Source organism: Sarcophilus harrisii, chromosome 4 (assembly GCF_902635505.1).
Source record: "Sarcophilus harrisii chromosome 4, mSarHar1.11, whole genome shotgun sequence".
In the NCBI taxonomy this organism is placed as follows: Eukaryota; Metazoa; Chordata; class Mammalia; order Dasyuromorphia; family Dasyuridae; genus Sarcophilus; species Sarcophilus harrisii.
Window position 1 is genome coordinate 308,004,760 of NC_045429.1, and position 72,089 is coordinate 308,076,848.

The window sequence follows — 72,089 nt, forward strand, 5'->3', positions numbered from 1 at the left end:
TTTTATTACAAAGATTAAAAAAGAAAGAGGGAAAAAAGCAATTCAACAAAACTAACCATAGCTTCCTATTTTAACCAATTATTCTAACAGAGTGTTAAGTTCAGTTGTTTCTACCTGTCAGTACCATGCAGTTACTCAATTCCTAAGCAAGACATAGAGTTTGGGTTCTCACCATTACCCCATAGTCCTTTTATTGAAACTGTGAGTCTCTAAAACATTCTTTATTGTAGGTGCTACACATTTTCTTCACTTTAAGTCCCCAATATTCCCCCTTATCCCAGCTGAGTCCTTTTTATCAGTACAGAAACATAGCTAGTGAAGGAAATCTTTTTCTGTTATATCAATAACTAATTACTAAATTAGGATTAAAGCCTTTTCTCTTTATTTTTCATTCAGAAACCAACCCTTTTGGTGAATCAGCCAGTCTCTGAAAGACAAGGTTGATAGATGAGACTGACCACATTCTCCAGGAACATGTTGATAGATCTTGGGAAAGACCTCGTCTAGAATGTAAAAAGAACCTAATCTAGATGAATTCCAACCCTAAAGCATTTAAGTCTATGCTCTTGCACTATTCCTTAGAGTTTAGGGGGATCCAACTCTTGAAGGAGAGCACTAACCAGAGGGGTCTGGGTAGAGATAGTCACCTCTCCAGATTGCTGGATGAGACTAAGTTTCATGATTTAAATGCCCACTCCTTTGTTCATTGTTCAGCAGAGTTGATTTCTCCTGTCAGGAGCTGTCCTTTTCAAAAAACAAACAAACAAACAAAAACATTAAGTCATTCAGTGTCATTCAGTGTCACCATTAGGTGCCTTTAGTTATTGATAGAAACCACTGAACCTAAGTGATTATTAATTACTCAGAAACTCTGTCTCTCTTTTTATTCATCTCACTAGAGATCTGAAAGGGACCTTAAAGGTCACTGAGTCCATAGCCTTCATTTTATTAAGGAGGACACCGAAAGCCAGAGAAGTGATTTGCCCAGTGCCTGAGTTTCAGAGTTTCAGAGCTCTCCCTTACTGACAGCTGCATTCTGCTGTGTAGGATTTGGTGAGAGCTAAGTCTAAACTTGGGATCAGAATACCTGGGTTTGTGCTCCATCACTGATTATTTTTTGGAGTGAAGAATTTTAAACTCCTTGATCTTAGTTTTTCTACACATTCGTAAAATATGATTAAATGAGATGATCCATTAAGGTCTTTTCCAGTTCTAAATATTATCATCTTATAGACTCCCCCTCTACTCCAAATCTAGCAGTGACAACAGTGATGTCCCAAACCCAGCCAGGGGGCCTCCAAGGGTACCAGCAAGCTGAAGCTGGCGACATTACGATTATTTATGGAAAGAAGGCCAGACGTTTGTTCTCTCCATATCTCTGATCAGGCCATCCCTGGCATGAACTCACGGCTCTAAATCTCTGGTGCTAAAGCTGTCCCATTCCCCTGGCCTTCCAGTGCCTTTCACAGGACTCCCATGGATAATAGCCCCATGCCACCTGGATTCCAGTCCACTTTCAGAAACAGGACCTGTGAACAACCTGAGCTGAGCCTTTCCTGAAGGATTGAGTCTTTCTGGCTGTCCTTGCGCAGGGCTGGGGGAGGGAAATGAGTGAAATGGCGGGGGGGATAACTGCCGACCTACCCCGCCTCCCCTCAACATACCCAGGACCAACCATCCATCAGTACAAGAACACTGCTGCCTCAGAGGCTTGGCAAAGGTGCCGCATAAATTCTCCCTCACGCAGGCTGAATTCTCTGGGATTTATGCTTCCTGCCCCGAGCACACTCACCTCCTGACCCACCACCATCCCCCAGCTTCCTCCCAAGGCCCCAGGTTTTCCTTTCCCTTCCCTCTCTGCAGCCTCCTTTGGGGCACTCCAGTCCCCTGCCCTCCTTCTCTCCCCCATCCCCTTCCCTGCCTCCCTCCTCCATCCCTGGAGCTCCAGAAAAGCTGAGTAGGAGCTTCAGGGGCAGGAGACTGGCCTGGGCTGGGTTCCCCCACCAGTAAGTCTCGCTTTATGGCAAGGCTAGTCACATCCCCAGCACCATGCATGGACCTCTCTTAGATTCAGAGCTGGAGAGCCCTTAGAGATCATGGGTTCGAACACCAATTTTTTTCAGATGTGAGACTGTAGAATAATGACAGGCCCAGACCCCATTCTCTTCTCTGCCCTCACAGAATCATGTCAGAGCTAGAAGGAACCTGAGATATCATCTTGCCGCTTCCAAGAGACCCAGAGAAAAAATTACTTTCCCAAAGTCACACAAGGTAAGTGTTAAGAACTTAAAGCCAGATTTTCTGATTCAGAGCCCTAAGTTCTTGAAACACCTTTGCCACTATTCTGAGATCACAGGCTAGTCTGATGTCTGTGTGCCTTGTGCCTAGTTTCTCTTCTATGTCCTTTGGAATCTATAAGTAATCATAATTAGAAAGTATAGAATATAAAAAGGGACAACTGCTTGCATGTAGTACAAATGTCCTGGGTCAGTGGCAAAGGAGACAGAGTATGAGAGTGACCTTGTGTGCATATGGGCAGAATAATAGGGAAGCATTACCTATGTATATGGAAATTGTGTGGTGGAACAGGTAATATTGCCTAGGCAGAAAGGCGTCACATTGCCTCAGAAATTTGCTAGCTATGCAACTGGACAATATTTTTATGCCTCTTGATTCCTCATTTGTAAAAAGGAGATAAAAGTAGCACTGACATCACAAAATTATCTTGAGGATCACATTAGCTAACATCTAAAGCATATTGCAAATCTAAAGGTGCTATGCAAATGCTATTATTATTGTATATCTTGCTTATAGTGTATTATGTAGCATGTATACTACTGTCATTTTTGTGGAGACTGTCATTTTTGTGTGACTGCTTTTATGTGGAGTGTGATATGTGATGTGTGCCTCCCATTTTTTTTTTTTTTTTACTATAATCTCTTAGCAATTTGTTCCTTCCCCCAGGTCTGCCCACTAAAGAAGCTAATGGGAGAGGGCAGAGCTGGGTGAGAAGGAGATAAATCTGGGAGAGCTTCAGGAGAGTGCAATGTCAGATAAGGAAAAGGGAGAGGATTGAAGGAGAGTTTCTCATTAATGCCACCTGCAGTAGTTGGTTATGTTTAATGAGCTGGGAAAAGGGCAGAGAAGGAGTTGGGAGGAATTCAGCACTCCCCATGGCTGCACCCTTCTCCCTACTCCAATGCACCACACAGCCAAATAGAGTTTAAATACATAGCCAATGGGAGTACAAACACCACTTCAAACACATACCCCAATTCTGTAGATAAAGAGTCAGGAACAGTAACAGAGTGAGAAACAGAGAGATAGATAAGGACAGAGAAGAAGGAAAAAATAGGAAAGGAAGGAAGGAAGGAAGGAAGGAAGGAAGGAAGGAAGGAAGGAAGGAAGGAAGGAAGGAAGGAAGGAAGGAAGGAAGGAAGGAAGGAAGGAAGGAAAGAAGGAAGAAAAAGGAGGAAGGGAGGGAGAGAAGAAAGGAGGGAGGGAGGGAGGGAAGGAGGAAGGGAAAGAGGGAAAAAGGGAGAAGAAGAGATACACACTCTCTTCCTGGCTCACCACCTAGGGAATAGATGGTAAAATCTATCCAGGAGCACCACAGTGCTCCCTATATGGGACATCAGAAAAGGCAAGAGAATAGCTTGTGCTCTGTGTGGGAGGAAGAAATCACAGACATGACAACTACTAATTATTTTTTTAAATTCTACCCAACACATATGTAAATGTGCAAACAAGAAAAACAATTATACAGGAAACTCTGAGCTAAGGGCAGTTTTGAGTCAGGAATCTCTTCTTTCTGAACCCAAGTGTGAACTTGGGCACCTGCTGTCTGAGTGACCCTGGGCAAATCACGAAGCCCCTTTTTTTTCATCTGTCAAATGAGCTGGAAAAAGAAACAGCAAACTGGTGTGGCTGATGGACTCACCGGACGACAGTAGGCACCAAAAGTTGGGGTTCTGTCCATGAAGAACTCACAATGACCATTCTCTTTGGCCAAAGGGGAAGAGGTTAAAGACAAAACAAAGAGGTACAATAGACACCAGGAATGGTAAATAGGAAATAGAGTGGGAGAGTGGATGAAAGACAAGTTCCTCAGTGGAACTCACAATTACTCAGTGGAAAGGGAGCCCCATGTGACTGGAACATGTCTTTAGCTAGTGGGCTAAATCCTGAGAGGGACTTAGCCCCCCAAAAGAGTTAGTTAGCTGTAAGGAGGAGAAGTGGGGGTCAGGAGAGATACCACATGGCATGAGGGAGGGGTAAAGGAGAAAGACACACCAAGGCAGAGTACCAGCTGCCCAAGGAAGGCAGCTACAAAGCCTTGGGCCATAAGTAGATTTCATAGGGAGAGTTTAACCTCAAAGAACATGACTCTCGGATTTCTGACAGGACATGGCAAGGTAAGGCTGCCTGAGGTCCCCACAGAGGGTGGGCCTTAACATAACTTGGATTTCTGCCTGGAGGACCTCCCCAGAGAGTGGGACAACTATCTCTGTCAGTGCCTTTTTCTTGCCTATACCTAGGGATCAATTTAACCAATTCTTCAGTTTCTCTCTGCTAACCATGTGCAACATTGAAGGCTTTTTCAAAACCATTCCAGTATCTAAATAGGGCCATGAAAAGCCAGACACGAATGAAACAAATAAACAAGTAGTTTCTTGGATTTACAGTTTTTTAGAGGTGTGTATAAGGTAATAAAAAAAAAAAAAAAACTTTTTTCTGGGAGTCCTTCTAAGCCTCTATTACAGGGTTCTTCTTGCTGCTGCCTTTATTATCTACTGAGACGCTGTCAGCATATGTATACTTGGGGTTCTGCTTTTTCTAGTAAGTTTCATTTTACACAAGTCTTCTCATAATTATAGCCTTCATCTCTGATTTTTCTTAGAGACAATAGCATTCTATTACCTTCACAAGGAAGCTAAAGTCCAGAGGAAGGAGGAGAGCAAATTACTGCTCTAAGTCTATTTCCTCATTTATTAAAACGAGGGGGTTGGGAATGATCCCATCCCACTCCATGAGCTACAATGGTACCAGTATAATGTAAAGAGGGAGTAAAAGATCATCCCTAGGAGATCCCCTTGGAAGAATTTATGGGAGGCATTGACAAGAGTAGCACAGAATTGTTCTGTATAACTTCACATGTGGTTTCTTAATTTTGGGTGGAGATAAACGAACCTAGAACTCAAAATTTTTTAAATGTAAAAAAAAAAAAATTGCTTTAAATGTAACCGGGAAAATATTAAATAAATCAAATACACAAAAAAAGAGTTGCACAGAATGAAGCGGCGTGGGCCTGAATACTTGATTGCAGAGAGGTTTTTTTCTCCCCCTGCTAATAAATCCTCTTCATGTATTCCTAGGAGTGTGATCATTGGGTCAAAGTGGCTCTGCTGGGCCTCAATGCCTAGAGGCCAAGTATGTTCATTTCAAACCTCCCCCTTCCCCAGTTTCAGAAGGATCATGGAACCACAACTTTTCTAGCTAGAAGGAGACCTTAGAGAGAGCTATCTAGTCTGAGCCCCTTCCAGATGAGGAAACCAAGGGAGGTCAGTGACTTGCCCAAGATCACACGGCTAGCAAATGGTATCACCAGGATTAAACCACAGGTCCTCTAATTATACAGTTTTACTTTCTGATGCAAAAAGTGTATAAAGGGGACTTTTCAGAGATCTCATTGTCATATTTGTATTGTGACTATATTCAAACTTTTGCTCCTTCCAGGGTCAGGATAGGGAATAAATAGGGTGAAAAGGTGATGGGGAGTAAAAAGGCAGGGAACTAGCCCGCTCCCTACTCCCCTACCACATCTGACATTTCTTCTGGGGAAAGTTCCAGGCAAGGCAGGCTCACAAGCTTTCCCCACCAGGGCACGCTGTTGGATAATTTGAAGCCGTGGTTTTCTGGAATCAGCCCTGTGCCAGACTGCCCAAGTCTGTAGAAGTTCTCTCAAAGCCTTAATTTTTGTCTCTTTCTGATTGGAAGGATCTGGCTCCCACCCCATAAGCCTGGTCCCCCAAACTGGGGAAGGAGAGAGGAAATAAGTCCCTTTTCGATTTCTTTATTGATGATAGCTTTCCCACTCACTTCAGGGTTACCCCCCAAGGAGATTAGCTCCCTGATCAACTGGATGGGATTAAAGGATATGTGTGGGTAATTTGGAACATCCAGGTGGCACAGCAGATACAATACTGAGCCTGGAGTCAGAAAGATCTGAGTTCAAATCCAGCTTTAGATTACTTTAGCTGTGTGACCTAGGGCTTGACCTTGTCTGACTCAGTTTCCTCATCTGTAAAATAAACTAGAGAAGGAAATAGTAAGCCACTCCAGTATCTTTGCCAAGAAAACCCCAATTGGGATTATGAAGAGTCGGAACATGACTGAAATGACTGACCAACGACAACAAAAATGGGTAATTCTGTTGGGGGCATTTGGGAGCACCTTCCCACAGAATATGGCTGTGGATTCCTGCGGCTTTGCTGAGATCCCACAGAAAACTCCATCCATTTTTCATCTCTTGGGAGTGCCTCACTAGGAGAGGCTGACTGGGATGTGGGAGGCCACCTTTTCATGGCTGTAGGAAATGCCATTTGGGGCAAGGCCTCCTTTAAAGGAGAACAGCAGCCATCTCTTGACCTTTTCCCTTTTGCCCACTTCAGAAGACAGGCAGCAGCAGATGATTGGACCTGCTTCTGGAAACCTAAGATTTCCCTGGAATAAATTCTGAGGTGATAATATAACAAGCCAAAGAGAGAAGCGGATATTCTTGGTTAGGCCCCTAGGATCCAACATGGTCTGTGAAAGCCTAGAGCATTTTGAGGGTCACAGGTCACATCTAAACAACACTACTAAAGCTGAAATGACCTTTAGAAACCCTCCAGTACAACCCCTTCATTTTACAGATAAGGAAACTGAGGAAAGTCCAAGGTTGCATGGCTAGTAATGGAGTGTCAAGACTGTTCCAAACTCCTTTTTTCTTTTCTCTTTATTTCATGTCCCCTGGGGCCCCGAAGATGTCTGATGTGTTTCCAACACCTAGAGAATGCATTTATTAAACCCTCTACCCTTCAAACAGCCTGTTTGTGAACTTCAGTACAATGTAAGTTTTCCTCCAGGCCAAACTCTCTGAACCTTTTTTTTTTTTTTTAAACCATGCTCGAGCACTATCAATGCAGCTGACTGCTACCTTGCTGTATTTACACAGCCTTTTAAGGTTAGCAAAACACTCTGCAAGTATTATTTTATTCTCAAAGCAACCTTGGGAAGTAGGTCCTATAATTATCCTCATTTTATAGATGAAGAAACTGAGGCAGAGAGAGGTTCGGTAACTTGGCTAGGGACACACGGACAGGAAGTGTCTGAGGCAAGTCTTGAATTCAAGTCTTCCTTACTCTAGACCCAAATCCTAGTGGCCTTGTTCTGGGAGTCACAATACATTTTTTGAGTCACCTTCTTCTCTGCTCTTTCACCCACGCACCTTTTTTCCTCTTCTAATATTTAAAAATAATCAAGGACCCACATTTATGCTCTCAACACAAAACCTTGGCCCATAGAGTCTCTCTAGAGATCTCTAAGAGATCACTTAATCTCTCTGGGCCTCAGTTTTCTAATCTATAAAATGGGGATAATAATAGTATCTACCTCCCAGGGTGGTTCCAGGAATAAAATTAATATTTGTTTTAGTCTTTTTTAATTAAGCAGTATTTGTGAAGTGTTTTGCAAATGTCAAAGTGCTTCCTAAGTGACGCAGTCAGACAGGTATGGAATGGACAGAATGACTGTGGTTTAGATTAGTCTGGAGGAAATTTAATTCACAATCATTTGGGAGGGTAGAAGATAAAGCAATAAAGCTTAATGTTTACATACAAATAATAGCTTGTGTTTATATAGTACTTTAGATTTACAAAGCACATTTTATACATTATCTCATTTGATCCTTAGAAGCCTTAGGTGGTAGATAGGGCTATTTTTTTAGAGAGCAGGAAACAGATTCAAAGAAGTGACGTAGCCTAAGAGAGGCACTTCAACTAGAAGTCCAGGTTGACTTGGACTTTGCTGACTACTTCTAATGCTCTAAATTAAAATATGTAGAACTTTAATATGTAAGCACCAGGACTATTAGGGAGCTACTTAAGATCATCCCAATGGTTTCCAAATCATTTTAGCTGCCTACTTCACCTTTTTTTTTTTTAAATGGAGACTAGCCATTGCGAGCTTCCTTTTTATCAATTCTACACCAAAAAAACTCTCTGTATGGTTCTCTTGTCTTTCCTTCTTTTCTCCAATCTCTCAGCAAGAGTTGTTCTTTTTTTCTTGCCATGGTCAAACCCTTTAATTGTGCCTTTGATCTCATCCCTTTCCATCTCCTCTGGAAACTTATGCCCTACATCACAAACCTGCTGACTCCTTTCCTATCACCTAGAAATATGACCAAGACTATGACCTCATGGCTTTAAGTGACTGTCCTTTATTTCTTGTCCCATTCATAGTCAAACTCCTAGAAAGTCTTTGCCCATACAGGCATATCTTGTTTTATTGTGCTACAAAGAAAATGCAGTTAGTTTTTTGTTTTAATAGACAAGGTCTGCAGAAACCCTGAATGAAGCAAGTCTATTGGCACCATTTTTCCAAAAACTTTGTGTCACATTTTGGCGATTTTTATAGCATTTTAAGCTTTTTTAAAATTATTATATCTGCCATGATTATATCTTCCCCTTTCCTCAGACCTCCCTATTCCCTGAAATATAACACTGAAGAATATTCCATAAACTTAGTTGATAAAGTAGTAGCAGAGTTTGAGAGAATTGATTCCAATTATGAAAAAAGTTTTCCTGCAGGCAAAATGCTATTAAACATCATTGCACATTCTCTCATGAAAGGAGTCAATCAATGCAGCCAAATTCATTGTTGTGTTATTTTTAAAAATTGCCATAGCCACCCCAACTTTCTGCAACCACCACCGATTTGATCATTCAAAAACCATCAGTATTGAGGCAAGACCCTACACCAGCAAAAAGATTACCACTGACTAAAAGCTCAGATGCTGGTTAGCACTTTTCATGAATAATGTTTTTAGAGTATTTTAAATTAAATTTCATTAATTTTTAATTGTTGCACATTTTTAGACATTAGTAACTATTGCACATTTAATAGACTACAGTATATAAACATAACTTTTATATGCAATAGGAAACCAAAAGAATTCATATGACTTACATTATTGCAATATTCACTTTATTGTGGTGTTCTGGATCTAAACTCACAATATATCTGAAGTATGCCTGTACTTCTGAGTTCCTACTGAAATTACTCTTCCCAGGATTACCAATAATTTCCTAATCATCAAATCCAAGGGTCTTTTCTGTTCTCATGCTTTTTGACCTCTGCAGATTTTGGCACATTTTGACCATTCCCCAGCTCCTGGATACTCTTCTCTCCCTTGGCTTTCCTGATACTACTTTCTTTTAATTCTCCCCCATCCTCCTTATTCACCCTCCCTGGATCATCATCCATCAGTAAGTCTGCATGTGTCTTTTTAGTTCCTAGTTCTCTCTGAGTTAGCAAAGCAGCTCCTGTGGATTCATTTATTACCATTCTGTTCAAAGCTCCCAAACCAATATACCCCAGACATCTTGCCACCTGAATGTGCCATAAGCACCACAAATTCACGTCCAAAATGGAATTATACTTGTTGTTCAGTTGTTTTTCAGTTGTATCCAACTCTTCGTGACCCCATTTTGGGTTTTCTTGGCAAAACTGTTGGAATGGTTTCCTTTTCCAGTTCATTTTACAGATGAGGAAACTGAGGCAAACAGGGTTATTAAGTGATTTATCACAACAGAGGGTCACACAGCTAGTAAGTATCTGAGGTCAGATTTGAATTCAGGAAGATGACTTCCTAACTCCAGGCCCATTTTATCCACTGTGTCAACAAATTGCCCCAGGAATTACATATTCTCCCAAAATTCAACCTCTCCTCCAAATATCCCTATTTTCATTGATAGTACCACCATCCATCCTTTTAGTTGGCCAAGTTATGAGAGTCAGAGAGTGGTCATTGTTTGGGTCCTCAGAGTGAATGCAAATAGCAGTCTTTTCTGTTTTGCCCAGAAACTCTGAAGGTTCTTTCTCTCCCAGATTTATTTGTTATTGTTTTTTTTATTACATTTAAGAGGAGATACTTTGCCTCATTTACTACCCAACCTTAATCACTGAATGATTCAGCCTCAAACTGGGACCTGTTGAGGACCTGAGCTTAAAGAGGGCAAAGTCTCCCAATGCAACCAGGGCTATCTCCAGTCATTCTGATCCATATTGGACCACTGAGAAGGCTCTAGAGGGAAAACTGAGACAGGTGACCTTGCACAGCCCACCTTCACTTAGATCCAACTCACTTGCATGTCACAGCATCACAAATGCTCTCTGCTGTCATGGTCTTCTTGGAGAACAAACAACATTCTTTCAGTACCTGGGGTTCACAACCTTGGAGCCATTCTTTATTCTCCCCTCTCCCACCATATCTATTACCTAGCCTTCTTGATTTTGCTACCACATTTCTTGCATTAGTGTCCTTCTGTCCACTGACATGGTCATCATCCAGGCTCAGGCATTCATCATCTCTGACTTGGACTACTGCAAAAGCTTCCTAACTGATCTTCCAGCTTTCAGCTCCAGTTCTCTCCCTTCTCTAATCCATCCATCACACAGCTGAAAATAAAATAAATAAAATGAAGTCCAAACATGTTATTCTCCTGATCAAAGATCTTTAGAGACTTCCTGTTGCCTCTAGGGTAAAATGCAATCTTCAGCCAAATATGGAAAGCCCTCTACCACCGTTTCCCACCTGCCTTTCCAAACATTTCAGATTACTCCTCTATACACATGTTCTAATTCCAGCCAAAATGGCCTCTGAGCTATTCTCTGAACTCAACATTCCATTTTCTATCTTCATACCTTCATACCCATTTGCCTAGAATCAGTTAATCCAAAAGCATTTATTAAGCATTTACAATATGCCAAATACTAAGCTCAGCACTAGTAATATAAACATTAAAAAAAAAAAAAAGTTTCTGTAGTCTTGTACCTAAGGAGCTTACATTTTAATGGGTGGAAACAATTTGTAGGTAAATATAGCATATGTACAGAATAAATAGAAGGTAAAATCAGAGGGCAAGGCATTAGTAGCTGGGGAAATAGGGAACAGGTTCTTGAAGAAGGTTGGATTTGAGCTGAGACTTCAAGGAGGCCAAGGTGAGAAGAGGGAGCATTCTAGGCATGGGGGGGCAACCAATGCCAAGGCACGGAAATGGGAGATGGAATATAACACATGAGAGGAACGGCAATTAGGCCAAGCAGCTGGATTGTGGAGTAGATGGAAGGGAGCATAGGAGGAGGAAACTTCTTCACTCTAATCCGTAGGTTCTTTCCTGCCTGGATGCCCTAAAGGAAGGAAGCAAGGACAAATGGAAGCCTGGATGGAGAGCAAGTATCAGCAGCCTGCATACCGGCCTGAACAACATGAAGCCACAGGCACATGGCTCTGCTGCTCTGTCCCTGTTGTGTCCATTATTCTTTCCTGCCTAGTGAAGGAACATTAGAGATGGAATGGACTAGACTACAACTCTGTGAGCTTCAGAAGATCAGGAGAAAACTAGGGATCCAGGAACTGGAATATATATTTGCGAGAATCTGTGGACAGAGAAGATTGATGAGGATTGACACCAAAATGTTGGTTTCTGGAAGGAAGGGTCTTCTTCACTCATTAGTCATGTCACATTCAGAAGTGATATTAGTGGGACAAATACTCTAAAGTAATCAACTCAAGGGTGAACTCATTCCCCCCAGGGACTAGTGTGGTGGTGGTAATGGTGGTGATATGGAGTGTCCTTGATTCAGGAGGATGTGTTTATATTTCTGTTCTTGCTTTATCTTCTTGATAGATCAAATTCTCTGTTCAGCTCTACTCTTTTCATCAAAAAATAATTGAAATGCCCTATTTCATTGAATAGCCATCTTTTTCCTTAAAAGATAATGCTTAGTTTTGCTGGGCACTTGATTCTTTTGCCCTCCAAAATACAATATTCCTTTGATCCTTTAAAGTGGAAATTGCTATGTTCTGAATAGTCTTGATTGTGGCTCCTTGATATTTGAATTCTTTCTGGCTGCTTGCAGTATTTTTCCCTCAATCTGATAATTCTGGAATCTAGTTACAATATTCCTTGGAATTTTTGTTTTGGGGTCTCTTTCAGGTGGTGATTGGTGGATTCTTTCAATGGTTATTTTACTCTCTGGTTGTAGAACATCAGGGCAGTTTCCCTTGATTTCTTGAAAGATGTTGTCTAGGATCTTTTTTTCATCATGGTTTTCAAGTAGTCCAATAATTATTAGATTGTCTCTACTGGATTTATTTTCCAGGCTAGTTGCTTTTCTGATGAGGTATTTTATATTTTCTTATTTCTTCATGTTTTAATGTTTTGTTAAACTGATTCTTGATGTCTCATTGAGTCATTCACTTCCATTTGTTCAACTCTAATTTTTGGTGAATTATTTTCTTCAGTTAGTTTTTCTACCTCCTTTTGAATTTAGCTAATTGAACTTTCAAATGAGTTGTTTTGTTCATTGCATTTTTTTTCCATTTCACCATATTTTTAAAGTTGTTCTCTTTTTTCCATTTCACCTATTCTGTTTTTCAAGTTTTCTTTTTCCATTTTGCCAAATCTATTTTTTAAGGATTATTTTCTTCTGACACTTTCTGTGTTTCCTTTCCCCATTTTTCTTCTCTCTTTTAAAATCCTTTCAAGAGAGTATTTTGAGTCGAAGGCAAACTCTTATCACCCTTTGAGACTTCATCTGAAGATGTTTTGCCTTTAGTGCCCTCAGGGTTTGAGGTTCTGTTCTTCCCTATGTCCATAATAGCTATCTATAGTCAGAGCTCTTTTTGTATTTTTGTTCATTTTTAAAGGTTGAAATCTATTCTTAGGGGAAAGGGAAAATTGTCCCAATCTTCCTCTACAATGCAACAATGGCTTCTTTCTTGTGGGCATGGCCAAGTCCCACTTGTTATGCTAGGGTTCAGGGACACCACAATTCTGTAGTGGTGCTGGAGATTTCATAGCTAAGTCTGCTGATCCACAGACTTCTGAACCAGGACAGAGTAGCCAACACTGCTGTATTTTGGTTAGGAGCCTCCCACTAGATTCCCCTGCCATGTGGAAGCTTCTCCACCCTGGGCCTTGCCTGCATTGCGCCTGCAGTGGGTTGTGTTTCCCCTGCCCAAATGAGACAAACCTTTCTGAAATTCTTTCAAAATATCTTCTGTTGGAAATTTGTTACATTCCAAATATTTTTGGGTTCTATTACTCCAAAATGCATTTAGAAGCTTGATCTGGTATTGATTCTGAAGCAAGCCAGAAAGAGTTCAGGCAAAGAGCTGTCTAATCTCTGCCATCTTGGCTCTGCCCTATCTTCTTGATAAGTAACTCTTTTGTAAAAGTTAAAAAAAAAAATTCTTAGAAAAATAGGAAGGAGCTAGATTAAGAAAAGCATTAAACATAAAACTCAGATTTTTACATTTGATCCTAGAGATAATACGGAGTTCCTGGAGTTTAATAAATAAAGCAGTGACATGATCAGACCTGCAATTTAGGAAAATCTCTCTGGCAATTGAAATATGGATTAGAGTGAGGAAAGACTTATGGCAGGGAGACTAATTTAAAAGCTAATGAAATAAGTCAAGAGACAACAAGGGAATATATAGGAGAGATGTTGTAAAGATAGATATGACAAGATTTAGCAATCAAATGAATGTTTTGTGAAAGAGAATAAGTAGAGGATGACACAGAAATTTTAAGCCTGGAGGCTGGAAGTGCCTTCAACAATAATAGAGAAACTCAGGAGAGGGGATAGTTTGGGAAAAAGATAATGTTGAGATGCCTAAGGGATACATAGATATGGCAATCATTTTTATAGAGATAATTGATCCCGTGGGAGCTAATAAGATTACCAAGATAGTGTAGATAGAAAAGGCAAAATGGCTCAGGGACAGAGCAATGAAGACACCTAGTCAGTGGGCCTGTCATGAATAAAGAATCAGTAAATGTACTCCCTGCTCATATCTCTCTATTAAATCCCTTGGCTCTTCACCAAGGGTCAGTCCAGATATCATTTCCCATGTAAAAATTTTTCCTAATCTCCATAGTGAATGCTCACTCCTCAAAGTACTTGTATTTTATGTGTATGAATGCTGTTATCTTCTCCATAGAATGTAAGCTATTGTTTTAGTATCTGTAGTAACTAGCATAATGCTTATCACACAGTGGATACCTATTTGCTGAATTGAATTGACTTAGAGTTAGACTGTAATTTCAACCAGATATTTTCAATCCTCCATGAATGGGAGATCATCAGCTATAAGTAAAGGTTGTTGATAACAGATACAGATAAGAGTGATTAATTCAATGGTGGAAAATTGGCAAGACTGGTCCTTAATTTGCCATGACTAGGGTCAGGTCAATTCTTGATTAAGACCTTGACCTATACCTAACTGTAAACCCTTAAACTGAAATGAACCACATTCTTTTTATTCTCTAAACTTTATTTTTTAATTGAATCATTAACTAAACTGAAATTTTTGCTTTTTAGTGTCTATCAAACCAGTTTTAACCATAGTGAGCTGAATATCTTCATATTTTTTGAAAAGATAGTATTCAATCTCTTTGGCAGTACACAGAAGTCACAAGTGTAGAAACAGTCTCATTGCTGTCAAATGCTTTAAAGGACTTTGTGAAAGTTTAGCAGAGAAAGTGAGTAAAAGGATCCCCGAGGATCCAGTGATGTCCATGTAATATAGGACAGGAAATGAGCTGTCACAAGTATCAGACTGATGGTTAGGAGAGGCCTCCAGGTTGCTGTTGCCTCTCTGTTCTCCAGTCTTATGTCAGGAAACCAAACCAATCTGATAAATACTCCATAAGTAGAAAGTATACTAATTAGGAGTCAAGAGGCCTGGGTTCTAGTCTTGGCTCTGTCATTAATTCATTCAGTGATTAGAAACATCACATTCCTTCCTGCTCTAAGCCTCAGCCTCTTGTCTGTTCCATGAGAAGATCTCTAAAGTCCTTTCTGGCTCTATAATACCAACAATTGGTAGTATGAAAGTACAAACAAGGCTAACTCTGGCTTTTTTGAATCCCGTTTCCTCAGATTGTGTCTCCAGTCTCAGAACTATCACCATCTATTCCCAGTGTCCGAGACCAAATTTTCCTCCCCCTGTGTTCTCAGTCCCTCCCCTCCCTGTGGCTAGCTAGCCAGGCCTGACAGCAAAGGTGCCCACAGAGTAGGAGCTAAGATTCAGGGCAGGGCACAAAGAGGGCTTCAGCTGTTAGCCTAAGCTTGGGGGAAGAGGATTGCATTGATACTGCCTGAGATGCCACCCAAGTCCCAGGAGACTATTCTGGGAAAGGGCATTGCTGAAATAAATCTTCATAGAGAATTCCTGTTTGAATTCAATTGCCTGAGACAGGAGGAATGTTCCATGTCTGGACAGACCAAAATGTCGGGGATGTTTCTAGGTCAATCTAATGACAAATTTGAGAACTCAAACCTCAGATGGGATACTGTTTGTTGGCCACAGGTTTCTCTATTAGGTTCAAAGAAAAGATGTCAGAAGAGATAGATCTTCTGAGTAGAGCAGAAATTAATGGAAATCTGAGGTCCAGTCCAAATACACAGGAAAGTTACTGTTCCCTTCCCAAGAGCACCATATCCCATAAAGACTGGAGACTATTCTACTAAACTAAGTGTGGTACAATAGGGTCAGGAGGGAATGAGATAAATCACAGAAACCAAACTGGGCCTAATAGAGAAGCTGGTACTATTGAAAGGAATTCTGCCACTGTTTGAGCCAGAGCAGGGGTCACTACTGACCAGGAGAGGCAGGCTCTCAGATCCAGTGCCTTCTAATGAAAAGTCAAGCCAATAAATATCATGGGAGCAGAGAAATTTTCACAATTCCTTTGTTAGGAAAGCTCTTTGAGCATATATTAATGACATCCCATAATATCTGGACTCTCATGATCTTGCTCATAACCTCTAATTTCATTTTTATCAAATCCAAAGCCCTAAGAAAGACAATATATTCTTGACACATAAGATAAAATTGTAAAAGATTCTTTCTACCACCTGTTCAGGTCTCATGCTGGAAGCCCATCCCAAGGCCTAGGAGGAAAAATGGCCTGATACTCAAGGTACTAGTATTGAGTGGGCCCTTGAAACAATATCAGGCCTGACCAACTTGGCTATAGGGGGCTACAAACTCAGCCAGAGGCACATTCCAAACGCCTAACCCCATCTTTATTTACAGCTCCTCAGGCTACAGAGTAATGGCAAACAACTCAGCTCTCAAACTGTAACAAAAAGAAAAAAGGGAACTACTGGTAACCCTCTCAGTAAAACTACCAGCTGGGAATAGGATAGACCAGGGAACAATAGCAGCCACTGAGCCTCAGGGTGTGGGGCTCCTAAGGGAGAGAGGCTGCTGATTTAGGAGACACTTGGCATGGCTGCCTGATAACCCTGTGGGGAATGGGTCCTAGAGGGCTACCCAGGCATGAGGGAGCTGGGGCCAAAAGGGTTTGGAAAGCAGGGAAAGAGGCTCAGTTGAACACCTGGGAAAGGAAGAATGGAGATTTCCCAGCTCGCCCAAGACAGAGGCAATAGCAGATGTTTACAGTGGAACCAAGTTGTGGGAGGATGGAGCTCCCACCTCACCACCTTAGAGAACTAATTTGATTCAACTCCCACTGGTCCCAGGCCCCCCCAGATGTCCCCTGCTCCTTCCACCTTATCTCAGAAGTACAGGAAGAGATGGGAGGGTTGCCATGCTCAGCTGCCTTGGCATCTAAAAGCCAAAAAGGGAAAATGAGGGCCCTAGGCTGCTTGGAGGGCAGACAGAGACAGGCAACTCCAGAGACACACAGGTTAGAGTATGAGAGGATGGGTGGTGACAGGGGCCAAGTCCCCCAAGTCACAGTAACAACTTGGAACCTCCCTAAAGAAAAAGGAAGGAGGAGAAGGGGAGGGAGGGCCTTGAGTGTCAATCAAGTCCATCCTTGCAGGTACTCAGCCCAACATGAGCATGGCCCTTTACTTGCCCTGCCAGGGAGATGGGCCCAGAGGAGAGGGAGAAAAACCAACATAAATTCTGCAACTTTCAATCTTCCAGAGGCCATGGGGAGGAAGGGAGCGGCCAGGCCACTGCCCTTAGGACTTCTTGGCATCTTGTGTGTTCCGGCGTTTCAGGTCACTCAAGTCAAAAGGTTTGAAAGCTGTTGGGTGCAGAGGGAGTTGAATGTCAGTTTCTGAAGAAGATCACTTGTCTAATCCCACCTTCCCTAAGGAAACCTTAGGATCCACTCCATCCCAGTTTTGTATGAAACCAGTCTCCAAGCTGCCCCTGTGGGAAGATTCGTCTGTCTCCTTCAACCAGATTTCTGAAAGAGGAAGCAAACACTTCCTCAAGTATTTCTTTCCTAGCCCTGCATCTAAGTGGCCAATGCTCTCATGAGTTCAGAAGGGAAGCTAGGACTCAGTAGCCTCCCCATGTCCTTCCAGGGGCACTCACTCTTCAGGCTGGGGTTAGGAACCTTTTCCACATACTCCTCCACCAGGCCTCGTTCACTGCCAGACATCTGGTTCCGGAGATCTCGTTCCACACACTGCCATGCTGTCCAGAAAGGGAAATAAAAAGTTAGGGACCAAGGCTCAAATTGACTGCAATATGAACTTTTGGAATCTAGTTGTCTAGATTTGAGATATACTCTGCCATGACAGTTAAAATTACAAGTCAGGGAAAGATCCTTTTACTATCTTCTGCCCATGAATCAATCTCTCTCAAAATCCACCTCTTCTAGGAAGCCCTTCTTGAGTAATGCACTAAAATTAATCCTTCACTGTGCTCTTCCAACCACTATGTATTATTATTAATTTGTACTTGTTGCCATGTTTTATAAGTTGTACTGTGTTTCCCGTTTCCTTAGCTGGATGTAAGCTGTCTAAAAATAGTGACCATATCATGAGATCACAGAACATAATGGTGGGGAAACCTAAGATGACCTAGTCCACACATTCATTTTACAGATAAAAACACTAATTCTTAGACTGGTGAAGTGCATTGCCCAAGGTCACACAATGATTTAGTAACATCTATATGTATACATCTTACAAATAAGATTTCATTTGCTTCTCACAACCACCTTGGGAGGTAGGTGCCATTATTAACCACCTTTCTATATGACACTGAGGTAGATAGACATTAAATGCTTTGCCCAGGGTCACAGAGGCACTAAGTATCTGAGGCTGGATGTGATCTTAGGACTTCCTGACACTAGATCCAGTGCTCTATCCTCACACTTTAGTATTTAAAATAAGAATCTGATTCATTCTTTAGTGTACTCTCTCAGCAACAAATTCAAGACTGCATATAAGGGCCACTTGATCCATCACAGAATCTGAGTGACTTCAATGCTAAAAGGATCTCCCCACAGAAGTGAGACAGAAAGAGAATCTCCTTTGCAGGAGGTTGTTCTTTAGAACTAGAAGGCCCTGAGCAGTGAGGAGGATGGCTTATAAAGAAAAGCCACAAAGAGACAATGACACAAGGGTGAGGACCCTGGAAAAGGGATCAGATTACTCACCTTCATAAATGAAGCGAACGTTCTCTTCATGAGCTGGGGTAAAGATCTCATTGCTGTTGCTTGGAGACCGGGGACTACTATTCCTTTTGCCATTGTAGACAACTCTAGATACAGGGGAACTGGGGACAAATACCTGTGTGTGAGTATCTGGAATTTGAGAGCTACCTCTCACCCCATGGTAGCAAGGAGACTTATAACCCAAAAAGGCCCTAGAGTCAGGCTCTGTCTCTGTGGAGTAGATAACACAAGTCTTACCTGGTCATAGCTGGGGGTGTCTGATCCAATCACTCAACTCAAATGCCTGGGTCTCCTTTTTGGTTTCAATCTGATGTTGGGAATCTCTGGAAGGGCAACTGCTAGAGAAGAAAAACCAAGTGTCAATCCAGGCCACTGCCTCCCTCTAGAACTAGACTAAAGCAATAATAAAGTAAGTTGGATGGATGCTAGAGACCTTGCTTCCTTTTTTGGCATTTAGTTATGTCTATGTTGTTAATATGGGCAATATATCAGCAAGCATGGGGTCCTAAATTGAGAGCAGAAAAGCCTGGGGTAACTTTCATTCTCCACCATCTTTCAAAAATCCCAGACAAGTGGCCCAGCAATCCTTTTCGCCAATTTCTTAAATAGCTTATAAAGATATCATTCATTTGGGTCTGGGTGACTTGAACTCATTAAGTGAGATAGGTGCATTTAAGAAAAAATGTTATTAATATTTTTATGTCAGATCACCTGCATCTCAAAAATGGTCAATTCCTCCTAAACCCAGAAAGTCCTCTCTTATTTTTTTTTTAATTTTTTAAGCTTTTTATTTTCACTTGTTTGTGATAATTTGACAACACTGTTTCAGAGCCTTGTGTTTCAGATTTTATCCCCACCACCACCTCCCCAGATGGCAAGCAATCCAATATATGTTAAATCCAATATATATAAACATATTTATACAATTCTCTTGCTGCACAAGAAAAATCAGATAAAAAAATAAATGACTAAGAAAACAAAATGCAAGCGAACAACAACAACAAAAAGTGAGAAAGTTATGTTGTGATCCACATTCATTTCCCACTGTCCTCTCTCTGAATGTAGCTGTAGAGCCCTCTCTTATAACATGCTGCTGTTTGTTCTTTATTTTTGAAGAGAATCATGACATCAGGAAAGTGATGTCATAACATGAAAGTAAATTAAATTTAAGTGAGGGTGGGCTGTGCAAGTCTCCAGCCTCACTTTCTCTTACAGATAGAATAACAAGAAGGGAAACAGAATAGCAAAGTATATGAACACTTCAACATGTGTTTCTTATCTGGAACTGTTTCCCCCCAACCTCTACAAAGAAGGTACATTTTCCTCTCTCTTCAAGGTCATGCTTAGTTAAGTGTTTTGTTTTTTTTTTAATGGAATCCATGATCATCTCATATTGCAGTAATCATCATAAGCATTTAAAAACAGATAAGGGTACAGCAAGATGGCACAATGGATAAGCACCAACCCTGAAGTCAGGAAGTCCTGAGTTCAAATCTGATCTCAGACACTTAACATTTCCTAGCTGTGTGATCCTGGGCACTTAACCCCAACTGACTCAGCAAAAAATAAATAAATAAAAAATTTAAAAATAAAAATAAAAAGAGATAAGCATGAAGGTGATAACAGCCATCTACCAATATCTGTTACACAGGGTGAGAAATTTTATAAAAACACTACAAAATCCTCCAAATTAAATCAGAACCTGCTTTAATATTCAGTGACCTTAATAAACTTGCTGATATAGGGAAAGAGATTGAAAGGATCCTTGGACAGATTTCTTACTGTTGCACAATGCTTCCAGTTATCATAAATGTATTCTTCCAGAAGTGTCAAAATGTTCTAGAAATGGTGATCAATTAATATCACAAAACTATTAACTCATGATATTTTAATGAAGAAATTATTGCTTAATAATATGGAAGTAATTTCTGAATCTACTGTTTATGTATTACAAGACAATCAATTTGTTAGGACAAAGATCAAAACCAATACCAACTTGATTTAAAAAATAAGAAAATAAAATATGCTATTTAAACAAGTCATTAGCTTATAAAACAGGAAATAAATACAAAAACAGAACTTGACACAGACTAATACCATTTCCTAAGAAGTAAGTTTTACTGATGTCTATCATCTCAAAAAGAGACTGAAGTAGTCTAGAAATAAATATATCCCAAAATATTTGCTATCATTTTGGCTAGGGGGTTCTTTACAATCTACCTATGTGAATTCCTCATCCAGTAATAGTTATTCTTCTTTTCTAGTCCAAAGACAATTCTCTATGGCAAACAGAAGCAAAGTAAGAAGTCTCTCTGTCTTCTCCTTTTCATATGGGATTGTTGTCTCATCCCACTCAAAATATTTTATCCCTTCTTTGATCCTCCTGCTCTTCCCCTTCAACATAACTTTAAAAAAAAAAAAAAAAAGAAAGAAAGAAAGAAACCACCACCTAACCAAAACATTGTTCTTAGCTTTACTAACCAACTACAGCTCACTCATCTTTAGCAAGCCTGATACCAAGCTTACAGGACAGACTATTGGTGTTTTTGAACTCATCCTCTTACTGCTTTTGCTGGCTCAATGGCTCGTGGGAGTAACCTATACTTCTACAGTGTTTTATGGATTAAGGGAGCTCAGCTCTTAGAAATACTGCTCTGGTGCCATCTCTTTGATCTGATATGCAGACATCTTCTGAAAGTATAGTCAGATCCCAAAGTCATTCAAGTCTGCTTTCAAGCTTCCATTTAAGCACCTTTGGTTTATTCTTCAGAGTATCTTCAAGAGTCTGTTTCTGGGTTTTCAGAAGAAGGCTAACCTGAGTCTGTTTGTTTGCAGAGAAGCAGACCCTCACTAGGCTTCTGTCAGGGTAAAACAGAAGTGGGAAGGGGCAAGTAAGATTACAACAACCTAGTTAGGGCTTGACCTAGTGGGATCCTGTCACTGACCAGTATTTATAGCTACCTTTTGCTCTGGGGATTTCCATAGCGTAGGAGAATGACTATTTTTAGTTGGAAGTTCTCAAATTAGGCAGACAGAGAAATGCACTATACTAATGATAGAGGGGAGGCAGAAGGGTGAACTGACTGAATAGCAAGTACTGCCAGCATTGAAGATGACAACTAGAAAAGAGACACCCCAGAAAATGACATCCAGGGCAAATAAGGACTAATGCCATCAATGTCTCCATTCTGATACCCTACTTAGAACACAAAAAAGCTTATTTTAACTTGCTCTTGAGGAGTTCACTGGCAAAGACACAAGGAATGAGTAGAGAGAGAATTTCACTTCTCATTCTATCTTTGGACATCTATAGAGGGGAAAATTAGGTTTGTGTAGGTTTTTGCACATAGGCCTATAACCCAAATAAAAGGTCAAGTTAGGAAGAAAGTTCCCAATATCCACTAAAACATTTTTAGAAGCATATTTTTTGTGGTAGCAAAGAACTGACTAGAAACAAAGTCAGTGACCATCAACCAGGGAAATGGCTGGACAAATGGTGATACATAAATGTGATTGAATATTTATTAACCCCATTTTACAACAGACAGTAAAAAGCAATGAAAATGAACTTTTTTTCAAGGCACAGGAAGCCACACACGGATTGATGCAGAATGAATAGAACCAGAAAATATGCACACTAACTATAACAATGTAAAAAGAAAGAATAACAACAATAACAAAATCAAAATTGAACACGGAGTAATTTAATGAACAGGCTTGAACATGAGCAAAAGATAGGAGAATGTAGCTTGTTTTCCCCTCTTTACAGAGAGTTATGGAAATGGAACACTGCATATTCTGTGAAACTTGACTATGCTGATTACTTTTTTCTAAACTGGTTTTCTTTGTTTTTTATTCAGATTTTAAGGCATGGCTCTCTGTGAGAGGAAGAGGGAAAGGCACATTAGGAAATGAAGGTTATGTAAAACAAAAAGTATCCATAAAAATTTTTTAAATAAAACTATCAGCATCTGAAAGGTGATTGTGGGCTTTCTCTACCCAGAGACCATGAATATCCAGCATCAAACTACTGTACAAACGTAAACCTAATTACATCAGAGAGATTAGGTAAGGTTGGAAAGAAATTTAAACAGAGGCATTAGAAAGAAGTAGGAATCAAGAAACTCCTTTGCTGAATTTCTTGTACCATTTATAAGAGTAAATCACATCATTTAACATATTTACTCAAGGAATCATAGAGTTGGAAAGTATCTAAATGAAAAGTCATTTAGATCAGTCTCTCAACCCATGTAGGTCATCTAGTCCAAGTACAAAGTTGACAGGTTTTTAATTGGGCACCGTCAACAATAAAATGCACTACTTCATCAAGCAAATCATTCACTTTCTGAAAGTTCTAATTGTTAGGAAGCTTTTCCTCTAGATGTAAAACTGAAATCTGCCTTTCCTTAACTCCCACCTTGTGGAAGAACTATTCTTAATTTTACTTTCTGAAGCCATACAAAATAAACCTAATTCTCTTTCCACATAACATCCTATGTTTTTCGTGTCATTTCATGACATGAAGTGTTTTTGTTTTTGTTTTTGCTGAGGCAGTTTGGGGTTAAGTGACTTGCCCAGGGTCACACAAGCTAGAATGGTTAAGTAACTTGCCCAGGGTCACACAAGCTATCAAATGTTTTAAAACAGTAATCATATTCCAAATTTTCATTTCTTCAGGCTAAAATTCCTCATTTTATGATATGATATGTTTTGATATATTTTTGGGGGCAGCTAGGGGCACAGTGGATAGAGCACCAGCCCTGAAGTCAGGAGGACATGAGTTCAAATTTGGCTTCAGACACTTAATACTTCCTAGCTGTGTGACCCTGGGCAAGTCACTTAACCCCAATTTCCTCAGGGGGAAAAATATGATATAGTTTTGAGTGTCCTCACCATTCTGCCTGTCTCTGATGGAAATATTACTAGTTTGTCAATGTCTTTATACACTATTTCATGGGTATTATCTTTCCATTGAAAACACAATCTTTTCAAAGTTCAGAAGAAAAACAAACAAGCAGGCTGGCATTTAGAATTAATATGTAAAGTTTATTATATACTTGGGGAGAGGGGAGAAGCAAGCAACAGAGATTCATATTTTTACGTATAATCTTTTTCAGATTTTTTTTTTTGCTGTTCATCAAATTCAGAAATATATATATACACATACACAGATATATATTTTGAAATTTCACTAATTGAAAGACCAAAGTTGTGTTCTATTTTTAATGTAATGTAAATTCTCTTTCCATCCCTCAATGAGTACTTGGAAAAGTCATTCATTTATATTCCTTTCTGGTCTCCTCTTGATGAAGACAAGAACTCTTCACTGAACTAGCTTTTAGTGAATCTCTTACCAGAATATCTTTCTTCTAAAACAAGAATTCTAGACATCCCTTCTAGTATTTCGCCCTGATTATGCTTATTGTCATACAAACCTCCATAGGTATCTCCCATTTGTTGACTCTGTACTACAGAAAAGACTTAGAACCAATCTCTCTGCAGCCACTACTATATTGTTCCATTGGTCAGAAGTTCTTACCCTTATTTGTTGTGGCAGCTCTTTTGGCAGTCTAATAAAGTCTATGGGCACCTTCTTGGAATAATATTTTTAAAAACAAAATAAAATACATAGAATTATAAAGGAAATGAGAGGTTAGTGAAAATAAAGATGTAATTTTTTATCTATTCAAATTCATGATTCCCTGAAATCTATCCATGGATTTCTAGCTAAGAAATCTTGCACTCAAACTTTTCCATTAACCAGTGATTCCTTTAAGGAGTTCAACCTGAAATGTCTGAAGAAATGTTTCTATTAAAAAAGAGTTAAAAACTTAAAAGATAAGAGACTATTCCCTGCCCCAAAAGGTTTCTCTATAATCTCACCCTGACTCCAACCATGGAAGTATAATCACATGTAAACAAGGAATGTGTAAGAAGCACAGGATCAGTGGTCCTCAACTTTTAAAAGTCTGATGACGGGCAGAACCAAGATGGTGGAGAAAAGGAAACTACTTGCCTGAATTCTCCCCAAAATCCTTGCAAAAACATCTTCAAATAATGCCATAAAACAATTCTAGGAGCAGCAGAACACCCCAAAGAAAGGAGTGAAATGATTTTCCAACCAAAAACAACAGGAAAGATCTGTTAATATCTGGGTGAGAGCTGAGTACAGTCCAGCCCCAGCAAACCAGGAGAAGCAGGCCTTGGAAGCCAATGAATTAGTAGTCTCAACAGCTGCTGCTGCTTTCCAGAGCTCTGAGTTCACAGATAGGAAGAGGTTGAACAAATGGTCAGAAGAAGATTACCAGGGTCTCTTTGCTGGCACTGAGGCAGGACTCTGTTGCTACTCAGATCTGAGTTGCAGATATGGGTGGCAGTCCCAGGGAGAGAAGCAACATTAATACACTAGAGTTTGTGACCACAGTGGAACAGGGACCCTCCTCATGGTTCCAAGGCAGAAAAGAAAGCATGTGGTTGCTCACAAACCAGAGCTCAGGCCAGAAGAGAGTAATATTTTATTATCATACTACCTTGTTAGAACTGAAAACTTTTAAGTCCCTAGAATTATCTCTGGAAACAGCTGCACAAAACCCCTTGAAGGTTAGGACAGTGTAGCCTCTATCATGGAAATAATGCCCTACTTGAACACAGTTGTTGAGAAAATGAGCAAGCAACAGAAAAAAAATATTCTGACCATAGAAAGTTACTATGGTAACAAGGAAGATCAGAACACATACTCAGAAGAAGATGAAGTCAAAGCTCCTACATCAAAAGCCTCCAAGAAAAATATTCACCTTGTTTTTCTACCCCAAGTACTTAGCACTGTGCCTTGTACAACACAGAAATAAATGCTTTCTGACTGATTGAAACAGATATTCTGTAATAACTCTATAAGCCTCAACCTCTAAAACCACTAGGAAGGAAAAAAAGATTTCTCCAGCCCTCTTTAATTTATAAAACCTCTCCATTAAGAGATATGAAAACTCCAGGCTTCATTGAAAGACTGGAATAAATTATCCCTCTTATTCTTTTACTATCCAGAACAACAAACCACCTCAGCCTTTGGTGTTCTAGAGCTTAGTGCCACAGAAATTACCCAAAACAAACTCTCTTTACTTTCTTTAAAATCCTGGACTTTTTCAGGATACAGACAATATCTAACTAGTTAGTATCATACGTAGGAGAGAAAACCAAAACAGGCTAGACTAAATCATGTTTTCCTTTTCACAAATGTCATAACACTCCCACAGTTTCAAATATCAATTTTATGGAGATAACTCCCAAATTTTTTAAACAGTATTATGAAGTCAACTGCCTAGTGGATATTTCCATCTGCATAAAAGCATTGAATTAGATTCCATCTCTCCAAAATTCATAAGTCTAAAAAGGAAAATGACAAATATTAAAGGAACTGAAAGAAAGCAGGCATGCTGAAGCGTTTGAGGGTAGAGTTGTGAATTAAATACATTCTAGAAAGCAAATTAGGACTATACTGCCAAATTGATAAACTGTGCTCACCCTTTTGCTCAGAGTTAACACCTATATCCTAAAGGGAAAAACTAACTACAGCAATTCTTATTGTGATAATAAATACCTAGAAACCAAGACTGTCCATCAGTTAGGGAACGGCTGAATAAATTATGGTGAATGGGTATAATGTAATACTATTTGCCAAAGGACAATTTTGGTGAAACCTGGGAAGATTTGTATGAACTGATATAGAATGAAGTAAGCAGAAAAAGAAAAATAATTTATACAATAACAACAACAGTACAAAAACAAACACTTCTGCCTTAAAAATCTGATCAATGAGATGATAAATGAATTGTGGCTCCAGAGGAATCCATGTCCTGACAAACAGGAGATGGACTCAGGAGGCAGAATGAGATTAAATTTTTTGAACATGGGTGATTCAGAAATTTATTTTGCTTGATTATGCATTCCTACAAGGATTTTCTTTTCTTTTCTTTCTTTTTTTTTCCCAATTGGGGTGGTGGGATGGAAAATAGATTTTTGCTTGTTAAAAAAAAATAAGCAAAATTAGAAAAAATTTAAATGACATTTCTAAAATGTACCTCCTAAAACAGCTCTACTATAGGACTTTATCCTACTTATCCAGATTCAAAACTATGGAGTTCTTTTTTTTTTCTCCCTCTCCCTTGCCCTCTAGAGGGGCAAGTGGATGTCAATCTCTATGAGGGATTTCCTTCAATACTCTCTTTACCCTCAGGCTCCTGGATCATTCTCCCACCATCTCAAGACAGGTCCTAAGCTGTAAAAGATGGGGGTATAACCAAATGATCTCCAATCCTATGATGCTCTGCTTAGACTTTGCTGTAGTTTCCCAAGTCTCACCGTCTGGTATGTCTAAGCCATCCCCTCAATTCATCCTATATACATCAGAGTAATATTCCTAAAACCAAGCTTTCAATCATGTCCTTCCTTCTATAGACTATAAACTCCATGAGGGCAGTATTTTTCATCTTTTGTTTGATTTCCCAGTACTTAGCACCTAACATTTTAAAATATTTTAAAAAGAAAATCAAGATTTAAAAAAAATGCAGGAGAAACAATATTGTTACTACTTTATTCAATCTCAGAAATAATTATTTTTAAAAATAAACTATGCACAAGTTATTTCTTATATAATTCTTATTCTTTCTTATTCTTATTTTTATTAAAGTTTAATAATTTATTCTTTATTTTTATTAAAGTTTAATAATTAATTTCATAATAAAAAGGAAAAAAATTAAATGAAAGCTCAGAGAATTACAGTAGTTTGTATGCAGTCATATCTTAACAACAAAAAAAATTGCTAGAAGAAGCTTTTGCTATCCTTCCACACAGCTTGATCCTTCACTGTACCTTTTTTGTAGCACTCTTAGGGTCTTCAGGCACTGAAACCCACTTATACCATGTGGGTATATATGTGCCTATAGAGAGAGACTAGGTAATCTGACCTGGGCCAGAGATATTATACCAATCCAGATGTAAAATGAATTTATCTAATACTTTCCCAGTTTCAGTCCTGAAGTTCCAGCTGTCTACTAGATCTCCACAGATCTATAACTAATATCTAATCACATTTCAAACTCAAGATGTTAAAAACTCACTCCTTCTAACTTTTACTTCCTTCCTAACTTCTTTCTTTTAATGGTACCACCATCCTCTTGGTTCAGTTTAATGAACACTTTAAAGTACTTGCCACACAAGAACACAAAGACAAAAACAATTCCAGCCTTCAAGAAGCTTATTCTACAATCCCCCAAATCCTAAACTGAAGAATCTCATTGCCTTTTCTCTTTCCTTCACTTTATCATCAAAATAGTCTTATCAGTTTCACTTTTGAAATATTTGAATATTCAAATATTTCTCAAATCTACTTTAATTTCCACTGGTCCCAAATAAGTTCAAGCCCTTTTTACTCCTTATCTATACTGCTATAATCCCATCTTTGATACTCATTCCCAGTGTGACCTTGGACAATTCACAATTCATTTTCTTCATGTATAAAATGAGGGGATTGAATTAGATGGCCCCTAGGTCTCTTCCAACTTGAAATTTAGGAATCTGTATGAAAGATTCCCAACTGGTCTTCTTGTCATCCCCTCTCCCAAGTATTCATGACTCCTATTCTGATCTCATCACTCCCTGCTCCATGATGTTCGGTTATTACTGCTTTTTGCTTTCAGAACAAAATCTGCTCAGTATTCAAAGCTCTCCACAATGAAAGCAATCTGCCTCTTCTGCCTTTTCAACACTATTCTTCTTCACAAACTCTCAGCTCCCACTAAAATGAAGTACTCAGACTCCTCTATTCTCTTTCTGCTCTTGCCTGTCTTGGTTCACACCACATCTTTCTCCAGATGAACTCTCTTTCCTACTATTCCTTTCTCAGTTTCCACTCCCTCCAAGAAGTTTTCCCTGATCCCCTAGATAGAACACTCTTTTCTTCCTCAAACTTTTCTTAGAACTAAATTAGGACCTCTCCCATACTACACTAACCCATATTAATTTGCCTTATAATTATTTGTATACACAATACATCTCCCTTATTAAACTATAATATAGGCTTAGGAGCTATATTTGATTTCATTTTTTAAAAAGTCTCCCTACACCTAGTAGAAACTTGGCAATGTTTGTTGAATTGATGCCTTCAACAGTCTTTACATATATTCTCATGCCCTCAAAACTAAGAAAGAAAAAAATGAATGGAGTCTATTCCAACTTTGCTGGGGAAACAAGTATAAAATGAAGTAATATTTTCAAGATCCCACAGTGACTAAGGTCACAAAAGGACATAAACCCAAGTAACTTTAATCACACTCAAAAAACACCTCTATGAATAAAATAAGGAAATACAAGAGGTACTCCTAGAAGTAGAAGCAATGTTTCCTGATTCCCATCAACATTATTCTTGCTTTGATTCTCATATTCAATAAGTAGAAGGGAACAGTGGAAAGAAATAAGGCCCTAGAGATTGGAGAGACAGATTTAAATCCTGTATCTCCGATACCTTTCTAGTATATGCAACCCAGCAAGTTATTTAATTTCTCTAGGTCTCAGGTTCTTCAATGTAAAATGGATAATATCTTTAGTACTTCAAAAAGTTGTTGTGAGAATCAAATAGGTAGGTAATTGGTGCAGGGAAAAGAGTAGGCAATTTAGTGGTGTCTAAATAGTCCTGAATTCAAATTCTGCCTCAAACACTTACCAACTATGTATCCGTAGACAAGTCACTTAACTGCTTACCTGCCTTAGTTTCCTCATCTGTAAAATGGGAATAACAGAATATCTCGGAGAGTAACTTGTAACAATCAAATGAATAAACATCCTTTTGCAAATGATAGGATGCTAGCTATTATCATCAAATGAAGCAATGTGTATAAAGAGTATTACAAATCTTAAATCATACATATAATAATATAGCTACATGTATAGTTATCACAGACATATCTATATGAATAATTATACTCTATATATTTATCATTTACATATTTATATGATTTAAGGTTTGGAATAAATAAAATCATTCTGTCTCCAGGCCTCTGAAAATTCCAGTTTAAGCTAGTCAGATTAAATCTAGAAGGTGATCTTCAGACTCAGGGAACAATTTATTAGAAAGTTGTGACTGGATTGGAAGTCACTTGAGAATCCACAATTAAAACTTGCAAATTTCACCACCTCTTGTTGCTGCTTCCTGCCACCAAAGGAAAGGAGGGATGATGGTCCTATAACAGAGTATCTGAACATCTAAATACTAGGAGTTCCAATTCCAGCTCTGTCACCAACTTGGCACTGATAAATCTTCCTTTGGTATGAGGAAGTTTAAAAAGCATACTTGTCAAGTTATCTGGGGACTATGGCAACAGAAACTAAATAAATATAAGAGCAGGGAAAGAAGGGCTTTGCTCATAGTGTAACAACAACAACAACAACAACAACAAAAAAGACAGTGGACTATAACTGACTTCTGGGTCCAGTTCAATCCCCTACCTACGTGGACTCTCATCAGAGTAACTTGAGCTTTATTTTCCTCATCTATAAAAAGAATCTGGTCTAGATAATTTCTAAGGCTCTAAGATTAGGCTGGTACAAAATCCCTATGTATCGGTTCTTCCTAGGCTCTCAGTGAATAGTAACAATTGCAGAAGACAAGTACAAGAAGGGGCTCTTCGGCCTCAAAGGAAAAATCCATTCCCAGGCTTCTGGGATTACTTCATGAACATTTTTGCCCCCAAAGTCGGGCCGACCCTTCCCATATCCCCAAATTTTTATGCCCTGTTCCGGAAAGCCCAGCCACAGGGGGTAAATGTGAAAGTTAGCGTCTCACCTAAAAGGAGAAGAACCTGCGGCCCGCCGGCGTCCTCTCTACATCACTAAGGGAAGAAGGGAACTGGGGATACTTCCTGTGGAGAGCTGGGGGTCCTAATATTTGGCTGGGGGGAAGGGAGAACAAGTGGAAAGGATTCCCCAGGTAGATCTTGTTCCTTTCCATTCACCAACTTGTAGTGAGGTAGGCCCACTCCTGACTTTCAACCTAAAGTTCTGGAATACCACACCTCACTATATCGCCTATGCCCTGCTGTCGCGACATGACTATCTAGTCCCAGGATGGGGGAGGGTCTCCTCTCCCCCAGTTAGGGGTCCTACGACGCGACAGGTATGCTCGTTATAGGTCAGGGGGTTGGACTCCTTCCGCGGGAGGGGGCGGAGCCCACCTCACGACGTGACGTGTCTGTCGCATCGCGACAGTGCGGGGATGGGGGGGGGTCGTATCGTGACATGAGGGGGGGTGGAGAAGAAAGGGAGGAGGCGTGGCCCAGGCCGCGTCAGGGGCGGGGCGATCCCCACAGGTTTCCGGCGCGAGCCCAGTCCCGCCCCCCAGCCCCGGGCCCCTAGCCGCCCCCTGGCGCCTCACCTCGCCCAGTTTCAGACACCGCCACCGCCGCAGCCGCTTCCAGCTGGGAGGCCCGGGCCGGAAGTGACGAGACAGAGGGGCCGCGCAGGCGCAGGATGGAGGGAGAGCCCCCATGTGATTGTTCGGCCCAAGCGGGCCTCTCTAGCAGTAAGTAGCCCCACGGTAACCTCGGCCCAGAGGTTTTCCTGAGGGGCGTGGTCGTGACGGCAAGCCCCGCCCCCGCCCTTCCCAGATACCCCGGGGGTAGCGAGCGGAAGGAGAGTGGATTCTACGAGGAACTAAAGCTGATGGCTGCCCTCCCAACCCCCGGGTCTCCCCAGACAGGAAGGGCGGGGCAAAGAGGCAAGAGTGGTCTGTGGAAATTAAATTTATTGAAAAAGTAAAAATTTTTCAACAAATAAAAAAAAAAAACACGAAAATGTCCTGTAGAAAAGCCAAGTTCCCCGCGGGGCTGCAAAGAAAAGCGGGACCCGGGGCCGGAAGGGCCAAAGGACTCCCACAGCTTTCTCCCCAGGTCAGGGGCAAGCGGGAGCCCGCGAGCCCCCCCACTCCGCCTTGTGGGACTCCAGGCCTCAGTGATCTTGGCCTCTCCGTCGGGGGTCTTTCCTGCCCGGGCTCGGGCAGGACCCCCCAAGCGCGGGGCAGGGGGCTGGGGTGGAGGTGTCCGCAGCCGAAAAGTCTAGTTCCACCAGGCTGACCTGGGCGGGCGGGGCCCGGGAAGGGAGCTTAACAAACAGCTTTCCCAGCACACTGCCTAGCTCCAGCTCCTGCTCCTTCCTGCCAACCCCGCTCCAAGTTCGGGATCTCCGGGGGGAGGGGGAGGAGGGGAGGTGGGGAGGGCAGTGCATAGAGATGTGGGCAGCAAGAGGATGGATGGTCAAGTCAGTCCATCGTGGCCCCTTTGAATAACTCCACCAGATCCGTGTAGTCGGGGTCGATGAGGTCGGAGGGCAAATCGCCGTCGTCATTGGCAACGTCTATGTTAGCCCCCAGGGAGATGAGGTATCTAAGGTGGGAAGGAAAAAGGTAAGGGACCCTGCTTGCTATTTACCTAAAAGGTAAGTGGTCCAAATTTCTGGACACAACCTCATGTCCAGGTATAGATGGATGGAATGGATGCTGGATTAGAAAGACTGGGATTAAAAATTCCAGCTCTGCCAGTAATGGACCTTTGCCACCTTGCCCTCTCTGGGACTTAGCTTAGTTCAATTAAAGCATTTAAATGTTAGAAATAAAATTAAAAGTAGCCTTGTCCTCTGACCTTAATAGTTTCTCAATAATAGTTAATAGTTTCCCAAATAAAGTTGAACCTTTAAAAATCCTCTCTATCCCTAAATTCACAGTGTCCTATCATTTAGAGGTCATCCCACTCTTTCTAGAAGTGTGGAAATGGGACTTTATGGCTAGAGAGACTGGATTTTGAGTTTTCATTTGAGATCCTGCTCCTCCTTCCAAAGGATGACCTTTAGATGGCCCCTGGCAACCTAAAGGAGAGCTGAGCCCCTACCCCTTCCTGGGCTTCTCACCTGGCAATGTCTGGGTAACCATCACTGCAGGCCATGTGTAATGCAGTCCATCCTGTTTCATCCCGTTGATGGATGTCAGCCCCATGCTTGACTAGCAGCTTCACACATTCCAGGTTTCCAGAAAGTACTGCTTCATGCAGGGCAGCCAGACCTTATTGAGAGAAACATTAAGGAAGTCAACAAGTTGATTGATTAGAAAGATGAGGATTAGAGCACAAGGAGCCACAGTGGAGAGCAAATTCTCCGTGTTTTCTTCCAAGCCTGCCAGGTACTAGTTATGTAATCTTGGGTAAGTTACCTATCTAGAACTCAGTCTCCTCATGTATAGAAAGGGCAGATTGGATTAGCTGACATCTAAGGTCCCTTCTAGCTCTAAATTGGTGCTCCAATGAGCCAGGCTAAGCCTTAAATCAGTGTCAAAGTGCTTCCCAGAGCAGTCTCTCCCTACTAGTCTAGGTTTGTTACCTCCTCCTCCTCTGTCTCTTCAGGGCACCTGTTCACATACACACACACACACACACACACACACACACACATCCCAATTTGTTTATAACAACTCTAAGGTCTTCCTATGTCAATGTAGCTTTAGGTTCCTTCAGCTTTAGGTTCCTTCACTTCCTTTAGAATTCTAAAATTGTCTTCTAGAGCAACAATTCTCAAAGTGTGGTCCAGAGACCCTTTCAGTGGGTCTATAAATTCAAATTCAGTTTTTATTTCCATCATGGTAAATATCTATAAAAATAACCCACATCAACATTCTTTAGACAGATTTTCAATAATTTTTCATAGTATAAAAATACTAAGAAGTTTGAAAAACCCTGTTCTAGGCTGTCACGGGGGAGATACTGTAAAAATAGCCGAAAGCAACAAAGGAAATCAATCTTGAAACAATAACTAACTTTTTAAAGGAGTATGAAGAAGGGAACTTCTTTTGCTCACCTGAGGGATAGATGGTATCCAGGGAGACTTTTCGAGTCCGGATGAAGCGCCCTACCTGTCGCAGGTCACCCTGTCGGATGTAATCCAAAAACAGGACATCGTTGGGAAATCGAACACAGCGCTCTGCATGTAAACGCCGCTGATTATAGCGGCTGCGGTGGGCAGGAGTGGTTGGCACTGAGTAACGCATCCTAGCAGGCAGTGGGAGAGACTAAATTCTCCCCAAGTACCCCTAAAAGACTTAGAAGTGCAAGCTAAGATGTGGGCAAAGCACAGACTGAGCTTTGGTCTTTAAGAGAAACTCGAACTATACAAGGATGGCAGTGATGATAGCAGCAGCGGTCACAGTAAGGTCTCTCTCTCTCTAGCCCTGGGCATTTCCACCTTATATAGAGCTTTCCAGGCTATATAAAGTGAGCAAGTCATGCTGTTTGCTGTGAGGGACTGTAATTGAGCCACCTCCCTCCCCGTGCTCAAGATCATGTTTTAGAGTCTCAGCTTTCAGCCCACCTGTCCCTGTATGCAGCCAAAAGGGTCAGCTTCTCTCTGGCTACCCACTCCCAGCCTCACAGCTGGACCTAGGCACTTAAAGCTGGGTCCTGCAATGAGAATCATGCTAGAGGAATGAGTCTACTGGGAAGACTTGTGATTGCTGACTCAGTCAAGTTAGTCAACTAGTTGCTACTCAAGGGGGAAACAAGATCCAAAAATAACCTTGAAGGAATATTAATACCCCAAAGTCCCAGCAATTCAGATTTGTGAGCTGGTTCTTAGGTAACTGATGATGAAATGAGAACTACTAGCACCCCATCCCACTATTTTCTGGTCTCCCTGGTTTCCTTCAAGACCCAAATAAAATCCCATCTTTTATAAGAAGCATTTCCTGATTCTCCTTCTTGCTAGTCCCCTCCCCCCCATTAACTAACTCCACCTTATCCTGTATATATCTTGTTTGTACATAATTGTATCTCTATGCTCTCTCATTTTAGACTGTGAGCTTCTTGAGAGCAGGACTCAGTGTTTTGTTTTTTCTTTTTTTGTATCCCCAGCACTTAGTATAGTGCATGACACATAGTAGGCTCTTAATAAATGTTGTTCTTGTTTATCATTCATTCTCTTTTTTTTCTGTAATTTTTTTATTATTATAGCTTTTTTTTTTAATAATTATAACTTTTTATTGACAGAATTCTGTTCCTACTTTTCCCCTCCCTCCCTCCCCCCTCTTCCTCAGATGGCAAGCAGTCCTATACATGTTAAATATGTCACAGTATATCCTAGATATAATATATATCATTCATTCTCAAAGATAATCATGACATATTTATATTCCTTTGAATAGAACATTTGCAGGAAGGGAAAGAAAGAAAGGGAGAGAGGGAGAGAGAGAAAGGAAGGAAGAGAAAAAAGAAAAGGAAAAGAAAGCTATGTTGCTCTATTCTCAGCGGGGCAACTCCTACTCATAGAAGTTATTGGTCCTTTCTCGAGGTAAGGTAATGCCATGACATGCAAATGAATTAGATTTAGGTGATAGAGGACTGTGCAAGGTCACCTGTCTCACTTTCCTCTCCAGAGCCATCAGGGTCTAGTGACCAGATATAAATCAGGACAACTGGAAATGGCCCTGGATGCAGTGGGAGACCTTGGCCTTTTTAAGCTAACATCTTCAACAGGACTCAAAAAATTTTTATTGACTATGTTCCCAGCCCTAGCACTTGCTACTGTCAGATCCCACAATTAATTTGGGGAGGAGAAAAGAAAAGGTCCTGAAAAGGAAGCATATCTTCCGGGAGAACTAGACCCACTAGGATTTCTATGTTGGGTCTTTTCTCCCACCCCCATTTCATCCTGCCCTCTGATGCCATACTAATCTTAAAACACCTTTGTCATGTCATTTTTCTGCTCAAAATTCTTGAGCTGCCTACAAATCCAAACTCCTCAATGTAGCATTCAAGACTCATCCAACAGGGCTCAAATCTAACACTTGGTTTCTCACTGCTCTCTGGTATGAACTTTCTTCTTCAGCACAGCTAATACCATTACATTGTTCCCTGAATATGCCAAGTTTATTCCTATCTTTACTATTTTCCCTTGCCTGAAATGCCTCCTACATCTATCTGAAGTGAACTCATGCTTTAAGATCCAAATTAAATCCCATCTCAACCAGTAAACTTTCCTAGAAAGGCATACTGAAACATTTTTGGTGGGACTGAGAATTGATTCAGTGATTCTCAAAAGCATAAATGTGATATGTGATTGTGATAAAATATTACTGTGCCATAAGAAATGATGAGCTTGATGATCTTAGAAAAACATAGAAAGCCTTGCAATGAAATAAAGAGAAATGAGTAGAACCAAGTGAACACTGTATACAGCAACAGCAACATTGTTTTAAGAATGACTTTTTTTAAAAGCAATTACATTATTTTTAAATTTTTTATTAAAGCTTTTATTTACAAAATATATGCAAGAGTAATTTTTCAACATTGACCCTTGCAAAACTTTCTGTTCCAAATTTTTCCCTTCTTTCCCCCCTCTTCTTCCCTAGATGACTAGTAGTCTAATACGTGCTAAATATGTTAAAATATATGTTAAATCCAATATATGTATACATATTTATACAGTTATCTTGCTGTACCAGAAAAATCAGATCTAGAAAGAAAGAAAAAACCCTAGAAGGAAAATAAAATGCAAGCAAACATCAACAAAAAAGTGTGAAAATGCTATGCTGTGGTCCACAATCAATTCCTATAGTCCTCTTTCTGGGTGTAGATGGCTTTCTTCATCACTGAACAATTGGAACTGGTTTGAATCATCTCATTATTGAAGAGAGCCAAGTCCATCAGAATTGATTGTTGTACAGTCTTCTTATTGCCATATATAATGATCTTCTGATTCTGCTCATTTCACTTAATTCATGTAAGTCTCTCCAAGCCTCTGAAATCATCCTATTGGTTGTTTCTTACAGAACAATAATATTCCATAACGTTCATATACCATAATTTATTTAGCCATGCTCCAATTGATGGGCATCCATTCAATTTCCAATTTCTAGCCACTACAAAAAGGACTGCCACAGAAAACTGGGACATTGATTCATTGTTGGTGGAGTTGTGAACGAATCCAACCATTTTGGAGAGTAGTTTGGAACTATACTCAAAAAGTTATCAAACTGTGCATACCCTTTGATCCAGCAGTGTTACTACTGGGATTATATCCCAAAGAGATTATAAAGAAGGGAAAGGGACCTGTATGTGCACGAATGTTTGTGGCAGCCCTTTTTGTAGTGGCTAGAAACTGGAAACTGAATGGATGTCCATCAGTTGGAGAATGGCTGAATAAATTGTGGTATATGAAAATTATGGAATATTACTGTTCTGTAAGAAATGACCAACAGGATGATTTCAGAAAGGCCTGGAGAGACTTACACGAACTGATGCTGAGTGAAATGAGCAGGACCAGGAGATCATTATATACTTCAACAACAATACTAGATGAGGACCAGTTCTGATGGATCAGGCCATCCTCAGCAACGAGATCAACCAAATCATTTCTAATGGAGCAGTAATGAACTGAACTAGCTATACCCAGAAAAAGAACTCTGGGAGATGACTAAAAACCATTACATTGAATTCCCAATCCCTATATTTATGCACACCTGCATTTTTGATTTCCTTCACAAGCTAATTGTACAATATTTCAGAGTCTGATTCTTTTTGTACAGCAAAATAACGTTTTGGTCATGTATACTTATTGTGTATCTAATTTATATTTTAATATATTTAACATCTACTGGTCATCCTGCCATCTAGGGGAGGGGGTGGGGGTAAGAGGTGAAAAATTGGAACAAGAGGTTTGGCAATTGTTAATGCTGTAAAGTTACCCATATATATATCCTGTAAATAAAAGGCTATTAAAAAAAATAATAAAAAAAAATATATTTTTAAATTAAAAAAATCATTTCTAATTCATACATTAAGATTTCCATAATGCAGTATAATAAAAATATACACAAAACTGCAAAAAAAAAAAAAAAAAAAAGACTGCCACAAACATTTTTGTACATATGGGTCCCTTTCCCTCCTTTAAGATCTCTTTGGGATATAAGCCCAGTAGAAACACTGCTAGATCAAAGGGTATGCACAGTTTTATAGCTTTTTGAGCATAGTCCAGATTGCTCTCCAGAACAGTTGGATCTGTTCACAGTTCCAACCAATAATATGTCAGTATCCCAGCTTTTCCATATCCTCTCCAATATTCATCATTATCTTTTCCTGTTATTTTAGCCAATCTGACAGGTGTGTAGTGGTGTATCAGGGTAATTTTAATTTGCATTTCTCTGATCAATAATAATTTGGAGTATCTTTTCATATGACTGGAAATAATTTCAATTGCTTCATCTGAAAATTGTTCATATTCTTTGACTATCAATTGGAGAATGGCTTGAATTCTTATAAATTTGAGTTAATTCTCTATATATTTTAGAAATGAGGCCTTTATCGGAACCTTTGAATGTAAAAATGTTTTTCCTATATTATTGCTTCCCTTCTAATCTTGACTGCATTAGTTTTGTTTGTACAAAAACTTTTTAACTTAATATAATCAAAATTATCTATTTTGTGATCAAAATAGATTTCTAGTTCTTCTTTGGTCACAGATTCCTTCCTTCTCCACAGATCTGAGAGGTAAACTATTCTATGTTCTTCTAATTTGTTTATAATATCATTCTTTATGTCTAAATCATGAACCCATTTCTACCTTATCTTGGTATAGAGTGTTAGATGTGGGTTAGTGCCTAGTTTCTGCCATACTAGTTTTCAATTTTCCCAGCAGTTTTTGTCAAATAGTGAGTTCTTATTCCAAAAGTTGGAGTCTTTGAGTTTGTCAACCACTAGATTACTATAGTCACTGACTGTTTTGTCCCATGAACCTAACCTATTTCACTAATCAACTATTCTGTTTCGCTGCTTTATGATATAGTTTTAGATCTGGTACAGCTAGGCCACCTTCATTTGTTTTTGTTTTTGTTTTTGTTTTTGTTTTTGTTTTTGTTTTCATTAATTCCCTTGAAATTCTTGATCTTTTGTTCTTCCAGATGAATTTTGTTGTTTATTTTTCTAGGTCAGTAAAATAGTTTCTTGGAAGTTTGATTGGTATAGCACTAAATAAATAAATTAGTTTAGGTAGTATTGTCATCTTTATTATATTCACTTGACCTATCCAAGAGCACTTGATATTTTTCCAATTATTTAGATTTGACTTTATTTATGTGGAAAGTGCTTTGTAGTTTTGCTTATATAGTTCCTGACTCTCTCTTGGCAGAAAGATTCCCAAATATTTTATACTATTGACAGTTATTTTAAATGGAATTTCTCTTTGTATCTCTTGCTGTTGAGTTTTGTTAGTAATTGATAAAAATGCTGATGATTTCTTGTAATATTCTCTTCTCTAAAATGTATTGTTCTCTGGAAGCAGATTTCTTGGGGGCTTCTGGAGGCAGCCTTAGTTTTAGTTCAGTGTAATAATCATCTCAAATGCAGCCAGGGATTAAAATCCAGTCCTTTATTGTTGCTTCCAAAATAGCCCGGTTAGCTTTCTTAGAGGCCTATCTCTCTCCTTGGTTCCGAGAGCTCTTGCTGCTTGTCCTTTGCCTCTGCCAACTTCAGCCTTTAACTCCCTCTGAATCCAAATCCTCCAGCCAGCACAAAGGTGGAAGTTGGAATGAATCTTGACTCCTCCTTGAAGAGTGGGATTGTGGACTTCTGTCTTGTGAATCTCCCGAAGTCTCTAGTGGGCTTGTGGGCTTCTGTCTTGTGAATCTTCAGACTTGTGAATCTCCCGGGCTTGTGAATATCCTGAACTTGTGAATATCCCAACTAAATCCTGGCTCTGAATCTCCCAGAGCTTCCAGTGGGTTTGTCCTTTTATATGCTCTTTTAGAGGTGTGAACTCTTGCAGAACTCTTAACAAGTACTAAGCACATTAGTGAACCAGAGAACTGCTAAGCACCATGCTAAAATTAGACAGCCAACTTAGCACCTTGTAAGAATCCTAACAATTTCTATGGATTTATTTTGTATTCTCCTACTTTGCTAAAGTTGTGGATTATTTCTAATAGTATACCATCATACCATCTGCAAAGAGTGATAATTTGTTTTTTTCATAGCTTACTCTAATTCTTTTAATGTCTTTTTCTTCTCTTATTGCCAAAGCTAGCATTTCTAAGATAATATTGAATAATAATGGTGATAGTGGTCAACCTTGTTTCATCCCTGATCTTATTGGGAATGGTTCCAGTTTATCACCATTACATATGATGCTTGCTGATGGTTTTAAATAGATGCTACTGACTATTTTTTAAAGTCCATTTATTCCTATACTTTCTAGTATTTTTAATAGGAATGGATGTTGGATTTTATCAAATGCTTTTTCTGCATCTATTGAGATAATCATGTTTTTTATTAATTTGGTTATTGATATAGTCAATTATGCTAATAGTTTTCCTAATATTGAACCAGTCCTGCATCCTACTTGGTTATGGTGTATAATCCTAGGGATGATTTTCTGTAATCCCTTTGCTAATATTTTATTTAAGATTTTTGCATCAATATTCATTAGGAAGATTGGTCTATAATTTTCTTTCTCTGTTTTCATTTTACCTGGTTTAGGTATCATGTCTGTGTCATAAAAAGAATTTGGTAGGAATCCTTCGTTCTCTATTTTTTCAAATAATTCACATAGTATTGGAGTTAATTGTTCTTTAAATGTTTGATAGTCTTATATATAACTAGCAAAATCCAGCAGCTAGAGTTACAAAGAGAAATTCCATTTAAAGTAACTACTGATAGTATAAAATATTTAGGAATCTATCTGCCAAGGGAAAATCAGAAACTTTATGAGCAAAACTACAAAACACTTTCCACACAAATTAAGTCTGAGCTAACTGAAAAAATATTAAATGCTCTTGGATTGGGCAGGGAAATATAATAAAGATGACAATACTACCTAAACTATTCTCTTTATTTAGTGCTATACCAATCAGACTCCCAAAAAACTATTTTAATGACCTAGAAAAAATAACAAAGTTCATATGGAAAAACAAAAGATCAAGAATTTCAAGGGAATTAATGAAAAAAAAAAATCAAATGAAAGTGGCCTAGCTGTACCAGATCTAAAATTATATTACAAAGCAGCGGTTACTAAAACCATTTGGTATTGGCTAAGAAATAGACTAGTTGATCAATGGAATAGGTTAGGTTCAAAGGGCAAAACAGCCAATAACTTTAATAATCTATTGTTTGACAAACCCAAAGACCTCAGTTTTGGGGATAAGAACTCACTATTTGACAAAAATTGCTGGGAAAATGGGAAATTAATATGGTAGAAACTAGGCATTGACCCACACTTAACACTATACACCAAGATAAGGTCAAAATGAGTTCATGACCTAGGCATAAAGAATGAGATTATAAATAAATTGGAAGAGCATAGGATAGTTTACCTCTCAGACCTGTGGAAGAGGAAGGAATTTATGACCAAAGAAGAACTAGAGATCATTATTGATTACAAAATAGAAAATTTTGATTATATCAAATTGAAAAGTTTTTATACAAACAAAACTAATGCAGAGAAGATTAGAAGGGAAACAATAAACTGGGAAAACATTTTTACAGTCAAAGGTTCTGATAAAGGCCTCATTTCCAAAATATGTAGAGAATTGATTCTAATTTATAAGAAATCAAGCCATTCTCCAATTGATAAATGGTCAAAGGATATGAACAGACTATTCTCAGACGAAGAAATTGAAACTATTTCTAGCCATATGAAAAGATGCTCCAGGCCATTATTAATCAGAGAAATGCAAATTAAGACAACTCTGAGATACCACTACACACCTAGAATGACAGGGAAAATGTGGAATGTTGGAGGGGATGTGGGAAAACAGGGACACTGACACATTGTTGGTGGAATTGTGAACAGATCCAACTTTGGAACTATGCTCAAAAAGTTATCAAACTGTGCATACTCTTTGATTCACCAATGTTTCTGCTGGGATTTTATCCCAAAGAGATCTTAAAGGAGGGAAAGGGACCCACATGTGCAAAAATGTTTGTGGCAGCACTTTTTATAGTGGCTAGAAAATGGAAATTTAATGGATGCCCATCAATAGGAGAATGGCTGAATAAATTATGGTGTATGAATGTTATGGTATATTATTGTTCTGTAAGAAATGACCAGCAAGATGATTTCAAAGAGAATTGGAGAGACTTACATGAATTGATGCTAAATGAAATAAGCAGAACCAGGGGATCATTATACATGACAACAACAAGATTATATGATGATCAACTCTGAGGGATGTGCTCTCTTTTCAGCAATGAGATGATTCAAATCAGTTCTAATTGTTCAGTAATGAAGAGAATCAGCTACACCCAGAGAGAGAACTATGGGAAACGAGTGTGAAATACAACATAGCATTTCCACTCTTTCTGTTATTGTTTGCTTACATTCTTGTTTTCCTTCTCAGATTTTTTTCTTTCCTTCTAGATCCAATTTTTCTTGTATAGCAAGATAACTATAAAGATGTATACATATATTGGATTTAACATATACTTTGACATATTTAACATATATTGAACTACTTGCCATCTAGGGGAGGGAGTGGGGGGAAGGAAGGGAAAAGTTGGAACAGAAGATTTTGCAAGGGTCAATGTTGAAAAATTACCCATGCATAGGTTTTGTAAATAAAAAGCTATAATAATAATAATAAAACTATATACCTAATGATGGCCAACTCTATGGTGAGGGAGAGTAGAAGGAAGAAAAAAAGAAATTTTCATGATAATTTTATTTTATATTTTAAAGGAATAAGTTATAATAGATTTGCAGTTTCATGTACAGTCTTTTTTATTATGTTATTGGAATGCTTGTTTTATCCCATAAATTAAAAATAAAATAAATTTTAAGAGTAAAGTGAAACTGATTCACTGAAACTGTTTAATAAAGATGAGAATAAAATTAAGAAAAAAATTTTTAAAAGAAAGCATAGTCAATGTTGGAGGGATTGTGGGAAGATAGAAACGATGCATTGTTGGAGGAGCTGTGAATCAATACAACCATTTTGGAAAGAAATTTGGAATTATGCAATAATAAACATAATAAAGTGACTGAAATTTCCATGTACTCTTTGGATCTAGAGATCCTAAAGATGGGGATAGGGATAGGTACTTCTAAGGAAGGTATCCTATAAATCAAACTATTCTAGTAACCCTTCTTGGGGCAGTGAAGAATTTGGAAGTTATGAAAATAATCAATTGAGGAATGTTTAAATAAATTGTGATCCATGAATGTAATTAAACATTACTGTACTATAGGAAACTATGAATATGAGGAATTCAAAAAAGCATGGAAAGATTAATATTGAATGAATTAAAGAACTGGGAAAGCAATATATACAATGTCTACAACAATGTAAATGAAAAGTACCAAAAAAAGAAACAACTCTTTAATTATTAATGACCACACTTGGCCCAGAGAAGAGTTGAGAAAATACACTGCCCTCTCTTCTGTGCCAACATGGCAAGGTGTGGACCATGGGTGTACATTGTTAACAAATAGCCAAAACACAGTTGATGACATTACTTTTACTTTACTGCTTTCTCTCTTACTAAGGAGAGAGAGGAAAGGTATATTGAGAAATAAAGGTGTGTCAATAAAAATACAATTTCAAAAGCTTTTCCTAATTACTTAAGCTTCCTAATTATCTTTAAGTATGCACTTACTCTCTGTAACTACTTTGGCATTTATTAGAGACTTTAGTCATAGAAGTGTTTCAGATTTGTATGCATATTTTTTCTCCCTAACTAGAATATAAAATTACTAAGGAGGAAAAAACCTGTCTTATTTTTTATATTCCACATTGTATAGGACATCTATTATGGACTCAATAAATATATGTTAAGTGAATGAATACTGAGATTTTGAGAAAGTATGAAATCCCTGAATTATACAAAAGATTCAGAGGAGAACTAAAGAGGGAAACCATTTAATTTTTCCAAAGTAATAAATCATAACTCAGGGATGATCTTTTCCAAGATCAAAGACCTGCGATAGAGTTCTTCTGCCCTACATTACCTCATGCATGTAGACTACCCTCCAATTCCATTGAATTGTAAAAAATAACCAAGGAGCAAGTGTGAAGGTTTAAACAAATGATTAAGCTTTTTCCTTATTAAGGGATGAGATGGAAGAGAGTTGGCAAAGCAACATAGCTTTGGGAAATAAGTTTGTCTTTGGTTGTGTGTTTAGAGTAACAAATCTGCAAAATAAGGAGAGGCTTACTAGGGGAAAGGCTAGAGAGACAGGGAAGGTTGGCTGTCAGTGGTAGTTGGAGCTGCAGGCAATTTAGGCTTAGGCTCTTAACACTTTTCAGGTCTGGCTCAGTCAGCCTAGTTTTATTAAGTGACTAAAGTGAAAAGTGACAAGCTCTGTTTGCTCTTCTTGATCCCAATCCTTGCTGGATTTTAATAGATTAAAGGGCTGAAGGATTTAATAGAAAAAAGAACACTAATCTCTCACACTAAAAGAGTTTCTCTTGTTTGGGAACCACGAACATGCTCAACTGCTCTATGAGCTAAAATAGAAACCTTCTGGGAAAAAAAGGCAGATTGGAAGGCCTCTACTTGTATACCAGGTTATTGTTCTTCATGAAAAATCAAATCAACAAAGACTTGTTGAGCTATGTTAAGAGGGATACCTTTTTTTTTTTTTTTTTTTTTTTTTTTGGTGTGTTTATACACATACACATATACACAGATGTATATAGACATACCTATATATGCTGTTTAGTCATTACAGTCATGTCTGACTGTGACCTCATTTGGGGTTTTCTTGGTAAAAATTACTGCAGTATTTTGCCATTTCCTTTTCTAGCTCATTGTACAGGAAGAACTGAAGCAAAAGGGTTCAGTAAGTAGTCCAGGTTCTTCTGATTTCATGACCCACACTCTTTCCACAGAGCACCTAGCTGCTGCTGCTGCTGCTGTGTGTGTGTATATTCATGCATATATACATATATGTATCCTGTATCCTCTCAATGCTCTAGAATCTAAAGTTTAGCTAAATCTGAGGCAGAAACTTTTAACCCAGGGATCTGTGAACTTATTTTTAAAAATATTTTAATAACTTGACCAATACAATTGATTTTTTTAGATTTGCATTTTATTTACACACTTAGACTTCTGCTTTCCTGCCTACTTTGGTTGTGTCTTCCCCTTTAAAAATGTAAGCTCCCCAATAAATGAACTGAACCAGCTACATCCAGCGAAAGAACTCTGGAAGATGACTAAGAACCATTACATAGAATCCCCAATCCCTATATTTTTGCCCACCTGCATTTTTGATTTCCTTCACAGGCTAATTGTACAATATTTCAGAGTCTGATTCTCTTTGTACAGCAAAATAACAGTTTGGACATGTATACTTATTTTGTATTTAATTTGTACTTTAATATATTTAACATGTATCGGTCATCTTGCCATCTAGGGGAGGGAGGAAGGGGAATAAGGGGAAAAATTGGAACAAAAGGTTTGGCAATTGTCAATATTGTAAAATTACTCATGCATATAACTTGTAAATAAAAAGCTATTAAAATAAAAAAAAAAAAGAAATATAAGCTCCCCAAGGATAAGAGCAGTCTGTCTTTTTTTAAATTGTATCCCCAGAGTTTAGCTCAGAGCCTGGCACATTGGTGCTTAATAAATGTTGATTGTATTGATTTGGATTGGACTATTCTGAGAAAGTCATACCCTTCACTAGACTGCCAAAGAAGTCCATGACAAAAGTTCATAAGATTTTCTACTCTAATGACTGTAAGTTGCAGAGACGATGCTCACCTGCACTAGCAGAGTTCTATAAATTGCTGAAATAACAGTTCCAGTCCTTATGTCTACTTTATACTTTGCATTTGTACCTGTTGGCTTTCCAAATAGAATATTTGCATCTTAAGAGCAGACTTTTTTCATCTTTTGCCACCAATTGTGTTCCTCCAATTTAACCACTTAATTGTGTTCCATTTAACCACATGACAGATTAGTTTATTTACATGTATGCATATATTGAATTTAACATATTTCTACCATGTTTAACATATATTGGACTACTTGCCATCTAAGAAAGGGGGTAGATGAAGGGGGGGGGGGGATTGGAACACAAGGTTTTGAAAGGGTTAATGTCACAGAATTAATTATCCATGCCTATGTTTTGAAAAATAAAAAACTTTAATACAAAAAAAAAATAATTACTCCAAATACAGAAACATTCCTCCTCAGCACCCGGGGAACAGTTCCCTCCTTAGACTACTTTTGTTTATGGGGAGAAGAGAGGGATTAAGTTCACAGTTTAATTCAGTTCCTATATAGTAGAATCCCACCAATTTAGACTGGTTTCTCAGGGCTTCCCTGATGGTCTGGTAGAAAAAAGGAAACAAGTATTTTTTAAAGTACCTACTATGTACCAGTCACATACAAATATTATTTCATTTGACCATCACAACAACCCTAGTAGGTGGATGCTATTATTATCCCCATTTTACAATTGAGAAAATCGAGGTAAACAGGGTGGAGTGATTTGCCCAGTGTCTCACATCTAATAGATCAAATCTGAATTCCTGACTCCCGGTTCAGTATTCTATTCTCTTCACTCTCTAGATGCTTTTTGCAAATTCTGTCCCAGAACCTTGCCTCCAAAGATTACCACTGCTCAAAATCCACTGCCTAAACCTAGAACTAAAAAGGACAACTGAGAGAACAAAATCTCAAGTCCATTTTTTGGGGTCACAGGGCCTAAAAGGGAGAGAGGGAACATAGCCCTTCAACTCGTACCCAGCTCAACATCAGGTGCCTGTGCTATGGGTGAACAAGACTTTCATGTTCTGGAATCAGCCAGAAAGACAAAATGAGACTATCCTACTCTGGGAGTTTTAAAGATAAAGCCTTTCCTGGCTAGCAGCCAGTGGATGAGGCCACTCCTATCTATATGGTAGGGGAACAGGTTGTCTTCTACCAGAAGCAGATTCCTGTCATCTCCCACAGAGGTTCCTCAGTCTTATGTGATTTGGACATACACAGCAAGACACTGTTTTATTTATTTGGATAAAGCTTCCTGTCCCCAAATAACTTACAATCCAGCTATACTGATACTATTATAAAAAATGTGTAAATATAGTCCATAGTTCCAACTTTCTCTCCTCCTATAGTCCTAGCCCCAAGAGCAGGAATCACCAAACTTCAACCTGCTTCAAATGGTCCTGGGAATATAGATGAATCAAAAACTAGAAATCTGGCCAGCTCCAAAGGTACATAGTGCCTTGTATCTTAAATTGATGATGGGCTCTTATAACTGAATGTGGGAGCTGCAAAATTATAATTTATTATCAGTAAATGTTTGATTTGTATACCTATTTTATATGCCTATTGCCCAGGGACCACAAAAAAAGAGATCACAAATAGAAAAAGCTTAATAAGTTCTGGTATAGTGTCTCTAGTGCCAAAAGAAAATAGTTTGGGAAAAAAAACATGGACCCGTCTATCTACTGGTTGCCTAGAACTCAGGTGACTTTTATTTGGGGACTGTTTGTACCAGCATTACACTGAGAATGGAGACTAAAGTTGCACATTGTACACTTGAAACAAAACCCTTTGATGTGAAGATAGTATTTTTATTCTTTTTTCCTACGGTTGTGGAAACTTAACTCTCTATCTCTCTTACAGGAGAAGTTGGAAGGATCAAATGAGATACAATAAAAGGGTGAAATACAAAAGATGGCTAATATCAGCAAATAAAAGGAATTTCTCTTCTCAGGACATCTAATTTTAACTTATTTGTTGGCCAGATTTAGATACCTAGGGGGAAGGAATACTTTGGGGTGTTCTAGGAATTGTAATGCAAATACTTTTTGACATTGTAAACTACCTTTGACTCTAAGAAGAAATGAATCTCTCAACCCCCTGATACTATCATTCTTCGTATTGGCCCAGGCTCTTTGAACAAATGTTTTCCAAAACATGACCATTATCAGAAGAAAAATATGTTATCATATCGGGATTTATTTTTCCTCCATATATGTGACCAGCTTTTTAATTAAAAGTATGATGTAGCTAAAACAAAATCAAATTGATTTGAAATCAATATTTTTGAATCTCTGATCTCTCTATGCATAAACTTCTTTTAAAGTTTTTTTTTTTTTCAAAAAAAGAAAAAGAAGACTAGCTACATAGCTAAGTGGAACTTGATCAACTATCTATCCTTTCTTTACATTAAATGATTCAGCTCTTGTAGTGAATATGTCAAATAATTCCTTTTCCTAGACGGTGTATCAACAGGCAATAACTACATATCACTATGTGCTAGCTAGGGCAATATGTAAGGTACAAATACTAAAGTAAGAATAATACAGTTACACCTTCAAGTTACAAGGTACTTGTAATCTATTAAAGCAACATTCAGTTCTAAAAATGTGTATATTTTATGGATTACTTGCTGGGAATGGGAGGAACAGAGGGAGAAAAATTTGGAACACAAGGTTTTACAAGGGTAAATGTTGAAAATTTCGCATCTATTTTGAAAATAAAAACGATTATTAAAAAATAAAGATGAAGTAACTGACAAAAAATCAAATATAGAAAAATTTTATATGTAATTGGGGGAAATACTAAATTAAAAATATATGTATATATTTTTTCCAATTAATAAGAATTTATTTTTTCTCTTTCTCACTGCCACAGGTAAAAAAAAGAAGAAGCCCTAATAGCAAACAGACACAGGCAAGCAAAACAAATTCCCACATTGATGATGCTAGAAAAACATATAAGTTTCTAGTGTGACTTAGCTTACATCATTTTACATAAATAATTTTAGAACAAAAATAGACTTGCATAAGAAATTTAAGTGTTTATATATTAATGTCAGAGCCAGGACTAAAATCCAGTTGTATTGGCTATTAGGACTATATTCTTCCCATAATACCACATGTGGTACAGACAATAATAATATAGTGTAATATCTGGGCTAGCTCTCTGGAGAGCCTCAGAATCAGTCAGAGTCAGGATCAGTCAGAGTCCTTGGTCTTTAGGAGCTGAGCTAACTACGGCAGAGAGACTCTGACCCTCTCCCTCAGTCCTCCAATCCTTACCTCGGATTACTTCACCATAATACAGAGCCATCATATCTTCATATCATCTAAGTATATATTTATAAAACCATTATATCACATTGAGTAGCTACTTAGCCTTAAGTACTCTGCTGTTCTGTATTCTAGTACACATTTTCAGAGTTCTAGCCCTCTACAATATTGTGCGACAAAAATCTGTCTACATGCAAGGATTTTTTTTTTCTGTTGTCAGAAGAGTAAAACAAGTGAAAACAATACAAAAGGCCTATCTACACATCAGTCTTTTGTTTAATACACTAATCTTCCAGCTAACCCAGACAGATTTTAGCTAACAATCCATGAACTTCCAGAAAAATCCAACACAAGAGGAGGTCCAGCAAATTGGTTACCTCTGCAAAGGGAAAAGATATAGTATATAGATCTCCAGGCTTGCTGTCAGATAGACCTGAATTCAAATGTGGCCTCTGACTCTTACTAGTTGTGTGATACTGGACAAGTCACTTAACTCTGTTTGCCTCAATTCCCTCATCTGTAAAATGGGGATAATAGCATCTATCTCTTACGTAAGGACCAAATATAAAGCTCTTATCAGAATTTGTGGTGCATTGTAAGCTCTATATAAATGTATATACACACACACTCCCCCAAGGATATTACTAGTACTACTACCACCACCACCACCACTATAATACTTACTACTACTTCATTGTAGATGCATCTGCTCTGATGAAAATATATGTCCCAATCCTAAGTAATATGTGGCCTCTTATACCTAAAATCTTTAACTATGAATAATTTAAATGTTTATCTCATTTAAATTTCTCCGCTTATATTCTGTTTTGCACTTGAGGATGGGTTTTTTTCTTTTTCTGTTTTTTTTTTCTTTTTTGCATTTAAGTTTTAAATAGAAACATTTTAAAATAAATAAATTTCTTCCCCAAAGTGCAAATATCTTGTAGGTAGAAATGCCAACAACTAGAGCCAGGTGGCTATTAGTAAATTGAGGAAGTGAAGTGAGGAATACCTGGATTCATATTTGACACTTAATGACTCAATATAATCTTGGAAAAATCATTTAACCTCTTTCTTAGCCTCAGGTTTCCTGAAATGAAAAATCTGTATACTAATACCACCAGGAATATTGTGGGGATAAAATGAAAGGACATTTGTAAAATGTTTTGAAAACTTTGAAATGCTTTATAAATAAATAGCAGTACAGTATATTATACTATATAGTATAGTATTATAATATGTAGTATAATTATAATACTACTTAATAATTATTGACACTTCAAAAATCAACCAATCGACAAGTATTTTTTAAGCATCTACTACATATTGAGTTCAGTGCTAGGATATACAAATGCTAGGCATACAAATACAGAGAATGAAACAATCCCTATTTGTAACAAACTCGCATTCTAGTGGGAACAAGAAGTAAATATAAAAATATATACAGCATAAATATGAAGCTAATAAATGTGTATGTGGATACAGACACATAAAATAGTTAATACAAGACAGTTCAGACAGAGGGCACTAGTAGTTGAGGAGGAGGAAGGAATCAGTAAAAACTGCATGTGGAAGACAGTGCCCCAACTGCATCTGAGAGGAGAAAAGGAAATTTATGAAATGGAAACAAGAAAAAAGTACATTTCCCATGCAAGGGATACCAGTACAAAAAGATGAAAGGTAAGGTATTGTGTATAGAAAGATCAATTTAATTGTATCACAGTGTAGGAGAGGGAGTAAGATGGGGAGTGAAGGGAAAATAGGACAAGAAAGAGAGTAGAATAATATCCAATAAGCCTAAAGAGATAGATTGGGGCAATTTTAGCCTCTCAGTGATCTAGACAAACTTTTAAGATAATAAATTGTATATGCATAAGTACAATGAAATCTTAACTCCAGACTCTATAATTCCTTATATCTATATTCTTTAATTATGAATAATTTAAATGTTTGTGCCATTTAGATTTCTCCTCCAGAGAACAAATAACCTTATAGGCAGAGATGCCAACTGGGTGACTTAGTTAGTAGAGGAAGTAGAGTGAGGAATACTTGAGTTCAAATTTGACCTCAGACACTTATTGGCTCAATGTAACCTCTTTCTCAGCCTCAGGATTCCTAAGTGGAAAATAGGGATAATAATAGCACCCAGGAATGTTGTGAAGATAAAATGAGAGGACATTTGTAAAGTGCTTTGCAAACCTTAAAGTGCTTTATATGTGTTAGCTAGGTCTGTATTCAAAAGACTTAAAAATAAAAAAGGGAAAATGACTTATTTGTACAAAAACACAGCAGCTCTTTTTGTGGTGTCTAAGAACTGGAAATTGAGGAGATGCCTTTCAAATGGAAAATGTCTAAACAAGCTGTGGTATATGATTGTGGTAGAATATTATTGTGCTATAAGAAATGAGAAGCAGAATAATTTCAGAAAAATCTGGAAAGACTTACATGAACTGATGCAAAGTGAAGTGAATAGAACCAGGAGAATGTTGTACACAGTAACAGCAAGATGAAAACTTGTCAATGACTTAACTAGTCTCAGCAATACAATGATCTAAAATAATCCTAAAGAATTAATGATGAAGCATGATATCTGCCTCCAGAAAAAGAACAGATACTATCTGAATATTTTCTCTTTATTTCTTTTTTCTTTCATTCCAGTCTTCTTGTACAAAATAACTAATATGGAAATGTTTTGTATGATTGCACATATAAAAATTATATCAGATTGCTTACTGTCTTGGAAGAAGAGGGAAGGGAAGAATAAAATTTGGAACTGAAAACTTTTTTAAAGAATCTAAAAATTATTTTTACATGTAATTGAAGAAAAACTAAACATGTAAATAATGTTAGCTAGTACTAGTGGTGGTGGTGGTAATAGAAGGAGGAAGAGGAGTAATAAACCTAACGGTGCTCACTTTCCTTTAGCATGTATTTTGAACATTTTTAACTTCTCACTAGAGCTTAGATTAAGCACAATCCTCTCTGAGACAAGAGTGAAATTAATAAGCCTTATTTATTCTGGGCTAGCTAGTCCTAACACAAGTTATCTGGAAAACCAATAGCAAAATAGGTCTTTTGATATTGTCTCCTAAACTGTGGCCAGCTTTCTCATGTGTTAAAGAGCCTAGCTGGTCATGATTATTATTAGGTACATTCTAAATCAAAAGGAGAGATCATCCAACTCACCTTGAAATTCAGACTTCAGGTTAAAATTAATACAAAGATAACGTAATGAAAATACTAAAAGGAAGCTAGACGCAGATTAAATTCAGTGCTAATCTCAGTACTAAAGAACACAACATGAAATACCTTTCTTCCTTTTTGGCAGAGAGGTGAGGGGACAACAGGTATGGAATGTCACATTTGCTATAATATAACATTGTATAAATGGGTTTGCCTGCTTTAATGAGTCAATGGATGGTTTCAAAGAGATATAGAAAAATTTGTGTGAAGTAATGCAGAGTAAATAAAGTAAGCAGAACCAGAAGAACAATTTATATTAGCACCCATACTATAAAAATGAACAATTTTGAAGACTTTTATAACCTTATGAAGTATGAAATGAGCAGAATCAAGGGAACAATTTATATAAAAACAATATTATAAAGACAATTTGAAATCTTTAAGAGATATGATCAATGCAATAATTATAATTTCAAAGGAGTGATGATGAAACATGCTACCCAGCTACCAACAGAGAGATGAAGAATTCATGATGCAGAATGAGACACATGTGTGTATGTATTATAACAGAAACAGTGAGGGGATTTGTTTTATTTGAGTATGCATATTTGTTAGAATCTGTTTTTCTTTCTTTTTTTTTAATAGAAGGGAGGGCTAGGAGAATGAGAAAATGGATTTCTATTAAAAAAAACTTTAATTTTAAAATTATTTCTTTGTTTCAAGTAATACTGGAAGGAGGTGGGAACAAATTGAGAATTAACGATATTATAAAAATCCGAAGAGCTTAAAAAATAATAAATACAAAGCAACAGCTAAAGTTTGCCAACCCCCTTTCTGCATTAGGCTGGGATTTGTATGCTAACTATAAATAGCAGCCTAGTACCTTAAGTAACCATTAGGATGCATTTTTAGAATTCAAGGATATCAAACCACAGCCAGAATTGCCAACACGTGACATTGCTGTCCAACTTAACATTTCCTACCATACATACACACCCAGAAAAAACAACTTTCAACCATCTTAGAGTTTTAGACCTTAGGTTACAACCACTCACACAGGGTGTGTGTGTGTGTGTGTGTGTGTGTGTGTGTGTGTGTGTGTTCCAAAGCTTACCTTCTAGACTCTTGAACTTGTAAATATATGTATTAGGTATATTGAATCAAATTAAATCAACATTTATTAATTTATTAAATACCTACTATGTGTCAGACATTATGTTAAGAGAACACAGGAAAAAAAAGAAGGAAAAAGGAGAAAAGACAGCCTTTGCTCTCAAGGAAGTCTAATGGATGAGACAACATGAAAACAACTATTAACAAACTATACATCTATATGGATATGGATACACACACATACATGTATCTTATATATAAAGATGGAGGCAATCAGAAGATAGGTGGCACTAACAATAAAGAGGGCAGAAAAAAGACTTTTTGTAGACATTGAAATATGAGCTTTGAATAATCCTTGAAAGAACACAGGGTAACCAAGAGGCAGAGATGAAAAGAGAAAATTCCAGGCATAGGGGTTACCAGTGAAAATTATCTGAGTTGAAAGATGGACTATGGGGAGGTGAAATGTCCTGTACAAGGAACAACAAAGAGGATGATGACACTAGATCACAGATTTCATAGTAAGATGTAAAAAGACTGGAAAGGTAGAAAGGATTTAAGTTACAAAGGGCTCTAAAAGCCAAAAAGAGGGTTTTATATTTGATCCTGGAAGTAATAGGGAGTCACTGAAGTTTATCGAATGGGGCAGAAACATATACGCTTTAAGATCAATTTGACAGCTGCATGAAGAATGTTTTGGAAAGAGTTGAGTCACAGAGACCAACCAGAATGTTATTGCAATAATGGAGCCATGAGGTAATAGTGATACCATCAACAGTAATAAGAGGAAGCAATTTAGCAAGTAATAGTAATTAGGAAGAAGGGAAAATTTGGGAAAAAGATGAGTAGTTATGGACATATATTGAGTTTGAGATGTTTGCAGGAATCCAATTCAAGTTGTCAGACAGGGAGAGATTTAAGACAAACGGTCAAATGGAGAAGATAAGTTTAAATAAATGTGTGAATCATTTTCACAGAGATTATAATTGAAATCATGGTATTAAATAAGCTCACCAAACAAAATAGTATAGAGGCAGAAGAGGACCAAACACAAAGACTTGTCAATCAGCCGATAGTGAATGTGGAACTGGAAGATCCAGGGAGAGAGAATAAAGAGCATACAGGAAGAAAGAAAACCAAGAATAGTGTCACAAAAATCCAGAGAGAAGAGAATATTAAGGAGGAGAGAGGGCTCAACATTGTCAAAGGCTGTAGAAAGGTCCAGAAGGATACAAGAAAGGTATGAACATACTTAATCAGAACAAGAACACAAGAAGTATAAGACATCCTTGCTTAAGGAACAATTTTGGGACAATAAAATTAAAATATTGCATTGTAGATGTATACATGTAGATACATATGTAATTGTATATATAGTGTATATGTCTCTATGTTTGTGTCTATATATGTTTGATTTTTAAATACCTAAAGTGAACAACTTTATTTTAAAAGTTTGAATTTTTATGTATTAGATTTTCTTAACCAGCATACCTATAATTTGAATAGTAGGAGAGATTTTTAAAGGTTCTAGTTACTGTACAACAAAAGCTGTAATTATTTCTAAATTGTTCCTTAATTACTGTTATGAATTTGAGAAACAAGCTTAGTTTACTTAAATAGTATAATTTGATGTTTAATTTAAAGTGCGTAATTATTTATATTACCATTACGATGGTAGGTACAACACAGCCCTTTTGTTGTATCCCTCCTGAACTTGTTTCAACTCTAGAATATGCATTTTTAAAATGTTTTTTAATGATTCCTCCTCCTCCTCCTCTTCCTCTCTGTCTCTTCCTCCTTCTCTCTGCCTTTTCTCTTCCTTCTCCTTCTCCTCCTATTCCTCTTCTTCCTCCTCCTCCTTTTCCTTCTCTTTCTATTCCTCCTCTCCTCTTCTTTACCTCTTTCTCCTCCTCTTCCTCCTCCTTCTCCACTATTCTCCTATTTATCTTCAGAGAGACACATAAACTGCCTGTCCCTGCCAAGACAAAAATTCTTCCTATAACAATAAATAAAAAAATAGTAGATAAAAAAATCTATGTGTTGACCATGTTCTTGAAGATTGAGTATCTTATTCTGAACCTTTAGTAGAGGTGTAAGCATGATTCATCAGCAGTATTTTGGAATTGTAATTGGCTATTGCATTGATTATACTCTTTCATAATTTTACAAAAGAGGGAACACTGTATATAAAGTTGCTCTCCTACTTTTCATTTTACTCATCACTAGTTCACACAAATCCTCATAAATTTCTCTTAATTTCCTTTTCATCATTCTTATGGTGTAATAATATTCCATTACATTCATATACCATAACTAGATCAGCCATTTTCCAAATGCTGGGCACCTCTTTAGCATTCAGTTCTTTGCTATAAATGAAACATGCTGCTATAAACATTTTTTTTGATGTCTATGGATCCTTTCTTCTCTTTCTCATCTCTTTTTGGGATATATGGCTAGTAATTATATTATTAGATTTAAAAATAGACAGTTTAATGACTTTTCATGTCACCCTCATACCTTAGTGATTTCTTATTGCTTCCAGGAACAAACAGAATACAAAATTCTTTGGTTGGTATTCAAAAGCCCCTCATAACCCAGCCCCTTCCTACCCATTCCTTATATGTACTGTTGGCTAGTGACATTGGCCTCCCAATTGTTCCATGAACAAGACTGGTCATCTCTCAGTTCTAGGCATTTTCTCTGGTTGTCCCCCTGCCTAGAATGTTCTCCCCTCATCATCTCCACCTGCTGCCTTTCATGACTTCTTTGAAGTTCCAACTCAAATCCCAAGCACCTTTACCCAATCCTTCCACAGGAAGCTTTTCCTGGCCCTTCTTAATTTCAGTGCCTTCCTTCTATGATTTCCCGTTTATCCTCTATATAGTTTACTTGGTATATATGTCTGCATGTTATCTCTCTCATTTAAGTATAAACTTCTGGAGGGTAGGGACTGTCTTTTGTTTCTTTTTGTATCCCCAGTATCTAACAATAGTCCCAGGCACCTTTTAACATAAAATAACTATTGATTGATTTCATTTTTTTCGTTTTGGATCCTGGAAATTTAGCTTTCTTTATTTTGTTGGTTAGCTTTATCAGTTTTTTCATAAAATAACAGGTCCCACTTTTATAAATTTAATAACTAGAATTTAACACTTTTAAAATTTTCAATGTGCCTTATAAATATTGTCAGATTTTGTTCTCACAACAACCCAGGTAGGTACATGCTATTATCCCCATTTCACCTGAGGAAACTGAGGCTAAGAGAGTTTATGTGATTTATCTAAGCTCACATAGCTAATAAAAGCACAAGTCTGGATATGAATTTAAGTCTACCTGACTTTAGACCCATTGCTCTATATACTAAACCGTCTTTTTTTTTTTTTTTATTATCTCTTTTTTGATTTTCAGAATTTCTTTTTGCTTTTAATCAGAATTTTTTTGATAGTTTTCTCAGATTTTTTAGTTGTGTATTGTAGTATGTTTAGTAAGCAATTCCATTTTGTTTGAAGCCTCTATTTTGTGACCAAGTTGTCATACAAGTTGTTTTTCTATAATAAAATAAGCACATTTGTAGTTTGGCAATAATATATAACACCCAAAATTAAGTAAAAACTATTTATGAAACAATAATTGATAAACACTTGTTAATAAGTAAACTAAAGCTCTCATTTAACAGTTTCCTTTCCTGATAAGCTAATCAATCACCAATAAGAACTTAGATGCACTTTAGACAAAACCATAGGACCCCACCAGAGGTCCCAGCTATCCATATTCGTCTAGGTGGCTACACATGCTGATTCCAGTGTACTCTAAACTTTGAGACTGAAGCATGACCTTGCTTAAAAGCAGTGCTGACATTTGCCAGAGCATCACCTCAGAGGGAGACACAAAGCTTACAGATATATACAAGAATGAAATACAGGCCTCTAAGAAATCAAGCTGATATTTTGTTCCTAGAGGGTGATTTTTTCATGTATTAATAGTGTGATTGCATTCATTAAGAAAGTTAAGTCTAATTGGTGTTGTGGCACTAGTAAAAAAATCAATTTTAATCATGCCCAGGGTTATTCCTGTCCGATTTATTGATTTCTTCCCTCTTTTGTTGATGAAAATGTTTGGATACAAATTTTCCCCTAAGGACTGCTTTGGCTGCATACCAAAAGTACGCCATTTCATTAATGGCATGTTTTGATGAAATTATCCATTATTTTTTGGCTCAGCAATTCATAAAGATGAAAAGTTACCATTTAAGTTTTAAAATTTTTTCCAAAGGTTCTTCTTTGATAATTTTATCATTAAGAATGTTTAATGCCTCTGCGTTTGTTTCCATTCATTAGCACATAATTTTGATAAAAATTACAGTTGGGAAAGCTATTCTAGTCTCATTCTGTAATCACCAGAAACCTATTAGAATTTTATAAAATTTACATTTAGTTTCTTAACTTTTCTTATCTTTTTTGTAAAGTTGTTTCCAAATAAGGCCTATTGGATCTCCAACTACAGTAGTTTTGTTGTCTATTTCTTTATGTAATTTGACAGACATTTTTAAAGAATATCTATGTTGTACTATTTGGTGCACTTTCAAGAACCAGTATTATTTCATTACCTATAGTTTGGTTTCTTTAAACATAACGTAGTTTCTGTTCATCTACTTTAACCATATTTGTTGCCTTGTCAAAATATAATTGATTTTGTTTTAGAAGCTCTGGAATCTGGCTATGACATCAACTGTCTTCTATTTTAAGTTTTTCAGGTGACCAACAGATTCTATTTTTACTCTGCCCTTTCATGCTAACAGAGCTGAGCTAGTTTTTTTTATGATTTTCTTGAACTATTGTATCCAATTTTCTTCTTTTTAGTTTAGTTTTTGGGAAGTCTGACAATTCTTTATTTCGACTTGTTTTCCAGGTCAAGCGGATACTGCATTTTTTAAATCTTATGATTTATGGAAATATTTTCCATTGTCTAAGTAATTGAATATACCATTGTTCCATTCTATTTTTCAGTTCATTACTTAGGTATCCATTTCCCCTTTCATTTTTTTCCCCCTCAAGCTTTTCATTTCGAATTTCATTATAGTTTCATTTCTTCCAACCATTCTTGTATCCCTATGGTCACTTCTCTTACACAATTCTTTACTTATGGAGTTACTTTTTCATAACTTCTTGTTTTTCTTTGAATCTATAATTTATTCTGTATGGTCTTTTGTTTACTTATCTTTCCTGGCCTCTTTTTTCAGCACTTGAACTTCAAAATTCATTTACTGTAGCAGCACTAGCTTCTCATAAAGGAACTCTCTTCCAGTCTCTGCTGGGTTCTGGCAGTCAGCCCCAAAGGCATGACCTCTGGCATCTCTTATTATTAACAAGTATTATGAGAAATTATTGGATACTTAACTGTGACTATTCAACATTATTACTAGTCAAGTTTGAAATCAGTAAGTATTTATTAAGTCCTATGTGCCAGGTGCTGTGGATACAAAGACAAAAAAAAACATCCCTGCTCTCAAAAGGAGCTTCCATTCTAACAGAAGAAACATGTTCATGTATAAGTACATATTGAACAAGTATAGTGAGGGCACTAGAAGTTAATGGGAAGCAAGATTTAGGAAAAGCTTCACATATTTGGTACTTGGGTGTTATCTTGAAGGAAGAGATACTATAAGGTGGCAGTAAGGTAATGCATTCAGGATGGGAACCCCCAGTACAAAGGCACAAGACACAAGAGGTGGAATACCATGAGCAAAATTGACAGACACACAAATTTGGCTAAATCATAGCGTGGGAAAGTAATATGTAATAAGGCTGGAAAGATAGGCTGACCAATTTATGAGGAATTTTAAAAGCCAAATGAGATTACATTTTATCCAGCAGGCAGTAGGAAGCCATTGCACCATATTGAGTAGGAAAGTGGCATGATCAGATCTGTCTAAGGAAAATCATTATGGCAGCAATGGAGATTGACCAGAGATGTCAAACATATAGCCCACAAGCCACATGCGACTCCCAACACTCTCCATTGTACTCTTCCAAACCACATTAAAATGTAATTGGGAAATAATTAACAAAATAAATAAAAATAAAATATATATGTAAAAACTAAATTAATATGCAGCCTGCAAGGATCCCTATATATGGATAAATGGTCATTTTCATTTGAGTTTAACATCACTGATGTGGAGGATGATGCAGTGGAGTAAAATTTAAGAGACAGGAATACAAGGCAAGAAGCTGTTGCAGTAATCTAAGTGAAAAATAAGGGACTGAACTAGGATGGTGGTTGTATGAAAAGATTCAAGAGATTTTGTACAGCTAGAAATAGAAAGATTTAATAACTTACAAGATATGTACAATAAGTGTTATCTTTAACACGAGAAACTTTAAAGAGCGATGGTGCCCTCAACAGGGAATGAACAAAAAGGTAAAGCTGAGCTCTGTTTTGGACATATTAAGTCTGAGATGCTAATACCCATGAGCTGGCACTTAGAGGATACTAGCATAGAACTGTATCAGTAGCCCAAGGGAACCGATAGGTCACTAAGACAGTAGAAACAAGGACCTTAGACATACTCCACCCCCAGTTGAAGGGCACAATATAGACAATGAATGCAAAGGACTCGGAAGCAGCAGTCAGGTAAAAAAGAGAAAGTAGTGTCATGAAACTCCAAAGAGAGTATCCAGGAGGTGACTATCATAAAGCAGAGAGATCAAGACCAGAAATATTTAACAAACTAAAAAAAAAAAAAAATCAGTCACTTTAATAAGAGCAGTTTTGATAAGAGTTCAAAGAAAAAAAAAAAAAAAAAGTCAAACTGAAAAGAACCGAGGGGTAAATGAGAGTTAACATATATCCATCCTATTTCAAAAGTTTAAGAAAACTAATCTTAAGGGAAATGACAAAATTAACTGTCCCAAGGACAATCCCCCCCTTCTTCACAAAGTTTTGCATATTAGTTTTTAAGGTAAAACACACACACACACACACACACACACACACACACACACTCTCTCTCTATTAAGATACTAGATTCTAGGCTCAATTACATGAGTTAAAAAAAAAAAAAAAAAACAAAGATAAAGGCAACACCAAATATTAAAATTTCAACTTTATTTGGCCAATGTGTTCAGTTCCAACATTATAGTGGAAATGTTTAAAGTGTTATCAAGTCTGATTGAGCTCAAACATCCCTGGCCCATGCCCACACAACTGCCCTTCCCAATTCCCAATGATCATGTGTCCTGGTTTACTGCATCAAGTAGGCCTTGGAACTCATCTTATACACTTGGAAAAGAATCCAACATTCACAGAGCAATGCACCAGAAAGCTGTGGAACAAAACCCTGTATCATAACAGGGAAGGTGATACTACTTCTAAGTAGGGAAGCTAGAAACTATCTTCCCCTTCACCAATGATTGTTGTCACAAAAAAACAAACGATGGCATAGTCCTATCGACCTCCAGAGCATTAAAAAAGTATTTTTAAAGCAAAATACAAGGACATTCAGCCATAATAACACTGGTGTGAAGGGGAGAGTCCTTGCATTTAGCTTAGTGGTTGCTCCTCCCCAGATTGAGGAATGGTCAATTCTAGAGAGGACTAGCTAAAAGGTGAGCGACACTGCCATCCGACACTCTTGACATGTTGAATTATCAAATATGTTTAAAAACCCTAAAGGCAGGATTTTTTTTTTTTTTTAAAAAGGGATGACAAGAATTTTCATGGGAGATATGAGTGTGGCAGACACTAAAATGGTTATTAATGATACTCATGCTTTTAACTTTTTACAACCCGCTTCAAACAAAAAAAACACGTGTGACAAAAAAATTGTACAAAACAAAAAACAAAACAATACATCACTTCCCCCACCCCTTCCCCTGAAAGAACAGGAGGCTCACCAAATGATCTGGGCTGTTAAAGGTAACTCACTTTTCAAAAATTGAAAAGCAAAAAGGAAAAGACATTTGAATTTACATACATGTTAGAATGAAGTATTAAAAAAAAAAAAAAAAAAAAAACTCCCTGGATTTTCAATGAACACTCTCCTTCAGTTGTGAATCTTACAAGTTTCCAGATGCATTTTGCTGCTTGGTTGGAGCAGCCCATAATGTAGTGTCTTGTTTTTGGGATATGTCAGCTTATTTCTCTTTACAATTCATCTTTTGGAGCTACTTGATCATCATCTTCTTCCATATCTGGCTCTTCAGCTTCTTCCAAGTCTTCTAGATCCTACAATTAAAAAAAACAAAAAAAACTCCAAGGTTTTGTAAAACGTGGTGTTTGGACGGAATCTCCAAATAAAGAGGAAGAGAGAGGGCTAATGCAAAGTTAAAGAAAAAAGAAGCAAAGGCCTACACGTGGGAAACAGAACACTAACCTCAAAAGGAAAGAAATGGAATGAATATATAAAAGCCAGAAAGATACAGTGGGAAAAGGGCAGAGAAAAGGCAGTAACTTTGCTTTCCTCCAAACTCCTTTAAATAATGATATAAAACAATTTCTGGACTAAGAGAACACACAAAAGGATGGGGTAAAATAATTTTCCAGCCAAAGACAGTTTAGAAGATTAAAAAGAAATATCTGTTCCACTTGGGTGAGAATGGAACATAGTCCAGTTCCACCAAAGCAGGAGCAGGCCTTGGGAGCCACTAGATGAGCAGCAAGTGCATCCAGAACTCTCATTAAGGAGAGGTTAAACTAGTTAGGAAATTACAAGGGTCTCTTTGCTGACACCAAGGCAAGGCTCTGTTTTTACTCAGACTGAGACTGCAGTTCTGAGTGGCAGTATGAGGGAGAGGAACAGCATTAATACATCAGAATTTGTGGCCACAACAGAGCAGGGACCCGCCTCATAGTTCCAAGGCAGAAAAGAGTACATATGGTCACTCGCAGAGCAGAGGCCAAGGGGCTGGTAAAGAAATCTTTCCTTATATCATCTTGGAAGAACTGAAAACATATCTGAAAACAGCTTTACAAACCCCTTGAAGTTTGGGGTAGGAAGCCCTCCACTCTGGAAGTAAAGTCCTACCTTTAAGAAAGAGTTAAAAGTGATAGTAATAGGCTGGAAAAATGAACAAATAACAGAAAAAAAATTCTGACCATAGCAAGTTACTATGGTGATAAGATCAAAACACACACTTGAACATAATTTTAATTTCCAACATCCAAAGCCTCCAAGAAAAGTATTAATTGTTCTCAGGTCATGGAAGAGCTCAAAAAAGCTTTTGGATATCAAAGAAGAGAGGAGATAGAGGAAAAATTGAGAAGATGAAAGTGATGCAAGAAAAATCACGAAGAGCAAGTCAATAGTTTGAATAAGGGATTCATTAAAAAAAAAAAAACAACTGAAGAAAATAACACCTTAAAAAAAGAGTAGGCCAAATGATAAGAGGTTTAAAAAAAGACAATGAGGAAAAGAATGCCTTAAAAAGCAGTACTGATCAAATGGAAGACATAAAAAAAATTCACTAAAGAAACAAATTTCTTAAAAATCAGAATTGAGCAAATGGAAGTTATTTACTTTATAAGAAATCAATAAACAATAAAACAAAACTAAAAAAATGAAAAAACAAAAAAATGTGAAATATCTCGTTGGAAAAAATAACTGACTTGGAAAATAAATCCAGGAGATATATTGGACTACTGAAAGCCATGATCAAAAAGAGAACCTAAACACCATCTTTCAAGAAATGATTGAGGAAAACTGTCTTGATATTCTAGAACCAGAGTATAAAATAGAAAGAAATTTAAAATCCACTAATCACCTTCTGAAAGAGAACCCAAAATAAAAACTCCCAGGAATATTATAGCCAAATACAAGAATTGTCAGGTGCAGGAGAAAAAAAGCAGAAAGCCAGAAAGAATTCTCAAACATAGAACTGAGTCAAATTTATAAAAATAAGAGCCATTAAGGAGGGGAAAAATTTGAACAAAAGGTTTGGCAATTGTCAATGCTATAAAATTACCCATGCATATAAACTTGTTAAAAGCTATTAAAAAAAAAGAGCCATTGCTCAACTAACAAATGATGTAAACTCATGAAGTTTTCAGATGAAGTAATCAATTATATCTATAGATAATGTGAAAAAAATGTTCTAATACTGACTGGAGAAATGCACAACCTGAGGTACTTCACATATATTTTTCATTGGCTAATATGATAGAAAAGGAAAGTGACAAATGTTGGAGGGGATGTGGGAAAAATAAGACATTAATCCAATGTTGACAGAATTGTGATCTGATTCAACCATTCTGTAGAGCAATTTGAAACTACACCCAAAGGGCTATAAAACCACATATACCCTTTGACCTAGCAATATCACTACTACGTCTGTATCCCAAAAGATTTAAAAAGGAAAAAAAAACACCAAAGAATCTTTTTACATATTTATACATATATATACACATATATAAAAAACACATTCAATACCAATTGTTTTCTGGTGGCAAAGAGCTAGAAATTAAGGAGATGCCCATCCACTAAGGAATGGCTGAACAAACTGTCATATGTGATTATGATGGAATATTACTGAGCTATAAGAAATGATGAACAGCTTCTCAGCAATGCAGTGATCCAATTCCTATATATTTGAGATGGAAAATGCCATCCACATCCAAAGAGAGAACTATGGAGACTGAATGTGCATTTTCACCTTTTTTATTTGGTTGGTTTTTCTCAGTTTTTTTTCCCCCCTCTTTGGTCAAATTTTTCTTGTACAACATGACAAATATGAAAGTATGTTTTAAAATATTGTATATGTACAATTTATATTACATTGTTTGCTCTCTTGGCAAATGGGGAGGGATAAGGAAAAAAATCTGGAATAGAAAATCTTGTAAAAATGAATGCTGAAAATTCTTTCTGGTTTTTATGATTTCTGTAACTGAAATTTTCTGTTTTATCCATCTATTATGATTATATCTCTTACTTTTTGGTTAAGAATCCTTCTCTTTGATTGTTGTTTTTTCAACACATGGGGGAAAAGGAGGAGGAGGAAGAGAGGGAGGAAGAGGGAGGGAGAGAATCTGGAACTGAAAAAAATAAGAGTTCGTAACAAAAAGAAGTCCTTTAACAAGGTGCTAGGGTTGTAGTGCCCCATGTATCAAAATTTCAGTCAAATTTAGTATCCAGATCATTAAGAGTTAAGTAAATAAGTTATTCAATCGTCTAGAATTAAATATGTTTTAAGCCCTTTGAACTCCAAAGAATGTGCTACCATTCAGGGCCCTCCACCCAAACCTGTCAAGCCATTTGTGTCCTATCCAGTCATCTTTAATCTTTTTTACAGGCTAGCCAGAGGAGCAAAGGACATAATTTTCTCCTAATAGGATAAACTCTGTAAGGAGCAATGTAGGTCAGAACTATTCATGGGTGGAAGAGAGTGAAGTGGGCAAGGATAGAATGAGAGAATGGATTCTACACATTCATCAAAAATCAAAAGATTTCTTTCATAAAAGAAGTATATGGATTTATATTGATGCTGAAAAGAAAAATATACTTACATCATCATCCCCTGCCCCATCTAATCCACCACTCTCTAGGAACTTCTTGAAACCTTCTAGTGTTCTCTCTCCATTGTAGTCAATTACCTTTAGAAGGGAAGGGGAAAAGGGGAAAGGTGAAACGAAACCAACACCCTCTAAATCCTGCAGCCCACCTATGACAATTTTTACCCCCAAAAGCTCTCCCTTCCTACACAAAGTCAAGGAGCTCAAGAAATGTGCTTTTCCATTAACCCACAAGGGAAAGAGCTTCTGCTGGGGGGTACCAAAACCAAAAGCCACACCCCCACTTAAGAGCTCTTCTACTCCTTCCCCACCAAGAAACGGCCCCTTCCCAGCTCCCTTACCTCTGCACTAAAGCAGACCCAACCTGATCCTTCCTAGCTCTTGGCTCCCTGGATGACAGATCCCATAGAGAGGCTCTCAAGTAGACTTGAGGGAAGGCAGTGGCATTGGGAAGGCAGGTTATGAGAAGAGTACATTTGCATGGAAGCAAGTCTTAACCAGCCCATGATCAATCCCACCCTCCCCCGAATTTCAGAAACACACCTTAGCTTCAAAGATAAAAAAGCAGTTCTACTCTTTCCTTTCCCATCCCCCCACCCAATATTAACATCAAGGTTGTGGAAAAGCCATAGCACTGCAATTGGTCCTTTTCATTTCCCACTTCTCTCTGCTGTAAAATCCTTACCGTTCTATCAGCACTTGCAGGGAAGAACTTTAACGTGGGGAAACTGTGGACCTTAACTGCCTCTACTTCATTAGCTGTTGAGTCCATCTTGGCGATGACTATACTTTCATGGTCCTTATAAGTCTCTCCCAATTTGTCCCAAATAGGAGCCAACTGTTTGCAGTGACCACACCAGGGAGCATCTGTAAAGATGACAAGTCCACATCAGCACAAGGAGGACAGTGCTCCTCAACCCTTATCCTATGAACAAAGTACTTTGCTATTCCAATTAGGCATTCCATACTATATTGCAAAAGGAAAAAATTAGATATCTACTTACAGAATTCTACAAAGACGTTCTTTTTTTCATCAAAAGCAATTTCCTCAAAGTTCTTCCCAACTAGTACTTTAACAGGTTGCTTGTCCCAGTCATCAGGTAGGTCCTGGCTCATTAAATGAGGCTAAAAAAATATATCAAACAAGATAGGTAACCAACAATAAACAAGTGTTCCAAAGGATCACTATTGGGCCTATCCTAGCAGGGCTACTTGCTCAGTGGGTCAAATAAGACTTTTCTCACTACCTTAATTTATTCCTCTTTCACAAAGAAACGGCCTAAGAAGGGACTGAAGTTTAATTGGGAAATCGATTATACCACAATTGATACTACTGCTCAGCCGACTCTGCTTCATACCTCCTGGGCAAAAAGTAAACCTGAAAATTGGGGTGACAACCCAAACAATCACTACAAATTACAAGAGGGAACAATTGGAGCCATGATTTTGCCCCCCCCCCAAAAAATAATAATAATAACACTCTCCTCTTTTCTGAGGATATGAGAACATTGGTTAAAATACAACAGGCTGGTGTATGCCTGAGCAACTCCATAGCAGGAAAAAGTCATTTTGGTTACTGCATATTAAAAAAGGAGTTATTTTTGTGCTGGTATTACTGCAGCTAGTTTTGTGATCTATGTTCTATGGTTACTCTGTACTTTTTGCTAAATATTCTAGAAAAAGCTGCAGGGGATCCAAAAGAGAGCTCAAAAGGATATGGTCTGAGTCAGTCTGAGAAGTTGTACATGTTTTGTGCTTATACTTTTTAAGCCAAATCATCAAGAAATCTAGGTTTCAGTTTTCTCATCTAAAAATTGTGGTAAAATTTATTTCAGCCCTAATACCTTAACTTTGCCCTCCAAAAATCGGTCACAGAATTCTTTTATCTTTTCTGCAGTTAATTCATCCGACTCTGGCTTGTACTTGGTCATCTCTTCTTCCAAAGTGATAAGGCGGACAGCTGGACATTCCTCTTTCTTTAGGCCAAAGAATTCAAGGATCCTCTGGTTGTCAGTGTGATCACTATCAATGAAGATAAACAGGATCTTGGGAACAAAAGATTTGACATTAGAAAGACCTAAGCTATTTTTTGTCTTCTCCTGTTAAAGCCAAGCTAAAGAAGTTATGTTTAAATTTTGGATCTGATATTCCCAGATTACGCCAAATAACAAATAAAAAAGGTATTAAAGAACCACACATTCCCTTTTATTCCTCTATTCTTAAATATACAATAGACAATACCTACACAACCCTTTTAAGCGAAATTTTTAAATGATTTCCTAGCAAAGGCATTCAGTTACTCACAATTAGTGTTTCTTGAAAACTATTAAGCATTTTTTTTTTTTTGAGGAGAGGAGGTGGTAGAGTGGGGCAGGTTTGGAAAGATAACACTACAGAGCAATCTTATTTAGGAAACAATTCCACTGACCAGATGGATACAGAAGATAGAAACTAAAAAGTTAAGATATTTAAAAAAAATTCAGTTGTTACTCCAAACTCTGATCAATTTGTTATAGTTTCTTTAATTTAATATAAAAACTCCCAATGGAAATGTTAAGTCTATGCATAAGACTGTCAATGCCTCCCTTAATCACCATTTTATTTATTTCTGATTGAACAGAAAAATAAACAACCTTAACATGATCTTACCTCAGGCAAGGCAGGATTCCTTCCTTCCTAAAATTGTATCCAAAGCTATTAAAAACTTATTATTTATAAGACAAGTCTATAAAAATATTCCTCTGAATTGTACAAGGGAGGTTATATCAAAAGATTTGATGTTAAGAAGTTATTCAGATTTGGTTTCCTTTTTTTCCCCGCTGAATCATAGTAAGCAGTCAACTGGAATCTCTCTGCGGTTAGTCACTTCTGCTTACTTTTTGTGTAAACTTCCCCAAATTATCCCTCCCCAATATCTTTTGGGACTCATCTTTAAACAGGAATTGGTTTAACTGACAGTCTTGAAGCCTTCCTTTTGGGTTTCTCCCTTAGTTCTCCTTTCTCACATCTTGGTTCCCTCCCTTTTGACACTAGTAGGCAGGCAGGTACAAGCATTTAGCACTAAGTCACACATGAAGGATGATTATAAGGAGCCATTTTTCTAAACCCAGACTTCTTTGGTTTGTCATTTGATCCTAAGAATTTACTTTTAACTTTACAATACTATGGTTTAAAGTCACATACCTTCCCCTTGAAGCTTTCTGCTGCTTTTTTGAAGTTATTCAGTTTGTCATCATAGTCAGAAACACTCTTTGGCAGGAACAGCAGGATATGAGTCTTGATTTCACCTCCAAAAATTTTGGGGGCCGTCTAGTTAACACAGAAATATATGTTAAAGAAAAAGAGAAAATGCAATGACTTTCTCACATGCATTTCCCATTCAAAACCTTTTATCATTAACACATTTAAAAAACCATAAGTTACCTGGCAATCAGTTCTGACTTAACATGGAATCAATCAAGAATTCATTATACACCTATTACAAGACAGGTTCTGGGGATACAAAGAATAAAAACGGTTCCTGACCTCAACGGTCTTCTATTTTATTGAAGTAGGAGCCAACGCGCACATGAATTGGCATGTACAAAATAATTTGGGGGTAGATGGTCAGGAAAAGTTTCACGAAGTGAGATTGACAGAAACAAGGAATTCTAAGAAGCAGAAGTGAGGAGAGAACAGCCAATTATAAGGCACGGAGACAAAGATGGAATGCCAAGTATAAAAAACAGAGATCAGTTTGGGTTGACTCAAAAGTACAGGCAGGGGAGATGTACAATGAGCCAGGGAAAGTAGGTTGGAACCAAGTTGTGTGAAGGACTTTAAATGTTGAACAGAAGAGTTTGCATTTGATCCTAGATATAATAAAGCACCAATGGAGATTACATAGTAAGGGCATGACAGTCAAATTTGTGCTTTACGAAATATGGCAGTAATATAGAGGATCAGTTGAACAAGAGACTCAAGCAAGGATTTCCAATTAGGAGACTAGTGCATAATCCAGGAGAAAGATAAGGGCCTGAAATAGGGTGGTAGTAAGATAAAGAGAGAGAAAGGGTCAGATCTGAGAGATGTAAATGGTACCCGATGACTGAATATATGAATTTTGTCCATTTCCAGTGTCTGGCACACAGCAAGTGTTTATTAAATAATTATTAACTGGAGTTCAGGAGAATGAGGACAATGTTGAGACTAATAACCAAGAAAAATGAAAAGGTGATGATACATATGACAAAGAAAAGAGGGGTAGGATGTGAAAGAGGCCTGTGGGATATTAATATGCTCAACTAGAGCTGGATATAGATTTAGAAATCATCTGGCTAGAGATCAGAGGACATTATATACAGATGATTCCTGAAAAGGAATGATCAGATGGAAAGGAGAACCAAGGGAGTAGTTATCAGGAAAAACTTAAGAGAAAGTCAAACCTGTAAAATATTGTCGAGGTCAAGAAGTACAAAGCTTCAGAAAAGGTCAAATTTGGCTTATAAGAGATCAACAGGAATTTTGGAAAAAACAATTTCAATTCAGCTGTTGAGATATTAATCGAATTGCTCAGGGTTGAAAAATAACTGAGAAGAGGGAAATGAAGGCAATGAGTATAAACAGTTTTTTCTAGCCGCATAGCATGGGAATGGGAGCAGAGACATAAAAAAGGATGGCAAAATCTAATTAGGTTTAAGGATAAAGAAATGTGTTTGTAGGCAGTAGAAAAAGATCAGAAGATTAGAAAAAGAATTATTGTAGAGGGCAAGTTAATGGAGAAGGGCAGGCGGGAATGGGATCAAGGGTAAATGTAAAGGGATTGACTCTGCCAGTAATGTCACATTTTCAGAGACTAAATAGAACGGAATAAAAGAATAAGGACAAAGAACTAAGATGCAGAGAAATGAAGAATGAGCTCATGGTGAAGTTTCTATTTTTTCAACAGTGTATGAGGCAAAGTCCTCAGTTGAACGTGGAGAAAGGAGATGGTCTGGGAGGAAGGGGAGATTGAGGAGACCTAAAAGGTTTGGAATCTCATCTGTCAGAAGTGCAATTATGAAACCATAGTAAAGACAAATGGCTACCTTTCCTAAAATGGAACTATGAGGGTTCCAATGGCATTAGAGGACATAAATCTTCTCAGTCTGGTTACATGATTTCCTTTTTCCATTCACAAGCACCTGAATAGGAGCTCAGGAGACAGGTGATGGGAGTCTGACAAGAGTCCAAAGCAGACAGGACTAGGGGATAAGAGCTTTAAGAGCAGAGGACAGAATAGTTAACAAGTTAACAATGGGTTGAGATTTGGGAGAGAAAAAAGTCAGAATAAGAATGATGGCCTGGAATTGTACTGAGAAATCAGGGATTCAAGGTCCCATAAATACAAAAAAGTGTGTGTGTGTGTGTATATATATATACACACACACACACACACACACACACACACACACATATATATATGCGCTTTGGAAAGGCAAAGGTATAGATAGCATGAGAGAATTCTGGAGGTTTTGAACACAATAATGGAAGACTTGTAAATAATGCTAAAAATTAAGAGTGTGATTATCCATCTCTATGTGTAGCTGAAGTGGGAGAGAAAATTAGGTCATGAGAATTGAAAAGACAGAAGATTACTAAGTGGCAAAAGGTAGAGGAGGTCTAAAACACAAGAAGTCTTTTCAGTTAAGGGATGAGATAACAGAAGGGGAAAAAAAGTAGGAGTAAAGTAGGATATTGGAAGGGTAGGTTTCTGGGATTAGAGTATAGCAGTGGGATCTTGGAGTAGCTTGTTCTTAAACAGCCAGCAATTCATTATCACAGGGATTAGGATGAAAGGTAATAATCTGAAAGACATATGAGGAATCTGAGCAGAGGATACAGGGCACTCCTGGTAACTAGAGGTCTTAGCAGATGAATGGATTCCAAAGCAATAAATGATTTGCTGTAACAGAACTACCAATCTTTCTTTCCAATTCTTGAATTCTCCTTTGAGTTAGCAGTATATGTTACTAGCAAAAAGCCTCATACCTGCTCAGTGAACTCGATGACCAAGGGCAGCCGGTGATAATTAACAAAAGTCAATAGGTTCTCCTTGGTAATCTCTCCTTCAAAATTGTTTCGACCTTCATCAAACTGAGAAAAGAGAAGGGTTACAAGTTAAGTCCTCTTTACATATACTTGAGCCATTCTGGGCTCTCTCCAGTAGGACAAGTTAGCAACATCTCTGTACTTAATGTGACCTTGTATCTTATGAGACTCTAGCAACAAACAAAACAAGATTGTACAGTTAACAGCCAAATTTTTCCAATAATACCTCAGCATGAATCCAGGATTCCTTACAAGTTAACAAGGAATTTTTATAACTACCACTACAGACAAACTCAAATCCAAGTACTCACAGATAAGGATCTAACCTAATAAATCAGAGCTGTAACAGAAAAAGTTGCAGACCCCAATCTTTGATATCATCCTAATGAACTGAAAAATTAGTCATGAAGAAAAGTTCACTGACCTAACAATGCTGACCCACATGATTGTTAAGTCTCAAGTCAGTCAATGAATAGTCTTCCCAAACCCAAGTCAGTGGGAGTCTGGAGAAGAAAAGTGTCATTCCGGATAATAAGAACCAATAAGCAATGATGAAGAAAGTGCTTCCTGGTATGTACCAGGAAAGCATCCAAAGAAAGAGATATGCTGAAACACAGCTGATACTTCATTTGCTGATGAACTGTAGTTTACTTATGAGAGCATTTTGTCCCCACAGGGTATAAGGTGGCATCAGGGATAAAAGCACAGATGTTCACTGAAGATAAGCTTCAATCTAATGCCAAAGCCCATTTCATAATAAAGCAACACCTATTTTTGCCCTCAATTCTGGGAACCCTCATTTTCTATGGTGCCAGGAAAAAAGGATGTTGGTACATTAGGATTTAAATGAACACCATCCATTTAACCAAAAGGTTTTATTTAGGACATGGGGCAGAGTTATTTCTAAAACATAAGGAGTTCAGCAACATATTCCAATTGCTAGCTTCTCCATCTAGGAAAAGAGTTAAAAACCTGAGTTCTTTCCCTTTTTTAAGTAAAATAAAATTACATGGTGCTTTAAAAAAAAAAAAAAAAAAAGTTCTTTAAAAGTAGATCTAACAGCTTAAGACATTATATTTCTCCTAATTTCTGGATTTACAATTGCTTCAGGGACACACCATTTCCAGTTTAGGCAAAATTTGGCAAAAATAGTTACAGATGCAGATGGTACCTGTTATTCCTTACATACCTGCTAGAAGCAACAAAAACAATTTTCAAAAAATTCATTCCTAATAAGTGACTAGGATTTAAACACTTCTCAGGAGTAGATTTGCAAACTATAAACTACTACATGAAAACAGCTCAGGATTCAACTTCACTTCATCGAATTTGGACAAGAAAAGTAAATGCTAGAAGGGCCATGTGAGAAGAGGCACTCTGAAGTGTGTAATTATTCAGCTAACAATATGTAAGTGCTTACTATGTGCCAGGCA

The 72,089-nt window shown here is 37.7% G+C and overlaps 3 protein-coding genes and 1 long non-coding RNA gene across 9 annotated transcripts in view; 1 reads left to right on the plus strand and 3 right to left on the minus strand.

The window, feature by feature from the left end:
• Positions 1-9,850: 9,850 nt before the first annotated feature.
• Positions 9,851-31,230, minus strand: MCRIP1 (MAPK regulated corepressor interacting protein 1). 5 transcript variants are annotated; one of them, XM_031965646.1, is made up of 5 exons: positions 31,144-31,224; positions 18,960-19,060; positions 18,705-18,823; positions 17,633-17,734; positions 9,851-10,719 (listed from the first exon to the last, which is right to left on the minus strand). In XM_031965646.1, the coding sequence occupies exons 2-5, from the start codon at positions 18,965-18,967 to the stop codon at positions 10,712-10,714; spliced, it is 237 nt and encodes a 78-aa protein (XP_031821506.1). In that variant the 5' UTR covers positions 18,968-19,060; positions 31,144-31,224; the 3' UTR covers positions 9,851-10,711. The 5 variants fall into 5 exon arrangements, with proteins under 5 accessions (XP_031821506.1, XP_003768655.1, XP_031821505.1 ...); XM_003768607.4 differs by lacking the exons at positions 9,851-10,719; positions 31,144-31,224 and adding exons at positions 13,313-17,336; positions 30,556-30,907 and having other exon boundaries at positions 18,960-19,057; XM_031965645.1 differs by lacking the exons at positions 9,851-10,719; positions 31,144-31,224 and adding exons at positions 13,313-17,336; positions 30,556-30,907.
• Positions 31,201-48,529, plus strand: LOC116423255. 2 transcript variants are annotated; one of them, XR_004233790.1, is made up of 3 exons: positions 31,201-31,290; positions 32,062-32,169; positions 48,389-48,529. It is a non-coding gene; the product is annotated as an uncharacterized LOC116423255 (long non-coding RNA). The 2 variants fall into 2 exon arrangements; XR_004233789.1 differs by lacking the exon at positions 48,389-48,529 and adding an exon at positions 47,375-48,155.
• Positions 31,563-34,472, minus strand: PPP1R27 (protein phosphatase 1 regulatory subunit 27). The gene is made up of 3 exons (XM_003768606.3): positions 33,609-34,472; positions 32,670-32,820; positions 31,563-32,149 (listed from the first exon to the last, which is right to left on the minus strand). The coding sequence occupies exons 1-3, from the start codon at positions 33,796-33,798 to the stop codon at positions 32,026-32,028; spliced, it is 465 nt and encodes a 154-aa protein (XP_003768654.1). The 5' UTR covers positions 33,799-34,472; the 3' UTR covers positions 31,563-32,025.
• Positions 48,530-60,171: 11,642 nt separating the features above from the next.
• P4HB (prolyl 4-hydroxylase subunit beta) overlaps positions 60,172-72,089 on the minus strand; it is a 23,464-nt gene continuing 11,546 nt past the window's right edge. The window contains exons 5-11 of the mRNA XM_003768605.4: positions 70,597-70,701; positions 67,771-67,896; positions 66,432-66,632; positions 65,592-65,712; positions 65,273-65,454; positions 64,582-64,668; positions 60,172-61,308 (exon numbers count right to left, since the gene is read on the minus strand). Coding sequence (XP_003768653.1) covers positions 61,228-61,308; positions 64,582-64,668; positions 65,273-65,454; positions 65,592-65,712; positions 66,432-66,632; positions 67,771-67,896; positions 70,597-70,701 — 903 coding nt within the window. The 3' untranslated portion in view covers positions 60,172-61,227. The remainder of the gene's footprint in view (positions 61,309-64,581; positions 64,669-65,272; positions 65,455-65,591; positions 65,713-66,431; positions 66,633-67,770; positions 67,897-70,596; positions 70,702-72,089) is intronic.

Coding starts and splice junctions, on each gene's coding strand:
- MCRIP1 (XM_003768607.4), bottom strand. Junction 17,735..18,704: donor CGTTCGCTTCATTTATGAAG/GTGAGTAATCTG, acceptor CTTTCTGGACAG/CATGGCAGTGTGTGGAACGA. Junction 17,337..17,632: donor TCCTAACCCCAGCCTGAAGA/GTGAGTGCCCCT, acceptor TGCACCCAACAG/CTTTCAAACCTTTTGACTTG.
- PPP1R27 (XM_003768606.3), bottom strand. CDS start 33,798: ATGCGTTACTCAGTGCCAACCACTCCTGCCCACCGCAGCCGCTATAAT. Junction 32,821..33,608: donor GGATACCATCTATCCCTCAG/GTGAGCAAAAGA, acceptor TCTCTCAATAAG/GTCTGGCTGCCCTGCATGAA. Junction 32,150..32,669: donor GGTTACCCAGACATTGCCAG/GTGAGAAGCCCA, acceptor TTCCCACCTTAG/ATACCTCATCTCCCTGGGGG.